General features: G+C 36.0%; 3 protein-coding genes across 3 annotated transcripts; 2 read left to right on the top strand and 1 right to left on the bottom strand.

Annotated features, from left to right (window-relative positions):
- Positions 1 to 22,482: 22,482 nt before the first annotated feature.
- On the bottom strand, positions 22,483 to 23,228 carry LOC110373608 (mpv17-like protein). The gene has a single exon (XM_021330923.3). It carries the CDS (start codon positions 23,144 to 23,146, stop codon positions 22,562 to 22,564), a length of 585 nt encoding a protein of 194 aa, XP_021186598.3. The 5' UTR covers positions 23,147 to 23,228; the 3' UTR covers positions 22,483 to 22,561.
- A 7,009-nt stretch (positions 23,229 to 30,237) lies between these two features.
- Positions 30,238 to 32,052, top strand: LOC110373576 (homeobox protein MOX-2). The gene is made up of 2 exons (XM_021330881.3): positions 30,238 to 31,030; positions 31,302 to 32,052. The coding sequence occupies exons 1-2, from the start codon at positions 30,334 to 30,336 to the stop codon at positions 31,895 to 31,897; spliced, it is 1,293 nt and encodes a 430-aa protein (XP_021186556.3). The 5' UTR covers positions 30,238 to 30,333; the 3' UTR covers positions 31,898 to 32,052.
- An 11,819-nt stretch (positions 32,053 to 43,871) lies between these two features.
- On the top strand, positions 43,872 to 47,641 carry LOC110373606 (homeobox protein bagpipe). The gene is made up of 2 exons (XM_021330922.3): positions 43,872 to 44,289; positions 46,684 to 47,641. The coding sequence occupies exons 1-2, from the start codon at positions 43,947 to 43,949 to the stop codon at positions 47,601 to 47,603; spliced, it is 1,263 nt and encodes a 420-aa protein (XP_021186597.3). The 5' UTR covers positions 43,872 to 43,946; the 3' UTR covers positions 47,604 to 47,641.
- The last annotated feature ends 24,448 nt before the right edge of the window (positions 47,642 to 72,089 follow it).

Below are 72,089 nucleotides of genomic sequence, written 5' to 3' on the forward strand. Positions count from 1 at the left end.
ACCTCCTTAGTATCTACCCTGATCAGAATAATACTGCCATATGTATGCAATGTAGCATTTTCACTACTTTACACAGCATTTTGTTGGATAAAATGAGAAATCTATAGCTTATTGTGATAGAACTTATGATAAAACCCGTCTATATGAGGTGAATAAAATTTGATTATGTGTAGGTATGTATTCTAGCTATGTTGTTGACTGTATCAAAGGCTTTGCTTGGATCTGTGAGTTGTTTCTTAAGTGATCATTTTTGAGTTTAATCTTTTGCATGTTTTCATATTAAGTAACCATCCTTACTAATATTATAAAAACATAGGAACTCTATCTGTCCTATATACTGAAAAAACAAATATTTGGTGCACAATCTAGCTAGAGCCTGAGAAAGGACAAAGGTTACCTTTTATCCGGGTACGAGAAGTTATCCCTCGGTTCACGGATGAAACCGTGGGGAAAAACTAGTGCTTTATAAATTATATTATTTATCTTAGGTTTATTTTTAACTCATCATCAGCCTATAGCAGTCCACTGCTGGACATAGGCCTCTCCAAGTGCACGCCACTGAGATCGATTTTCGGCTTCTCGCATCCAGCTCCTGCCAGCCGCCTTGCGCAAGTCATCACTCCACCGTGCCTGAGGACGTCCTACACTACGTTTGCCGAGGCGTGGTCTCCACTCTAGAACGCGTTTACCCCAACGGTTATCGGTTCTTCGGCTAATATGGCCAGCCCACTGCCACTTCAGCTTGCTGATTCGGTGGGCTATGTCGATGACCTTGGTTCTCTGACGGATTACCTCATTTCTGATGCGATCCCTCAGAGAAATGCCGAGCATAGCCCTTTCCATAGCCCGCTGAGCGACTTTAAACTTGTGAACCAGCCGTACCGATAGTGTCCACGTTTCGGCTCCGTAAGTCATGACAGGTAGGACGCACTGATTGAAGACTTTTGTCTTTAGGCACTGTGGGATCGACGATGTTAGGACTCGACGTAGCTTCCCAAATGCAGCCCAACCCAACTGAATTCTCCTATTCACCTCGTCCTCAAAGTTGTTTCTACCTAACTGCAATGTCTGCCCGAGGTATACATATTTCCGAACAAGTTCGAGAACGGCGCCGTGTATCGCAATCGGTTCCGGTAGAACATGTTCATTGAACATGACCTTGGTTTTGTCCAAGTTCATCCGTAGGCCAATGCGTAGAGAAGATTCAGCCAGGTCGTTCAGCATCTGTTGTAGGTCCTGTCCTATTTTTAACTAACCACTCTAATCTACTAATCCACTCTAACACTCTTATAGTGAAAGGATGAACTAACAAATTGAAAATGCCGACGGCACACGATTTTTATATTTTATAGTTCTATTGGTATAATTGAGAAACATTTATTTACACATTGCTCTTTTCTACAATTTATTATTCAGCTTTATAATTATTCCGGGGTCTAGGCAGCATTTTTTTTTTTCAAGATTACGGAACAAACAAATTGGCAGATGACTGACCAACAGATTATCACTACAAAAAATAGACTCTTATTATAATGACCACACCTGACCACAAACACAAAGTCACTACTTAGACTTTACATTCAACTCACCTATTATCTAAATATTACAAATTCCATACAACAGAAGAAACAATACATTACGACATTACAACCTCATAACTTAACACAAAACAGTTCCTAGTGTAACACCTTACCTACGCCCTTATGACACATGGCCTGTCAAACCCAACGCCCCAGTTCCGGTAACCCCCCTTATAGAATGTAGTAAACAGAAGTATATATAGAGAAACGTAAACATGCAGTTTACAACATTATCTGGCACATAAATAGTGTGGGTGTTGTTGTGTGTGAATATTCAAGTATGGTCGATAGTTTTGTTTGTAAGTCATTTAGGTATGTTGGTTTTTTTTTTGAGGTGGTGGTTAGATGTTGAGATGGCATTCGCTTTTTTTAAGGAACGTTTTTTTAAACTGTACAACCTAATTACAAGTGAAAACTTTTATTCTTTGGGAAACTGTTCGTTGTTAGAATATTAAGTTTGCGACTATGTTTCGGGGTCTAGAAGATCGACTGTCCAAGGTCGACAATTAACAACTGTAAACCAAACGGGTTACGGAGCTTTTTAAGGCATAATTTTTCCATCAACATCTTTATCATACCAAAATTTAAGGATTATTTCAAGCCAACTTATATTTTTTCATTCACGTCGCTTGCACAAATCTTTCGGACAACTTTGTACCCCACAGATTTTACCCTTTAGTTACTACTAACTGCCTATTTTCACCGTAGGCTCTATAAATGCATGGTCAAGCTGCATCAAGAACAAAAGGTTAATCTTACCCTCACTGAGGTCTATGAATAGGTACAACAAGCCTAACGTTTAGGGGAGCCTCCCTGTAAACTATCTTTACACCCCAATGACCGTAGCCAAAGTCACTGCAAGTCTGCTGTCGGAATTTAATAGACTCTTAGCTATATGAGAAACAATATTTTTTAGGACTTGGCATATTCTTCTTTAGAATGTTGCATTGCTATTCAATGCTACAGTCTTAGGTAAGTTTCCAGTCAGTGACGCTGAAAATGCAATAGCTTATGGTCGCTGCACACAGCGGGCGGGGCGCGACGGGACGGGACGGCGACGCGACGCTGAGCAGTTGAAATGTACTAGATATTACGGACGACGTCACACAGACCCGTCCCGCTCGGCGCGACGGTAACTGTCGCGCCACGCCGCCGTCGCGCCGAGCGTGAATACAAGTCACGTATACAACACACACGAATACAAGCGGGACGGGACGTGATCGCGCCCGCAATGTGACCGATCCCGCCACGCCAGCGCAGCGTCGCCGTCCCGTCCCGTCACGCCGCGCCCGCTGTGTGCAGAGACCTTTAGTAATAATAGCTTGCGGTCATGATTGCAAAAATATACATGCAATTTGTAGTTTTATATTTTCCTAACAAGTCAATTTATCGACAGCTGCCTACTTAGAGGTAAAACGCACACAGTCTTAAAAATATATATATATAGAAAAAAAAGCTAAGCAAAAATCTTCGCACCAAGGACAGATATCACCTGCCTACCATTAAAAATAATTAAAACAAAAACCACCCTTTAAATACTTCCTTAAAACCCGATACTTTTTGGAACACTCCCAAATCTTTAAGTCAAACAGTTCCATATTTAAATCGTATAAAAACAAAATGGCTTCTTGTCAATGGTGTGAGAGAACGCCGTGGGCTCCCCATAGGCGCTAAGCGAACAGTTTATGGCCCTTAGCTAATATTTGAGGGACGATTAAGCCACTAGGAACCATTGATTGATGGGAATCTGATATTATAGGGTACAGAGTAGTTTGGACTGCAATCTCTGAATTAGGTAAAGGGGAGTTTAAATGGTTAAGTTAGAAATAATTAATGATAGGTGATTGATTTTATTCAATTATGCAATCCAGTGCATTCAACAAGCTTATTTTGACCGACTGCAAAACGGAGGTTCCCAGTTTGAACTTTATGTACCTATGAACTGATTTGACCTCTAATTGTGGTGTTCGTTTTTTAAGATTAACTTTTTCTACAAAATGTCTAAATTAGTTAATAATAGACTGAAAAAGAGTATGTACCAAACCAGTTCAATAAATTATGATCCTATTATTGTGTACATTAAATATTTACTAATCTATTTTTCAGTCACGATAATTATTTTTATACACGCCATACAAAAATATCTTAGTCATAATACAGAACCACATTCCCATGATTTCTCTGAACATAAACTACTCCACAGTTAGGGGCAGCTGAGCCCATAAGCGGCCCTACTTTGTCGTAGTTTTAAAACAATTAAACACATTAATACATAGCAAACATAACGGTTACCTAGTGTGGGAAATACAACATTTGTACAAAAAATATATAAGTGTTTACTTACCTTTGCCTTTTTGGGGGAAAATATAGTTCTATCTTTGTCTTTTGGTAAGCTTTTGTACAAATACTTTTTGAATCCTGTGGAAAACCAATATCCTACCAAGTTTGTGAAAAGCGGCAGAAAGAAGAAAGGGAAGAGTTAGAAATACCTTCCTGATATTTTTTTTTTAGATTTTCAAAATTCGGCCACAATCCTACTGGGATAAATCAATTAAATTCTTACTTGAATAAATCTTGACATGCATATTACAACAGATTAATGAAAGTTTTCTCCTTTTTACAAAAATGTATAATACCAATTTTGAAAGATGCAGATGGTTGACGATATTTTGTACCTCGATCAAGCGGATAGTAAGTAGGTACTAAATTCATTATCAAATAACATTCAAACAAATAGTCACAAAAACAATCAACATACCTACAGTAAACATTGCAAATCTGTCTCCCACAGGCGGTCCAAGGTGTTCAAATATTAGTTCATCTTTCGGCAACATGAAACGCGATACGATTGAGGAACGCCGCCTAACTGACAGTTTAGAATTACTAACCTCAAGTGGCGCTTAACTGGAGTGGCGCTTTGGTAAAAACATTGGCGTTTTTCCGTAGGTAAGATGGATTTTTTTTTGTATACGTAGATTTAGGTAACGTTTTGGTGTATGGTTGTGTTTGCGAGTTAATTTTGGTTAGAAAGCTTTATTTCGTGAAAAAAGAAGAAAAAAAGTAGACCGGTAAATTGAAAATTAGAACGAAAACACATTTCAGTTTTCTCTAGTCTTTAAATGCCTACTTATTCTATTTTTATAATTTGGGTTTTAATAATATACTGCCGACGGGAGTTGTACCTTAATGTAGATCCGTAAAGTTATGTACTCTTCAAACAACATTGCCATCATTTATTTATTCATAAAGTAAATATTATATTATATTAGTTATAGATTAGATACTGAATAACCTATTTTACAGCCCCCACATCTACTATTTACGATATTTTTTGAATCACAAACAATATACATTGAACCTTCTCTACTCCTTACCTGAAATATTTAAAACCTCAGTGCAACAAAAGCATTTACTTTAATAGCATCAGAATTAACACATCGGCCTAAGTACCACGTCGTCGGCGTCGGCAAGATGAAAGCCTCAAGTGGCGCTACGCTCCACTCCTGCGCATACAGTTGACACATTTGCGTTAACTACTTCGTTAATTCTTATATGGTTAACAATAAAATGAAAACGGCATAAAACCTCTGGTTAAAGAGGACTTTTGCCAGTTTTACTTCGGTAATTAAACCAAAAATGCGTTAAAATAATTGCTCGTAATTATTATTGCAGCTACAATATTATTATTGTAAGTAAGTACCCAGATTGAAATAAGCTATTAAATTGAGACTCCTTAAAACTGTGTTAAATACGAAGGCTGTTAATTGAGCGTCACGTGTTATAATGAGGTAGTAAAAAAATAGAAAGTTTTGCGTGGGTTTTGTGTATTACCAGTTAATTAAAATCTTCCCATCATATGTGGGTATATTGTTTGGGGAAACACACAGCTCATTAGTACAATACTGCCTTTAATTTTGAGCTTTTTATGTTGCATAGATACTACCTACCTAAAACGAAAATGTTCCACGAGGTAAAGAGAATATGAGTATTACTGAAACTGTGTTAAAAGAGGAAAACCTCGATGCACTAGTACATACCTATAAACTTAAAGCATTTTTCAGAAGAATAAACTGTTAATTAAAATGACAAATTAATCTGACTTATGAATGAACCTTTTTTAAGACGCTTTCAAAGTAAAAATGATGATTGATACTGTCCAATAACACATATATAAATATTTTATTTGTATGAATTATATGACAGATTCATAAAAAAAAAAAAAAAACAAATCTTTTATTTCAATGATAACTATTTAACCACACTTTCCTCTCAGGTTTAGTGCCAGGAAACAGTTACTTATACAGCATAAAAACTAATAGTTTATTGACAGAAGCTACAAAGTTAAGAGCCGCGGTGTTTGCTAAGATTACAGCATCCCATGAGAACAATAGGGAGGATAACTTTCACACGTTAGGGACATTATATTGAATACTAAAGTCATAATTCTATGCTTTATTTTTTTTTCACATTTTTCAAATTACCTAAAACGAATTAAATAAAAACTTAACTTTAAAAATACTATTTAAACTAATTAAAAATAGTCGGTTTGATACCAGCTAGTTTCTTGATTATGTTGTTCATCAGTAGTTGTCAAGTGCCTTATCGAACCATCGACCGACAGATACCTAAGTTAATCAACAACATAAACGACAGTTTTCTTAAAACAACAATTAATTTTCTTAATTAAAAGCTATTTTGACAAGAAATGGTTAAGTATATTGTCGGTTAACTTGAGGCTAAAAGTTTGCAGTGAGAAAAAATCTACCAACAAAATCGTTAAGGCTAAAACAAAATTGTTCTTATAGCGGCTGTATGGCCTAATATGACCTATTACCACTTACAAACAAGCTGCAGTAGGTATACATACAATGTTGAGTCCAAAGTGCAAATTAGTTGGTAAAAGGTAATGCCTAGTTAATTAGTCAGAATGTATGGATCCTCACGTATTGAAAAACTTAGTGTGATTGTAAAGAGAAATGCCGACGATGATACTATGAGTTTTACATAAACAGCTGTGTTTTCTCTTAAAAACATGTTATTTACAAATTGTATACGCAATTAAGTAAGTGTTTGTACTAGATTAAGTGTGTTTCCCGAAAGACTTCAGTAACTTTTTCATAGCACACCTTACTTTCGTCTGCTGCAACAAAAGGTACTATGACATTACTTACCTAATAAATCAGGATCCAAAATAATTGAAGATCAGTATTTTTTAATTCCTGGCACATTCCACACTATCAACGATTGAATAGTGGAAACAAAAACAATAATAGTACTTACAGTAGCAGTTTGATCAAATAACTTTGTAGCTGGCTGCAAATGACGTCGATCTAAATTATAAACGAAACACTAATGCGTATATGCCATGACATCAAAAGGCTTACTTCCAAACGGATTTTTGTTTTTGACGAGAGCAGTGTTTGAATCTAAATACAATTTGACTATCACTGTTACTTGATGAAACAATCACTGCTTACTTGTTGAAAAGTGTTGAAACGCGACACTTAAATGCACCACTGTTCTAAAAGTACCTTACCCGCCCTTAGTGAGAGATTAGCCAAACATTATCTACGTACTTAACGCACCGGATACAGTGAGTGGAGCTAAGTGTTTTAACACAGGAACACAAAAACTTCATCTTTTATCTCATCATTACACCGTTGACACGTTTTTAAGTTTTCTTAATGGGGGTTAATATTTTGCCGATCACTGTTTTAACTTGTAAAAGAAGAAAGATATAGAGAGCTCATACTCAAAAATACTTTCCATTTTTCCACGATGTTAAATTAGCCGAAGTTTTTCCAAAATAAGTTCAGTTAATCCAGAGATTGCCCACAAGATTTACCCTTCAAAATGTTAAAAATGTATAGCTTGTAAGTACATAATCATAATACATAAACTCTATAAAAAAATAGAAGTATAAAGTAACTACAAAAGCAAAACATTTGTTACCTAAAGCAACTCTGAAAAGCTATTCGATTTTGCAAACCAACCTCTTTATATAAACTGACCCAATATTGAGCGAAAAGGCTTCTATCTAAATATGCAAACTACATAAGCACCAGTGTGCACTCAAATAAAACGTCACACAAAAGCTAGACAGGGATGGCAATAAAAATTGCGCGCATACATTTTCACGTCTATATTCGACAATTTTCTTTTTACCACCTATCCTTGCATTTTGAACCTTATTGCTCTGATATAGGGTTTAGATTAGAGGGTCAAGTGTTGTATGAAGTTGGTAGAAATGTAAAAATGGCAGTGGCGCGAGTTTTCCGGGCAAAATTGGAAAAATATTCGCATTTTCACAATGGCGTCGAGGCGCGGCGTGCGCCAATTTGAATATAGATTAGAAAATGTGACTACGTGCACTCTAATATGTTTTTTCAGTGATGTGCGAGTGGGTTTGTCGATAGTTTGAAGATGTTTTTTGTCTAATGCTTGTTATAGGTATATTCCTACTTAATGACAAAATTAACTGTCATAAGATGAGAAGCTAATAATGTCTACCTTTATGCATTGGTGGCATTATATTGTGTTGCAGAACTAATAAAACTTAATATCATGTAGGTAGATAAGTTTTGTAAAGTAACTTTAAAACTGTATGAAAACTTCAGCAATATTTCGTGTTACTTGGTAAAACTTGCATTATACGCATTCATCTGAAACTTATGAGCAACAAAACATGGTATTTTGGGTACATTACAATCTTCACCTATAGGGTAAACCTACGTGGAAAATAGAGAAGATTGTTGGCATCATCCCTAAGATTTAGCAGATCATCCATAGAATGATTGTGGATACATTTAATACTTCCTCCATAAGATATCCCAAGATACTAACCAGAGGGAAGTCCTCCTACAAAATATAGATAATATAATTTCCTTCAATTATCGACATTAACTATCCCATCTCTAGCACACCTACGAATGGTAGTACGGTTGGTAATGGATTTCCTGCCCCTCCCACTTCGCTTCGTTCTGCTATTTCTGTTCACATAATAAAACCCATGGATTGGGCCAATTTATGGCTTATGTATGTATAAGTGTGTGTGTGTTTGTTTGTTTTTTAGCAAGTAAGGGGAGGTTTTTGATTGTACCTACTTCCCTTGGTTGAAAGGGTTGCTTTAATTTGTGTTTGGAGTTTGCTTATGTTCAAGCGCAAATGAGCTGGTTACTGAAACTTATGTATTATTCAATTGAACTATCGATAAACGTTATACTATGTTTGATGGCATTTCCTCAAAGGAATTCAATCAAACCGAATGATTAAATTAAAAGAAAGGTACCTTTTATTTTTGCCTTTTCCCAACTAAACAGTCGCCTTCCTAAACACAACGCAACTAAACAGTCGGCTTTCAGTGTAACTGCATGCACCTGAATACCAGTGTTTTACATGAAGCGACTGCCTATCTGACCTCCGCAACCCACTCACCTTTGTACCTTCTTCTTAGTCATCAATAGACGACATTATTTTAAAGAAATTAAAAACAGATGCCTACAGCACTGTAGATACTATTCTGAGGTTGAGCTGCTGCAATATCTTCATAATCTATGACAATTTGATCATAAAGAGCGTAAGTCAAAAAAGGTACGTAACTACAACTACATCATAAAATCGATCAGAACAAACGTACTACAAGTAAATAGCACTACAATGTTGGATACTCGCGTTTGGTACGCCATGACTTTATCCTCATGAGGCGACATTTGTTTCGGCCGCAAGATGGCGCTCGAGACCGTCCCCTTGTTTGGACAACGACGAACTTGTTGCATGCACGGATGTTGGCTTACTAGATGTTTTAATAAAAATTGAAGAAATCGCAGAGGCTAAACTACTGATAACTGCTCGCACCCAGATAATAGTACACCGAAGTAGCATGTAACCATCTCCAAGATAACACTTTTCGTTGTAGGGTTTTTTTTTGAGACAATGCTCAATCAAAATTCATTCCACACTCTTACGTGCCAGTCGAACTGTGTCTTGAGGTGACAAATCTAAGAAGGAATTCTTCAGAATGGTATCTACATAATAACAAATTTAGCAGGTTAACAACAAAATCGAAAACCTAATCTTACGTTGCAACTTAAATTTCCATAACCCTATTTACTACTACAGAAAAGAAGCCACATCTAGCACCCTAACATCAGAGCTAGCGAACAGCCCTAAAATAAGACATCGTCCTCTCGACTCATATTTATTTTTATTTATTTATTTATGATTATTTGCATGGGCCGCGCTTCACCTGACAGCCCAGGCGCTATTGTTTTCCGAAAAAATAACGAGAAATGGCGCTTCGAGACTTTTTTTTTATTTCTTTTTTTTCATGTAATCCCGTCACGATACCCTTAGCGGCCATGTATAAATTTTTGATCGTATTTTAAAGAGATGGCATTTGAATAGGTTTTATAATAACTGAGAGACATTTGTGAATGTGTCCCAAATGAGAGATTGTTGTCGCTGTATGAGGTGTCTTAGAAATTGCATGTGAATGTGGTGTGATAGATTGATAGGTGATAAGTAAGTTATTGCGGAGTTTGGAAGGTATTGTGAAATGAGCTGTCATAATATGGGCATGTAGTTTGATTTACCTAATGTGTCATAACTACTTATTTTTTTCCATTTTCAGTAGTTATCTATAAAAACAAAATGATCTAGCACTGGGTGTTCCCCGCAGTTTCACAAAAAATCTCCCAGGAGAATCACTTTATGCAACTGGGTAATACTTAAGTAGCCTCTATACTTACTCTTTTCAGGCTCTAAACTACCAAATCTCCGATTCGCTACTTTTAACGCGAAAGTCCGAAATACAGACAGATAGAGTTAGCTACATTACCAACTGACTAAGTGTTTGAATAGGTATTTGAATACAGTTGCATCATAGGTCCTTGATAAATAAAATAATAACAATACGCTCGTGTTAATAAGACGTTATCCTTAAAACATGCGCAACGATAAACAAAAGTCTACCCACAGACAAGATGAACAACGATTACAGTAATGAGCAGATGATTCTACAGAGTTGCCCAATATATTGCAATACACAGCAAATGAACTAACTTACAGGTGTTAAAACTAGCCTTTATGTTTCAGTAATAAAGTCTACGTAAATACCAAAGTAGATTTTACTACATAACTTTATCTTCCCTAGTTAATATATCGATAATCCAATATCACGATAATACCACTTAAACCAGAATTAAGAGTTCTTAACCACAATAAATACTGTTAAAATACCACAGGACGCATAATTAGCAACCGCACAGGATGGATTTGGAAAAATGCGGCCAAGAGACCATAAATCCAATTACAGGTGAATTAATTCGAATAATACGCCGCCATGTTGTTTTGGTAAAAATAAACAAATCGCACTATTTTTTTTTTCTTTTCCCGCCACTAAAAGGCGTCTCCTTAAGCGATAAATAACGCTAATGGTTCCGTATTTCAAATAAACCGCTGAATGAAAATTCTTTTGCGTATTATCAGATTCGTTAGCCAATTGTTTTATAGATATAGATACTTATTCACAATTAAAAAGTTTGCCAGCACAATAAATACAAGCATTTCCCGGTAATTTTAATAAGTAAGTGTCTATTTAGAAATAAATTCTAATGCTCATTTAAAAGAACAAAAATCCCCATTAAAATTGTAGCGTAGGGCTTAACTTTGAAATGCGGCGTATCCTTTAAATTTTTTTGTTAATTCGTAGCGGGCAGGTAATGAATCGCCGGCCGCCTCATCGTGTCCCCAATAAATACTGGCTACTGGTTAATTGAAACATTATAAAGAAGATCTTATCGCGTTCGAGCAAAGACACCGCGCACCGAACGGGACCCGATACATTTTAGGAATGGGTCGTTCAATATTTTTACCTTTTTTTCATTAAATTTTTAATGCCGGAACTTCTTAGAATTTCTGTATTTGTCGTACAACAGTTGGAGTTGGAGATTGCTGTGGGATTATATTAAAACGTTTGGTCTCGACGGCAAGCAACCACCCACTAAAACACGAGCTGAATGGGTAACAAAGCACTAACTTACATAAAATACAATAAGAGATCACAACAAGAACAATGAACACTTCTACTAACAAGCCACCGTGCAAAACGGGTACAAAGTTACATTTACAGTTGGTTTGGACCTTATGTCTGCAGATATTAGTGTTAAAGTGCAATATATCAAGGGCTGAGTAAGTTGGGAGCGTATTAGCAAGCTGCCAGCGTAAGTTGGTCTCTAATTACGTGTTGTTGTATGGTTTGGGGAGGTCAGGTAGTGTTGGCTTGTGAATTATAGCGCATTGGAGATAGGTTGGCGCGAGCGGCGGCGCGAAGAAGCCGCAGCATATATTCTAATAGGCTATTAACATATAATGCCGCTGATTGGACGGATGCAGAGCGGCAGATGTGACATCCAATGCGCTACCCAGGTATGAGCAACATTTTAAGCTGTCTGTGTTATAAGAAATAATAATTGGCTTAATTGGGGATTTATGTGCTGTATTGAAAAAAAATATGGAACTGCTATCAATGTCAATATTTAAACGGTTGACGATGAAGAATCGAAATAACTAAAATAAAATGTTTTAAATAAAAACTAACAAAATTACATTTACTTATTCTAAATACATAATGTATTATACATAAGTACCTAGCTACTTGTTGTTTCTTCTACTCGTAAAAAACACAACAACAAAACGGCAAACACGAACACTTGACCAGATTTGTAAAGGAAACCATTTATTGATTGTTATTGCTTCATTTCAGGTAAGCCAGAGGTCACCGAAGGTTGAACTCCCCTGAAACCGCGATGGCGCGCGATACGGTAGCAAATAGCGCTACTTTCTCGCGATTCACCTTACCTCACACTAGCTTCTTCTAACCCACCCTTTTTCACCCTAAAGAACATTAACAAACAAACAAAAATATACCCTAACTTCAACACAATAAGACTAAATTTGATTCGAGCTTAATTTGTTGTATAAGCTTTTTCGATATAACCACAATTTAAAATCTGAAAATCCTCATTCCATGTTCAAAATGGCGTTCTTACAAGTCCATTTCGAATGATTTTATTTCTTATTACATTGCTCTAGATTCCATTTTCAAATATTCAATTGTTTTACGGCAGTTACTAGATGGAATAATTTTAATTGATTCGGGAAATTAAGCTTTTGATGTTAGGCCATAGGGTTGAAATTCCCTTTGTAATTGAGTACGGTGAATCGTTTTGACATTAAGGCTAGTATGCACGGAGCAACACAAACGCATTTTAGGTGCACAAGCATGCACCACGCTTTAGTACCTACGTCCAAATAGGGGGTGATCAGTGGCGTGGAAACCGCTCCTGGTATTTAATTATACGTCATGTTTTTACGCCTACTTACAAGGCTTTTTTTGAAATTGCCAGAATAAGTAACAGTATTGTACAAAGTGATCAAAATGAACCTGAAAAGGGCCTGTTTTGGGGATACTGTACCATGTAATATTGATGATAATGAATGAAATGAAAATAGGACGTGAAAAAGTGCTAACTTTAATAAGCCTTGTATCAATATTTTTTTCTTTACTATGGCTTCCTTTCATATATTTTTCTATGATATTAAATCCACAATAAGAATATTCTTATCGTATTTTTATTTCTGAACATGGATCGATTTGGTAAATTGGTTCATTGTTTCAATTGTACCCATCACATGCTTTTCATTCACGACATTTTTCAAGCAAATAAGTTCTTCATCTAGTGAAACATATCTTTACTATTAAGAAAAATAAAACCCACTCCATCCTATTCCCCTTCAACCGTCGTGTGCGACAGAAATAATAGGCTGGCACACTGGGAGGTATTGAGACATCAGCCCGTATTAAATGCCGATAGTACGCGCCGGCCCTACCACTACTTGCGCCTCGTTACTCGAACCAGTTCGCTACGGCGGAATTAGATCTTGTTAGCTGTAATTAGGTACGGAAAAATGTACGTTTTATGATGGTATATTTTTGGTTTAAAGTAGGTATTTTAGTATTGTATTTGCTAAGATAGTAACATTAGAAGGCGGTGCAGATATTCTAGATGGCATTTTCTGAGATGAGTTTCCTTACAATATTTTTAAGAGGGACATCAGTCTATTGAGACATCAGCCCGTATTAAATGCCGATAGTACGCGCCCGCCCTACCACTACTTGCGCCTCGTTACTCGAACCAGTTCGCTACGGCGGAATTAGATCTTGTTAGCTGTAATTAGGTACGGGAGAATTGTATGGAAAAATTGATGTTTTATGATGGTGTAGTTTTGGTTAAAAGTTGGTATTTTAGTAAGGTATTTGCTAAGCTAGTAGCATTAGAAGGCGGGTCGCTTCAGATATGTTAGATGGCATTTTCTGAGATGAGTTTCCTTACAATATTTTGAAGAGGGACATCAGTCTATTGAGACATCAGCCCGTATTAAATGCCGATAGTACGCGCCCGCCCTACCACTATTTGCGCCTCGTTACTCGAACCAGTTCGCTACGGCGGAATTAGATCTTGTTAGCTGTAATTAGGTACGGAAAAATTGACGTTTTTTTTATGGTATTTTTTGGTTAAAAGTAGGTATTTTAGTTATTAAGGTATTTGCTAAGTTAGTAGCATTAGAACGCGGGTCGATTCAGATTTGTTAGATAGGCATTTTCTGAGACGAGTTTCCTTACAATATTTTTAAGAGAGACATTAGTCTATTGAGACATCAGCCCGTATTAAATGCCGATAGTACGCAGCCCGCCCTACCACTACTTGAGCCTCGTTACTCGAACCAGTTCGCTACGCCAGAATTAGATCTTGTTAGCTGTAATTAGGTACGAAAGAATTGTATGAAAAAATGGACGAGATTGTGATTGACGTTTTATGAAGGTATTGTTTTGGTTAATAGTATTTTCGTGAGGTATTTGCTAAGTTAGCTATTGGACGCGGATTGGTATAGAGATGCTGCTTATACGCCATTTTCTGAATCTTGATCGCTTTTAAAAACACCAATATAATAGGATGCATAATTTACTGTGATATCGCAGACATATGGCAATTATTGTGCGAAATACATACACAAGAGCAGCAATTACAATACAACACTGTTAAAATAAGGCATCATAGCTATAATACCTACACAAAAAACACATCACTACACATGCAAATCCCAATCTCAAAAATTAACAACACACGTCACTAAAACCCAATCAGAAATCGAACCCGTTACACCACTTAAGAGAACACAACACTTTCCGCAACACAGTAGCTAAAACTTATTAACCTTCCATTTGATGGCTCAATCAGGGCCCCGATTCTCCTAATTTTACTTAAGCGTCATACAATTCACGTTCGACTCGATTCGACTGAGATCCGATCCCGACTCGATTACGATTGAAGCGTTTCTAGCATTCCGCTATTTTTTCTTTGAAATAAACGTTTTTATCCTTTTCTGTCATTCAATAATGAATCATTTTGTCTGCAAATGATTTACGATTGCAAAATGATTGTACAGCAAACTACCGTATGGACCAAAATCACCAAATAGCAGAGCAATCGCACACCAATCAAATGTCAATCGATTGGTCTTTTATTAGTAGCAGAATGCCCGATATGGTTAAAACTGCTATTGCGATCATATTGCGATTCGATTTCTACTCGATTTTGACATTATTAACTTAGGAGAATCGGGCCCCTGGCTAAATTATTCAGAAGCCATTAAGAGGAACGGCTTTTAGTCACTAATCGCGCCGTTTCCGCCACCGACCAGTAATTATCGCTCTTAAAGTATTTACACCGAGTTTATTTATCTTGCCGACTTTTTTTGTAGGTAGAATTTATTCGGGTTACCACGTTTTTTGGTGTGGATAGATGTGGGTGTTTGCCGAGTGGTTTATATGGAGATTTTGTAAGGAATATTAGGAATTTGTGAAGGATGGGGTAAATTGGCAGTTTCCAGTCCTTAGCTTATGCTCTATTTTTTAGACTACTTTCTGAGCTCCATTTTTCTTCTGCACTGCATCTGTCTATAAGTGGGTTAGATGAGAGACCTTTGTACAAGGAACTAACAGTGTAAGTACGTTGCCCTATCAACGTACTTACACTGTTAGTTCCTACGTAATATAAATTCTATCATAGAGGTGGTATAGAACATACCTATACATATTATGTATGTGTGAAAATAGAAGAGGAGCACTTTTACATTAAATAGAGAGAGCATTCTTTTGCTATTCTGTCTTAAAGAATTTGAACTTTGAGAAGTGAGAAAAGAACTGAATTAGCAATACGCTCTTCTGATGCTCATACACAAATATTATTCTCCTATACTTAACTCCATGTAAACCCATCTACAATATTCTATTAAGACGCGCTAACAGCATTAGTAAAACATGTTAAAAATACTCTTCCGTTGACATCGCGAGTGGCGCTGCGATCACGGTGGCTCATCATGCGCCGGCGCATATACCGAGTTAAACGATGGTGTTCTTTAAGTGACAGTTTTTTTTCTTTTTAAGGGATAGAAAATGGAAGCAGTTTTTTGCCAAATATTACTTCGCCGATTAAAAGCAACCTTTAATGCTCCATGTTGCACTTTCCTTTACGATGGAAATACTTTCTGTACTGGGGCAAAAAGGTATGTCCTATTTTTTAAGTTCTAGACTGTCTGTGTACCAGATTCCATTTAAATCAATTCAATAATTTTGGCGCGAAAGCCTGATAGACTGACTTTACTTACTTTCTACTTTAGTACTGGTTACTTTCGCATGTAGGTACAATAAACTTTAGTAAGTATTTTGAAATAAAAAAATAAATGCGTATATTGTCTCCTAATAAATCTTCCTTTTTGTTACACACATCACAACGTGGTAACCAGATAAAATTAGACATTCATGTCCTTTTCGTAATTAAAACAGTACTTAAAATCTTCTCTAAACCCATAACTTAGCAGGACATACATACATACATACGTCACATCCCAACACGTCATCACCTCATCAGGGAGTCATTAAAGCAGTCAATAAATATACTTTGTGACACAAAACAAAACACGCTCGCTTTATGACACGCCGTGACAGTGATGACGATGACATTGACGAAGTGACTATGACGGAGTGACAATTTATGACTGTATTTTTATTGGTACTGAACTTTTTTGTGGTATTGAACTTGAAGTTTGTAGTTATTTAGGTGTAGTGTTAAAATAATGGGAAAATAATGGGCAAGGATTGCTTTGTTGGTGCCTGATATACTTATTACTTTCCTTCCTCTAAGTATGTTTTTTTGTCTATTAATCTGTAATGATTCTGTTACAATTGCTAGGGTCTAAAAAAAACATACCTACCTACATTTTTACTTCCAAAAAAAACTTTTAACTTAAAAAAAAGGTATAAAATTACTCCGGATAGGCTACACTGGAATTCTTGAAATAAACTTCTAGCTTTACTCCTTCAATGTTTTTAAGGTACCTAACTTGCAAAAATGGGCATATTCCATAAAAACAAAAATTCTCTTTTTTCATTCCCACGCAAATTCATTCGCAACCGAAACGAATGTTTTTTTAATTTATCTGAGCCTAAGTAATTAACGCGGACCTTAAAATAAAAACGAAGGTTCCATTTAAATTTTTGTCTTCATAAAGAGCCAATTTGCAATTTGCCAAAACCAATCACAATAATTTTTGTTTCTAATTACTACTCATGTCAGATATAAAAGGGAAAAAGAAAATAATTATAACCAAGTTATCTTTTGCGGTTATGAAAATTAAATTACGGCAATTTGAGCCTAATTACTGAAGCAATAAAGTCGGGAATATGACGAAGGATAGATGATAAGTTTTTATAATAAGTTTGTCCAAAACAATAACTTCATTTGTCAAGAATCCTATAGTTGGACCCCCACTAGGGCCCGCCCACCTATTATGCGGACCCAAAATAAAAATTTATTTGTTCTCTTTTTTCATGATATCTTAATTATCATAAAAATATAATAAGGTTGCCGGAAGATGTCGGATGCAGCGTATATTTTTTTCTTTAGGATGAAACAACAAATCTTATTTTTTGTGGACGCCCCAACAATTAATTGTGACTTATTGTTTAGCTTCCAATTTTACCTTTTATTATCGATGACTAATGATAACTGATCCGAAAAGAAAAATCGAAATTTACGTCAAAGGAAGCACAGTTTTCAGCAATTTGCTTTGTAAAGTAAATAAAATAATTTGCAGCTCCGTTAAACTGATATCATATTGCGACCGGACTTCAAAATTGATTCAGGAATTTAAAATTAATTCTTAATGACTACAAAAAATCACGCCAAAACATCAACGGAAACATTTATCATGTTTTCCCTATTTTTCTCTAAAACAGCTGAACCTTGAAATCGCAACTAATTACTAATAGTAATTGACGCCAGAGTTACGCAAAACAAACTGAGGTTTGAGCCTTTTCAATATTTCAGTATATGTATTTTACCAGTATGCAAATTTTTGTACCCTTCATAAGAATCATAGAAGGGACTTTTAAGGTATATAAAAAAAAATATCACGCTTTCATGCCATACCTGCAAAACCGATTAAAATGAAATTAGGAGTACCGATAGTCTAGAGTTTGAGAAGGGACATAGACAATATCTGGCTACAATAGGTAGTATATTGGAAGATGAGTAGGTAGAACCGCTATATCTGTTTAGACTGGAAGCCGTCCCCAACATAGTTGTGAATAAGGCTCAGAGGATGATGATGAGTGGAACCGCGGAGAATGGCTTAAATAAACTTATTAATTCTTCAGTAGTTATGGCTAAAGAAACGCAATAAAACAGCAATGAATATCAAGATGTCATCTTTGATCTGATAAAAATTGATGAACTGGCTTAAATAAATAACGCAGACATAAAACAACAATCGGATAACAATATTAAATTAAAATAAAAAGTTCAATCGGTAGTAAAGCAAGTCAATCATTAAAATGTTATGGAGAACATCTCAATTCTTCTTTGATAAGGCTTGTATGAAGCCAGCGTAAGTTGGAACTTTGGTGTGGCAACACTTTCTATAGACTGATAACTTCAATTTACGTACTTGATTGTATAAGAAGTCTTCAAGGAATAGGGGGGAACTGATTCATATTGTACTAGCATCGCCCTGATAGGTACTTACAGATAGGACAGGTATAAGCCTAGCTACCAAAATCGTATTCATAAATCTTTCTATCGATGGGTGAAAACCCCGAGGTAACTGATAGTAATTTTTCTCGCCATGGGTGCAGCGTGAGAGTGTCAGACTCTGAGACTACTGACTACTGAGTTAAACCCACCATGTTCCTCCTTACGCCCTTTACGTACCTACCAGAGCCACGGTAACTCTTTCAAACAATTTCGCAGCCCTGGCAGGATGTGTGAGAGACCTGACCATTTCTATGGAGACCAAGTTCAGACCAAAAATATATGAAGTTACCATAGTTCCACCATCTTCCAAGTTACATTGGTCATGTCCCACACTTGATAACTTATTACCAACCCCTTAAAATAAGCCATAAAACAGCCACAGTATATTTAATTCAGCGGGGAATCGAACCTAAACCAAATTGGTCGTTAACTTTTTATCGCTACTTTTTTAATATAATATTTTAATATCATAATCTTGTTGTAATTAAAATTTCGCGGTATGGAGCATTTTATGTCTTGATTTGGTTGTTTGTGTTTTAACACTAGTGGAGTAACCTGTCTTTGCTTGATATTTTTGACAGTCGACCCAACTTTTCGGATAACTTTTCTTTTGAGGCATGATAGGGTTAGACCACAGGAAATGTATAAGTATTGATGAAGATACCCTTATAGCCTGCCTAAAGTGTAACGTAACTATTTAGATGTAAAGCAAAAAAAAGGATCCTATCACCTTTATTCAGCCTAAACAAAGTTTGAAACTCTCATCGGGATACCCATTCATTCGGCGACATCATTAAATAAGCAGATTCATCTATATTAACTCTACCAGTATCCATTTCTAGGAAATAATATCATTAGGACCTTACTGGGAAGAAATAACAGGAAAACATATGCTTTCTGATTAAAATGCCGACTTTTAATAGGAATCATGCCATTAAGGCTATACATTATATGAATAACCAATGAAGAGATACCTAACAATATAAAATTAAAAAGAAATCTTATACCAAAAAATGTCTTTCAAAAACTAACTCAGAAATTGCAACTTCCGAAAATCATAAGGAAGATGACAATTTACGACGGTCAAAAACCCGTTAATTTACCTTCCATAAACAAACCAATCGAGCATAATCATAAACTAAATTAAAAAAGAAACAATTACTTATTATCGACTTCCCATCTTAAATTGGACTAAATTCTTTGTCAAACAAAAAAGTTTGTCATCCAAAAAAAAAAAACTAAAAACGCGCTGCAAAAAATCTATGGACGATCTCGAAGGTCCATATTTCACACTAATTATATGAAGTCAGGAATAAAATCGATTATAACACAACTGTGAAGTTTTTGATGCGATTTTTACACAACTATAAATAATGTTCTCGACGCAGGTGAAGACAGGGGTGTGGGACATTCGAGGAGTTTAGGACAAAAAATGTCTTTATGTCTTGTGATTTTGGTCAGTTTTATCCCTTAACAAAATATAGACCTCTTGCTGTACCGTGAAATAGTTCACTTTGGGAAGTTTCGAGAGATGTTAATACCTATAATGAGACGTTAAAGATATGGCCTGATGGTATTTTGTAAATGTTTTGGAATGTTTAAGTTACATTAAACTTAGTGAAATTAGCATTCCACTTTCCCGTTGTGATGAGCTAAACTCCATAATCCTTGCAGCTTTGAAATAATTCTGTAAAAAATACAACCATTTACTTGTAAAAATTATTGAAGCTGATGAATTATATAATTATTGAAGTTGATTATGAAGCTGAAGTTGTGAAGTAAATTGTTGTTTTAATAGTGTGGAGAAAGTTGAAGTAAAAGTATTTTAATACTTTACGAAACAAATTAAAGTACAGTAAAATTGAAATAGTTTTCGATAACTAAAGCCCGCTCAGCTTTGCGAAGGTCTAAAGAAAGCTAGCTAAAGAAGCCACTCTACAATACTTAAAAGAAATAAATAAAATTGTATTGTTGTCAAGTGATGTTTCATTTACACCTAAAAAACTTCTAAACCACCGGTAATGCCAGCTCCATACAATTCCCAAGGGTCAGGTAAAAGTGTATTTTTTTAGCAAAGTTTTTTGGTAGCAACCTCGTCCCGAGATCGTTAAGTGAAAAGGGACCTGTTTCGGCGCTTTTGTCGACTATGTCAGAAGCCAGTAGCAACGATACGACACTCTTATTATCTACCTAATTAATCGTACCAACGGACGAATTTTAATGTATATGGATTCAGATAGTATGCAAGACAATCTCGGCTAATTTGCGAAAGGACGCAAATTGCCGAAACGGTATATCGTGCTGTGTTTATATGTAATGTTTATGTGTTCGTCTTTTTTATGTATTTTCGTAGAATAATTCGCGGTTTGTTACTTAGATGTTTTCTTTGTAATTTTGATTAGATGACAAGTCTTTTTAGTGCCCTAAATAACTGCCCTCTGTTTAAGCTCAGTCATTTGTCACCTAGTCAATAAAAGTGAAGTTAGTCAATAAATGTATTTAGTGAGATATAGGACCTAAATTTCTATGATATTTAAAAAATATATAGCTTTTAGTCTCATTAACTCGTCACCAATGAGACCAGATCTACCACAAAACCCTTCTAGATATCAATTACAAACTAAAACTGCTTTCTTTTTTCAGCATCACAACGACACCCGTCGGGCGTTATTCCAAACACCAAATTCATATTTCGCTTTCTCCGATATCAACAACTCAGCATACAAAACGGGCAGACTTCTCACAAAATAAATAAAATAAACTCACGGGTTTTGATGACAGTGGCGTTATATATCGCGACATTGTCCTCCCATGGTTTATGGGGCCCATATCAAATTGGTAGCCATGGGGTTCAAGCCCGTCCTCATATATTTGGATTTAAAACAGACGTTCTGAAATGGATAAATATTGTGTTTATGGTAGGAAGCTTGCTGTGTTTTGTCACTATATTGTGTACCTGGTTATTTTTTAAATTATATTGCAATACAATAAGGGTTATATTCTTTCCTAAGATAACTTGACATAAACGTAGTTCATCCGGAAGATTTTCAAGGAACCTTTTCCTACTTTATTTTCTGACTTCAGACAGTAAAATTGCAGACCAACTATGAAATCCAGATCCAAACACAGTATATACGGCTATAGTTAAAAAACGTCTAAAAAAAGATAGCATGCATCGGAGCAAACTTTTCCACACAACAGTTTTTATGATCACAATCAAACACTCAAATCTACTCCTTTGGACAAAAACTTACAAAAAACGGTGAAGCTATAAACTGCTGCTCACATTGACTGCGTTCGATGACAAAACATGATTAATGTCCAATAAAAATTCATTCACATTATTAATTTTAATAAAAACGATTCTGATTTCGGACAAAAAACTTAGAATGCTTCTTTAAATTCCTCTGATGTTGTGGATGAATGAAATCGTTAGCCACACTCGAATATATACGAAAAGGTTGCTATAGAACGCCTTTGTTATATCAGATTTAGACCCAATTTGTGCCGACAGTGGAGTCAGCGATTAAAAATGTTTTTTATTTGAGGAAAATGATATTTTTGAAGACACGATTTAGGTAGGAAAGAGTTGAAAGACCAAAAAGTTAGCTGTACTACTGGCTAGCACATTGAAAATTCAGCTAATGCTCAATTTCGTTGAGTTTGGTCCGATCAACTGCAAAAAAGGTCGTGGAAATAAAACAGCTTCTACAATAACAATATAATAATCTAAATTACAAACTAAAAACCATGATAATTATTTAATTTTATTTTAATTTCATAAATTACAATCTCAAGAAGTACAGCTAAGCCCTATGCAAAGCTTGTTCATTTAGCGGGCGAAGCCGATATGGCTTTTGGGTTCGATTTGATTTGGTTATTTTTATCACTGGACTTCATGTGTGCCAAATAAACCGTCCAAATAAAACTCGCCACACTCACAAATACAATCCTATTTTTCTCAGATATGAAGTAAAAGTTCAGAGTCTGTACTACCGGCCAAAACACAACGCCTATCTTCCAAGTCGGCCATAATTTCTCCCTCACTTCTTGCATGCAAGCGTCAATGGGTTTCATTTCAAGGAGACTCATTCCGAAGAAGAAGTATGCCATGGCTAATGGAGCATATGTCAGTTGTTCTATAGCTGCCCTGGTCACGGCTGATAGGAGGCTATTGCGTTTGATGAAACGGCTTGAGTATTTCATCCATCCGTAGAAGACCGGTGCCATGCAGAAAGCCCCAAAGAATCCGAAGCGAGCAGCGCGCGCCCAGTTGGCGTTTTCAACACTAGTTCCGTGTTCCAAGTACTCCTGGGTGATGCTGCAGGTGGGCCAGATGATGGCATACGACACCATGCCCCGGATCAAGGGGAACTGCTCAGGCAAGTGCAATACCTTCGTCAGTATAGTCATGATTCTTTTTTTTGAAATTTTTATTGTTTTTGCATTACAAGTTACGACTAGACGATATCAATTTCACGTTTGTCTGTCACGGTCGAAGTGTCATGAATTGTAATTTTTTTTTTGCTATTTTTTACAGTTTTCTGTGTCTATGGAAAGAATATTTTGTTTTTTTTGTGTTTGACCAATAAGTTTTAGGACAGCCGCAATACCTCATTTCGGATAAGCAGATAAACGTCATTCCTGACCTGACGCTTTTCAATGATGCAATGAAAATTACATAATCTAAATCTTACCTATGCGAATTTAGCTTTGCAAATGCAAAACATTGGACGTAATTGTTGTATAATATAATATGTATGCTAGTTTTTAAGGTATACATATATCTATGGGCCAACGCAGCCTGAAAATAAAGGTATTTTGATTTTGATAAAACTTTTCCAAATGCATAATTACGTACCTAAGTAGGTAGCCGTTAGAGTGAAGAGTCTAGAACTATAAAGTAACTAGATACCTATAGTTAAAAGTTCACTCTCCAACTTTGAAAAGGCTAATGAGCAGAGGGTCAAGACAAATAAAATCGTCTAGACTACATTTCATTAGCATGATTCTCGTAAAACAAAGAAAACCAGTAATATCTGAACAAACACAAGAACATGATTATTTGTTGGTACACAAAACGTGATGTGGAATTACCTATTTAGTAATCTTAGCAAGCAATCGGTTGCCCACCCACAGAGCTGTGGGCTTAGAACAATCGGATAATTTGGTTTATATGATTATTATTCGATTATTAGGCTCGGGTGAATCGATTCGGCGATCGACTTTGAGATAAGCGTGATGATTCGGCGAAATGTAACGCGCGTGCGGTCGCGGCACATGATTAGTCAATTAATGACTAATTTATTAATCTGATATTTTTTTTTTGACTTTTTATCAATTTTTATTTAATTATTAATGTACACACTATACATATATACAAACTTAAACTAAATCTGATATTTTGTTTATTTTCTAAAGTACCATGACTAAACTTGACATGATACTTACCTTCTTGTAATTCAAGCTCTTGAAACTGCCCGTCTCTCAATTCATCAGTAGATAAGTTCATGTATCTTTTATTAATTTATCAATAACGACATTTTTTTATATTCAACGAACATTACAACTCCCTCTATAATTCCCTAAATAAAGCTTTACGATTTTTTTCTTGAAGCGCCATCTTGAGATTGATAAATGCACTAATTTATGAAGCGCCATCTATGTTACAGGACACGATACATCAAGTCAGAGGAACATGTTGTTAGATTAAGACTTAACCAATAGATGTCACTGGTTTAAAACTTATTCCATTTATATTTGCTACTCAACACTAGATGGCGCTAAATGTTCGTTATGTAGTTATAATATTCAAGCTAAAAAGAGACCAATATAATCGTATAAAGAGGCAACATGTATTTTTTTATACAATATACAACAATTATAAGATATACAAAAAAATATTATAAAGATAGGACGGAAGAATTGGTAGAATGAATTTTCGTATAATAAGTCCTACCTAGGTAAAATTAGCCAACGTTTTAACCCTGTCTTAAGGGAAATACCTAATTCCCGCACCAAGATACTAACGCAAGGCTACTTACTAACATAAATACCCTATATGTATGATCTTGATATAGAAACTTCATAAAAATCCTTTCAGCCGTTGAATTGCGCATGACATAGTAAAGGCGAGATTCCACCGTTATGCGGCATTGTAACGCAATGAAATTTCTAGTCGCTGCTAACAGTAATAGTTAGGTACAATTGTTACTGTCATAGACAGCTTACATAGGTAAAATCAGCTTTTCTGCAGCTTGTTTAACCAAAGTTACCAGCTCGTATAAATAAAGTAGAAGATTCTATGGTACAAGCACAGTATAAAGATATGATTTTTAGACTGTGGTACAAGTATGTAATATAATATGTGAGGCAAAAAACCCTTTTTGCTAACGAAATGTCAAATAACTAAGTAGACCACTTGAGTGAGTTTTAAGTGAGTATCGCGATCATAAACTTGCTACTTTATTACAAGAATTCTGACAGGTACACTGATGGCTTTTTAGCAATTTCTCGATGACAACTTGAAATAGTTTGTTATGAAATATTCACTCTTAGCGATAAAGAGCCCAATAACTTACAAACATTTTCAAAAAAATATGTTTGTTTTTGACGTTTTTCCACGACTCTATGTAAATAGGTAGGGAGAGGCCAAAATCCTAATGCTAAAGGGAAATAAAATTAATACGCATTCTTAAACCAATTGACGGATTCCTCTTAGTAATGGAAAAATAAGTAGGTACTTACATAGTCCTGATACCACGGGAAACCTTTATAGTAAGTTCAACTCAGTCGTGCGCGCGGCCTTATGTGTGGGTAACCCTTGTACATATACAGTGACTTTGTGTGCGTGACAAGAGGTACAGTCGGGTACAATACAGTTATTTAGGGGTTATATGGGAGTGTGTGGTGTTTAAAGAAAAACAGATATTACGTAATTTAATGTTTATTTATTTATAATGATTATGAATCGCTACTTGAAAAATCAAATCATGAATTTTCGGATTCGCTACTCTCCAAGATGAATTATAAATTCTGACTCCATGTCAAAATGTCTATAGTATTCTTCTTTTTTCTTTTGTACATGTCGACAAGTATTACCCCACATTCCTTCATCAATTTGACTTAAACGTTCATTTATGAGTTTCATTATTTCCGTCTTATTTTGGTCGACATTATGCGAAGCAATTTAATTTATTTTAATTCCCCACACATTTTGTTTACATTATTATACTAGATTATACCTCTTTTTACATTCTTAGTCCACACTTTTATTTATTGTCCGCGTACCCCCAGCCTGAAAATATTTAAGGAGTATTTAATTCATCTTAGATATTTCACCTTATTTATTTCTTAGATACTGTCAATGTCAATTTGAAAAGACGTATGAGAAAATAATGAAAAGCTATATTTAATAATAAAAAGCTTTGAGTCGTGAATAACTAGTATTTTCGTAAACGACTGTACCCATAACAAAAAGCGATAAGAACACGTCATGCTCGGACGACGTCACTGTCACACAAATGAAAGTAGTATATTTACAAGCCGACGCACACATAGGGCCGCGCGCAAATCTGAGTTGAACTATCTATACCTACCTAGCTAGATTATGTAACAATCATGTGCTTAGGCAGCATCCCAATATTGTTACCCAGAAGCTTCTAGATAAGAACAAAAGCCCTGTTGTTTCTTATTTTTGTCTTTAGGTAATCCACAAGGCGGCGGGCGTAAGATCTGTATAAAGACTGGATTGTTATTGCTAATATTATCGATGCTTTCACAATCGTCGCTGCACAACATAGTAACAGATGGTCGTCATCTGCAACTTATTCAGTACCTATAGGTACACACAAACATAAATAGTGGCCATGAGCTATCTACTTACTATTAAGAACAATTAAGTAGGTACGATGGAAGTTAACTTGCTTACAAGTCATGGAGAACAAAATGTTTCAATTATGTACCTAAGTACGAAAATATCGGCGTCGCTATTGAGAAATCACTTACTTAAATAAACGTCTACTAAATCTAGGGCTGCCATTTCGAATTTCGCCAAACCCGGACAAACATTAAAAAAACCCGGACATTTGGCGTATATGGCATTTTTTCCCCGGACGAGTCCGTTTTTTTTAAACAAGACCTAATTTTTAAAATTACCAAATAGGTACTTAAATTCAATGAGGTGGTTCCTTACATGAAAAGTAAGGGGCCGTTTCTAGCTCATGCAGTACTAGTATTGAAAGATTGTGTCATAAATAAGAAAGCTCATAATGTTGAAAAATACAAACAACTGTAAAGTGAAGTTGCCGCGAAAATTTTTGAGTCTTGGGTCACTAAAGCACCTAAACCTGTATAATAAAAAAAATCCACAAAGTGAAGAAGCCGCATGCGAAGCGAACGCAATTTTTTTTTTAATATTGGGATATTAAAGTAGCTAAACGTAAAAAAAATTGTGTCAAGAAAAGAGGCCGCGAGCGAAGCGAGCGCGAAAATCCGCGAGGCAGGCTAGGAATTGGCTTGGTTGGTTGTGAAAAATGTCCGGGTTTTCCCCGGACACTTCTTGAAACCCCGCCCGGACGGCCCCCGGACGGCCCCCAAACGAGGACAAATCCGGGGAAACCCGGACGGATGGCAGCCCTAACTAAATCGTCTATAGCTTTATCTTATAACAAAACGTTTTACTAATAGATTCAAATTGCTAAGGAAAATAAGTAACTTCTAACAGCACTGGGATCTTTGTCTAATAAATAATACGCAACTAGTACCTAGTAGGTGCCTACTTGGTAAGTACCTATGTAATGAAAACCGACTGTAAAGCCAACTTTGTTTTAAATCATTAAAAGCAGGATAGATATTACGCGATATGATAAATCCTAGATCGTGTTTTAAATCCTCTCACAACAAATGAATGATGACACTCAGACAGACTAAGGTCACTGGTCAGTGCAGCATAATGTCTGAGCATACACGCCGTGTTTGCACAATGCTCAACTCGGCTCTGATTACGTTTACATTTTCATAAATCATAGCGTGGTCACCCTCGTCTTGGGTCGCCCTTTCTGATTGTTCAGTTGGGCTTTCAATTTAGTGGAAAACTGGAAAAACATATCTACTAATTTTCATAGTTTTACTATCTCCTTTTTTAGTGGAAAACTGGAACATACATTTTCTCTCGGTCAGTTTCTTGTTTGCAGTTCTTTAATACAGAATAGTAAATTGCAAAAAATAGCACCAAATCTAATACCTAGTTGGTGCCTAGATCCTCAAACTAAATAAGTATATCAACACAGATCAAAGAAAAAATCAAAGTCAAAGTGATACGTGTTTATAGTCCTTTATATTTACGTTTAATATTGCGTAAAATATTATTTTAATCTAAATGCATACAATTAGATTAGTGTGCCTAGATTAACTTAGATTTAAAGACTAAATTACACGCTCTAAATTAAACATGCAAATGAAAAAAGCTGTTTAAAAATACAGCCCTATAAATGAACTAGACGGAACTCAATCTCAAACTGATAGACACTCATTACAAAAACGCAACAACAAAAAAAGAAAACAAAGCCAGCTTTGTTTCATTGAACAGTTCAGATTACAAACAAAAAATGTTTCACGTTACATCTCTATTTCGAAGATGTCAACTTTTTACGACTTTTAGAGCACACTGCAAACTTTTAGTCGGCCGATAGTTGATCCGTTGGTTGGCAAAATATTTTTGAAAATTTTTGAAATAGATAATCTAAATTCCAATCAAGTTGCAGAAAAACTTTGATTAAAATCAAGATGTTTTTAAATATGCCAACTATCGAGTCAGCTGTTTAGTCTGCAGTCTGCACTTTGATTGGAAAAAAACTTTTTTTGTAAGAAAATCTTGATACCAATCAAAGTTTTCAGTCAGTCTGATACTGTCTAAACATCCAATCTTTGTAATGTGCGTATTGCCATTCTTCTTCATACTGATTTTTTAGCGCAAACAAACTATCGGGCGACTTAAAGTTTGCAGTGTGCAAGTACCTACTTTTACTGGAACAAAAAAAGTAAGAAGTTATAAAACTTTATGCAACTTTCCGGTAGTTTGGGGGTGTTAATTTTTGTGGCGTTTATTGCGTAATAAAATTAAAGGATTTGGTAGCTAAAGAGTTCTAAGTATTTTTGGCAAAAAGGTTATTGCATTTTAATGATTTTTAGTAGCTACACTTATGATTTACTACATAGACACTTTACGATCAGTGAAATCACCTCCTACGTTTAACATTATGTCTATCATAAATAATTATTGGGTGTATTTTTGTATCAGGTAATTAGTTCATGAAATAATCCACAAAAAGAGCTTTTAGGGGTAGAAAACAATGTTACGAATTACCTACGTTGAAATATGTTAATTCATTTTAATACCAACTGTGAAATAAACTAACTTAAACTATTTTTCCCCCTAACTTTCCTTCCAATAACCTATACCACCTACAATGCAATAACAAATACTTACGAATCACATACAAAGCAATTTAAAAACCGAACTCTCTTTATCCTAACGTCACCCAACCCTAAAACGCTCGCGTCCTCTGAGTCACCCAAAAAATGTGTCCTACCTGTCATCGACCGTGACCAATATCCGCGGCTATGTAGCCTCGATAACCTTCGAGTGTCGACACTCGCGTAAACAAATGTCTCGACACCTCCAACTTTTGTTTATTATTACTGACTAACGATAAAGATTGATATTGTTGAAGAATGTTTGAAAGGTGTACCTAAGGTATTCGTTGTGGGGAATAATAAATTGGATTTTGATTAATTCAATATTAATTGAAAATGATTGGGATTAATTCCACTATTAGTAATTAGAGGATGGTTTTTTGAAATTATACTGACAGACACCAAGCAAAAATACATACACTTAACGCAATTATGTGCCTACTTCTAGAAATGGTAGTTAATAATAGGAAATAGCTCTTATTTGTCGTTAGGTAAGTAAAGAGAGAGAAGAGAGAGGCTTTCGAGAAGGAATTATTTTTTTAATAACGAAGTGCCAATTAACTAAGCGCACAATATTTACGCAATAAAAAAAAACCTTATTAATTAAGTAATGTAAAAATACCTAGAAGGCTATAGGGGGATATATGGGCCATAAAGGGATATTTAAATTAAAATAATGTTAGTTCATAAACTAATTATTTAGTGTACCTATCTATAAAATTATTTTCAGAACCTCCAGTTAAATTATGTGGGAACTAAGAACTTATGATTCCATATTTATCTCCCACATTCTACAAAACCAACATAATTAAGTCATTAGCTAAATCAAAGGGCATCTCAACACTGAAATGAAATCATCCGCTTTATTTACACTACGTAGTAAACACTCCTCATCGCGCCAGACAAGGACAGCACTGCATAACCTTGCACGAGTTGGGAAGAGATAGCAATAACCCCCATTGCCCCGCCCACAACAGACTAGGCATCGTGGATTGGCTTCGGCCGTCAATCTATACACCATCAGTCTTCCACCGCTTGCCTTTTAAACCACAACTTAATTACCACTCGGCCGTAAAACAATTAGTAAATCCCAAAAGTGACTAATGAAGTGACAGTGATCCAAAATGGAGAATTACGAACAACACAACGAAGTGTCCACATCATACAATAATAATAACTTGAAACATAATTACAACGAATGCAATAAAGACTTCTATCAATTCGTGGACGTAACTTATTTGGATAAAGATAAACAGTTAGAAAATAAGGATTATTATGATCAGAAAAACTTTCGGGTGAAATTGGAAGAAGGACAGATCAATCAGAATTTGACGACGCCGTTTTCCGTGAAGGATATATTGAACATCAATCAGCCGAATTACAGTTACGATAGGAACGAAGCTTGGAAGTATAACGAGAGGGACCGAAGAAGCTACGAGTATGAACACATGTACCAAGGCCAGGGATACTGTCCGCCGGACTATCTCACTCAGGTTTACCAAAACATCCCCGTTCCTGCGAACATTGAGCCTTATTGGAACCAAGAAGCATACCACGACCACAAGATAGATGAGTACTACAATTACAACCCCTACTGCCATAATTTGTATCATCAGAACTATGATCAGTACAGTGAAGTTATCCCTGTGCCTCATGCGACGACGGAGCCTGCTATGAGAGTGGAAACTGATGAACAGGAGTCACTCTCAATGACCAATTCATTAACCGGACCAAAGAGAGTTGGCAGCGAGAAGAGTATATGCACTCAATTTTCGACGGAACTAGTGGATAAAAGCTCTGTACTGTGCAGAAAAAATACAAGTAAGTTTCTATATTTCCCATTCGTCGCCATAATAAGCTCTACCTTATTTAAAAAACTTAAACACATCATTTATTTCAAAACATTTAGTTCGACTTAAGGTTTTTCTTAGTTAATCAATTGGTTTTAATATACCTAAGTAAGCATTCCTGTAATCAACAATTGCATCATCACATTTTAGACTCTTTCACAAAATCTGTAGGTATTTGTCTTACCATCCCTTCCTTACATTATGTCTATATTTTAACTAATGCCCTATTTCTTTGTCCACAGAAACGCCAACACACGACACGAAACCAGAACGAAAAGACAAGAGTGCTAAAAGGAAACCTCGGATCCTCTTCTCACAAACTCAAGTCCATGCCTTAGAAGTGCGCTTCAGGAACCAGCGGTACCTCACAGCACCTGAAAGAGAACAGCTAGCAGTCACCTTGAATCTGTCACCTACACAGGTCAAGATCTGGTTTCAAAACAGGAGATACAAAAGCAAAAGGATAAAGTCACCTGAGGTATCCACGTCCACTGATGCTAAACCTAGCAAAGGATTGAATGGAAGAAAGATGTTCAAGCCAGAGACCAAAGAAGCCCAAGTACCAGCTCCCAGCTATGAGTCCTACAGGGAAAGATGTGACAATGATAAGTCTTACACCAATGACCAATTAAGTTCTACCATTTACTTCGACGATAGCCTAGCGTATGACAACCAAAGCGACAAATACTTTAATAAACAATTGAATATAGATCATTCAGCAACTACGTCAGATATGCAAACGTTATACTCGACTGATAGTATGATAGTCAATGATCGCAAAGAAATGTATGAAGAGCCTGAAATCAAAAAGTATTTCCCACTGAATTTTGTTTGTTGATATTTTTTTTTTGTTAAAAACGACTGCGCCATTTTAGACTGATTGCCAAAGAGTATTATATTTTAGTATAAATTTTGTTATTGTCTAGTTATAGTTAGTTTTGTGCATGCCTGTGCAATGACGTATTACGATATGCTACGCCAAAGTATTAAGTACCTAAATTTTTAACAACTGTTTTGTAAATAAAAATTTCTACTTTATTCATTTTGTTTTTTTTTTTATTATTTGTGTTGGCTTTCTCTCTCTCTAGTTCATTCTTACATGGTACTACTCTCAAACTTGCAGTATTTCCAAGCACACTGTTTACACACTATTGTTTCATACATATGTACGACACTCCTGCTACAAACCACATGCGCTAAAAACACTGTAAAGTCCTGTCTCTCTCTGAATTTTACTCCTATGTAATGACATATTTAATTTTGCATGAACACCTCTACTTCCCTCCGTTTTATATCAGTCACTGCATCGACATCAATTACCGATAAACTGGACACAATTTCATTAGCCCAATAACTAACTATCCCACACTAAACCATACATTTAAAGCTCATAATATCCCTGAACAAGATTACAATATTTAAGACCCCATTAACTACATCCATCATAATAAAAGCCGCCCCATAAAGTTTTACATAAATGTTTATAAAAAACGAACATAAAACAGAAAGTGTCTATCGCCTGAATGTTTCAGACTTTTTTCTGTTCAATTTGTAGAGATCGCTTTTATCTGAATTGATCTACCATACCGCGGCGAATGAGGGTTGGTTGGTGCAGACGGGCGTTTCAAACGCTGCGTATTAGAGAAGAACATCAAAATATTTGTGGCGGGGTTTAGTTTTTATACTTAATTTTCAGACTTCCCAGATATGTTTACAGGCTATAAAATGAGTAGTACAAAATCCTTAAAAATAAAAAGAATTGTTTTTGTCGGTTTGATTTGTGTAGAAAATTTTGGAACCCTAAATAGAAATTGAGATCACACCGACCGTCATCATGAAAGTGCTATAGACAGGCAGTCTAAAAGCTTATTAAAACAATATTTTCTTAAGAGATTACAAAACTGCAAACACTGGTCCTCAGCTACATCTGGTTAGACTGGAAGCCGACCCCAACATAGTTGGGAAAAGGGCTCGGAGGATGATTACAAAACTGCAAATACCAAAAAACTTGTATTGCTAAGCCGACTAAATTTTTAACCAACTCCCCAAAAAGAGGGAGGTTCTCAATTTGACTGCGAATAATGTACATATCTACCTATATATTTTTGGGTAATTCCAAACACCTTCGAACGCACATACACAGCGTCTAAAACGGTCTAAAACCGCTCGTCTACCTCCCCACATCCCCAAAGTCCCTTGCAGGCGCCGGCGCCAAGCCGATAAGATATTGATTCCTACACGTGTCTTACATGGGACCTGCATCCATGGTGCCCATAGCTATGGGAACATCCCATCGACACCTGTTTGTAGCCCTAAAAGCTTTTATATGCTAAGCGTGCGCGATTTTAGAGACATGAAATGTGACCAAAAAATCTGGTCACAATTTTAATGTTTTGCACATTTTTTTCTGCTTCATTTGAGGGTTTGACAGTTTGTTCGATTTTAGTAGGCAGTAAAATGAATTTTTATGATTTTAAAATCTTTACTGATGATAGAAAAAGATTCTTAACACGTCATAAAATATTTTTAAAGCTCTTTCCGATTTTTTCAGGTGTGTTAAAAAATAACGTGATCATTATTATGGCCCCTGTTCTTTCAAACTATCTCTTAGTTCGTAGGTAAAAAGTAATTTAAACCCTGAGCCGGGGCGAACCGCTGGAACCGAATAATAGCTTAGCAATTAACTATATATATGTATATGCGAAGGAATATTGCTAGGGTAAGATTAACTAGATATTAGGATAAGAGCTTTTCGTAGTCACTCTAGAAGGAACCACGTCATCATGGAACCAAGTTATAAGTATGCCATTATTTGAAAAAAAAAAACACATAACCAGAAAATCGAAATACATAGTTTGATATACCTACCATACAATCAACTTATTTTGAGTTATCTAGTTGGTAAGCCTATATTTAGGACCTACAATCAGATGAAAATAAGCAGTCTTGTGTAACAAATGAAAGTAAATGCGGATTAGAGGACTGAACGCTGCGTACACTGGACTAAGTTTAATAGTTTGAGTTAATACATATTTATTTGTTGCAATAAAGCCTTAATGCTTAAATAAGTACCTAATTACCTATATAGTTTATGCGAATCATATAGCAGTAGGTAGGTAGATTGTGGAAGAGTACTTTTAGTGGCTTATTTATTGAAATTACCCATGGGTTTAGAACTAGGTACTCCAGCACCCGAATAAAAAGTAGCAATTGTCCTTACTCAGACTCTCTACGTGTACCAAACATTTAAATCGGTTCTGAAAGTTTGCCGTGAATGCCGAACAAACGGTAAAGTTACCAACACACTCATGATATTAGAGAAGATAAAAAGAATATTTCCTCCAATTTCACACGCATTCTGTGAAAAGTAATATTGTGATTTTCTCTCAAAAGCTTAAATTAAGAATCATCCTTGCTCATTCCAACTATACGAATTCTCCTTGCAAATCTAAAACAAATCAGTACAAAATCTTTGTAACGTATACCAGTAGCGGCGTGTACGCCTGTGCGCGGGCGCACGTGGGCGTTTGATGTATTAATAATATTAATATTGTGCTGCTTTTAAGGTTATCGCGGGTTGGAAGGTGATCTGGCCCGATAGACCGATGCCATGCCACCGGAGTGTACAGTGAGAGAGGGTGTTGGATGTTGGGAGGGTTAATTTTAGTGCAGAGAAATTATTTACGTTAAATAAGTATAGGTATTGTACACAAATGGATTAGGCACTATTTCAATAGTTCTATAACCTGCCGTCCAAAGTAGCAATTAGGTAGGTATGATTTTTCCAAATTTTTATGTCGCCATGACATAATTTATCGATATTGATATACATGTACGCGTTTGTTCTAATTATAAAAAAAGTCAAAAAGATACCTAGGTACACATAAACACTCATGGTACGTACTTAGTAACTATTATATAATCTGTGCTCATGGCCTGATAAACATATTACCCTACTTTGCTTTGTTAGTCGGGTAAAAAAGAGGTGCTTCATAGTTTACGTACACAGGCAATCGCAAATTAATTAATTAAAATTCTTTAGTAATGTATTCTCCACAAATTCCCTGCATAAAATTAAGTAATTCCACAATATGCCGCGGCTGTACGCCATTACTAAGCCCCCGTGCAGTGCTCGTTAGCTTTTATTTGGACGCCGGACTCCCGTTCCAGCCGCGCCGTACACTCGCCGACACGAAATTGTACTACACATGTACTTAAATTAATAAATACATCTATAGAGTTACAATTTCTTAATACCTACTATATACATAATGTGCTACTACTATCTCACATTAAACGCCTTCCTCTCTACCTATTATTATAGCGATGTTCTACGAAAGTTATTCGGGAAAACAGAGTGCAATTTCGCGGACGTGTTTGAAATGTTCGTATGCAATTTGTTGAGCGAGCAGACCAGATAAAATATTTCTGTGCCGCACACTGGCGGAATTACGCTTTTGAGTATGTACTTATTTTTTTTGAGCTAGCTCGAAAGATAATAGACAATAATTGTGCGAAATATAATGAAAATGAAATAGTAATTTCACTTTTTTCCAATGTGTCTACATAGCTTACAAAGAAGGTGTGTTGTGTACCTATTTGTTACTTAACAGCTTTCTAAAAATTTACGAGTATGTTCATCAAGTGCCGTCAAGTGCGATCGAAATATACAACCGCGAAGCTCGCAAAGTTTTCATGGAAACGAAACTATATTCCTGCTGGCTACTTTCGCATGTCCCACAGTGTACACTATGATCTTTCTCAGTGTTATCAGCGTTCGATACATGTGCACAGTTTAATGTTCCCATTCGGTTCCATTCGACTAATTGCCGCGCGATGATGCGGCCGACACGAATAAAATCCAAAAGAAAATCGTTACCAATCGATTTGATGCCTTCTCGGAACTTTATTGCGGATGTGTATCGATGTTTAATCGATTCTGCTATACTATGTCCGTGTTACGTAGAAAAGTGTATGAGATATGGTTTATATTTGGAATATGATAAAGAATAGGATAGAGTTAGGTTTTTGTCATCAGGGATTTTGACAGGAACTGTACCTATGTCTGAATCACGGAAGAGGTCTGAATGAGTAATTTCCTTGATATTATCGAATCAGATGGGATTAGTTGGTCGCTGGTGGAAATACCTTAAAATCAATAATCAAAGATTGACGTATGATGATTGACGTTTTTTTCAAATAAAGCACTAAAACTACGTTATTTTAAATGAGAAAGTGGGGAGAAGTGGTGATCACCCTTGACAATCCATGACGCTTGAAACTCGGATTGAACTTGCTAGGATAGGGATAGGGGGCACCTAAATATACAAAAATTAAGGTAAGGACGTAAAAGTATTTGTATGTATGGATAGAGTAGGTACCTACAAGAAAAACCTAATTTCAGATACTTACATATTCTTTACTGAAACAATATGTATCTGGCATTTTCAGCAAACCAAGCCCAAACAAAATAAAGAAACGACGGTACAGTTACGGAGATTAATCTTAAAAAACTTAAAAGCCCTTAAAAAGCGGTTGCAGTTGAAAAGGGCACGTTATCACAAACCTGACAAGTTGGGGTCACATTCTGATCGCGGGTTCTCTAGGGTTCCGCAAAAAATGAACCCGCCGGCGCCGCGTCGAATATAAATTATATTGGCGTTCGTCAATAGGACGCCCCCGACCGCCCAAAAATTAGCTTTTTTTGGATTTTGGAAGCCCTGTCTCACGGTTGGTCGGTGAATAGAAATATTAATAAATTGTAAGGTGCTAAATTGTGATGTGGGAAAATGTGGCGAGTTATTTCATTTTGTGTGGGCTTTTGTAGGATTTGCAGACCTATATTTTTCCACGGAGTTGGTTAGGATGCCATATCCAAAAATTAAGTACCTACCTACCTATATTGTTTTAGACTTCATTATCATAAAATGAATAAAGTAGGTAATTAAACTAATTAACTCTATGTAGATCTATCTTTACTATACCTACTTAAGTAAGTATGATAAACCACTTAGCATCATCTTATTACTTTTTATTTGTTCCGCAAAAATGCCACATTAACCAAATAAATCCACCTACAAAAAAAAAAAAAAATCCAAATTCAAATCCAACAAGCAGTCAACGAAAAAAAAAAAATCAAAACGTCAAAAGCCAAAAGGTCAATATGGCGTGAACAAAAAGCAATCACGGTAGGGGTCAGTCTATGGCATGGTGTGTCGAGTTCCGCATGTCCATGTTGTCTATGAGTTATGGCTTCCACAAGGCCAACAGGCTCCTTGGCGCCAATCGCAAAAAATATGCAAACGGACGGACACATTTATAGTTTTTTTGGGTTTTATAAACCCAAAAGTTAATAAGGCCTGGTTTATTAGGAAAAGTTACCGAGTTAGAGACAAAGGAATTCATGTGGATGTTGTGTAATAATTGGTAAGAAAGCAAAGAGTAAGAAATACATAGTATGTGGCTACATAATTTATGTGCAAGACGCATCCTATAGGTTCATAGAATAGAATAGAATTTTATGTTGCAAATATGGGTAGGTATATACAAAGATCTTAAAATTATAAAGCTCAGCCACATTTTACCGTTAGGCATGCAAACATTATCACTAAGTATTTCATAGGTTTGTAAACGATAAAACTAGATTGGCCTGCCTGTCTAGCAAGGTGGAATATAAATATTCAATTTACTTACAGCTCCCGTCAATAACTTTCCCGTTCTTAAGTTTTCTCCGTAAATTACCAACTACGTATTGAAAATGTAAACTACTACCTAAATGTTCATATGAGTTCAGGTACAATATAGAAAAGAGACAATATTGTAGTTCAGATGTTTATGGGGCGGCACTTATCAGTTATCGGACTTAAAATCTATAGGCAACCATCCTGGAAAACACACTTAATCACTACCTATATTTATCTATGGTATCACAGTACATGCATGGGGTGGGTTGTAGGTAGTCAATTAAACGCAAAGTAAATCTGTACACAAAAACAGAGGGCGATTATCGTATCAATTACAGAATAAAACGCCGGTCAAACATGGCGGGACCATGTGGTTTGTGTCAGGGGAAACTTTGTAGGGTGAATTCCTTATTACAGTTATTTATTATAGCTACCTATATTGATATTTATTGGATTATTGGCTACTGGTTGTTTTTTTTTTGTTTTTAGTTGTTTTTTTTTAATATAAAACTAGTAACAGTATCTGACAAATGAAAATGGCAGTCAAGTCATTTCTTAGATACTTACTCACAGTAGCGCCATCTATTAGCGAGTAGAAAGTATAAGTTTTGAAAAGCTTTATGAATAAGAAAATATCTTTTAAAGTAAAAGAGTTTATTGTAATGTCCATACGCATTTTAATAATTAAAATAAACATTTGATTACAAAAAAGAATATAAAACTGTTCATTTTTAAATTGCTCTCAGCGCCATCTATTGTCGAATAGCTAAGCTGCCTACAGACTCAGTGATGTAGTTCCCTGCGGTGTTTAAGTTCCCAAAATTAATCCAATAGATGGCGCCACACCGCTAAGTTAAAAAGGCTACAGTTTTCATAGTTCTTTCAGACGCATGGTTTTTATCACAACGGATGAACGAAACTTTCTGACCGGATTCTTAACGGTAGTATCAATTTTCATTCCTTGATAATCTTAACATACTTAATACGCTTAGTCGGTTAAGACATAAAAAAAAAAACTTTTGCTGAACAAGCCCTGAAATAATTAGGTACCTACTTGAACTTGTTCCCACTGGATAAAAAGGATGCCTGATTATGAGCCGAATTATTTTAAATTGCGAAAAAGAAAAGCAAAAACATCAAACTGGACATTCTTTGCAGGCCCGCCGTAAGCGGGCGTGCAGCGCGTGCACAGCACGCGGGCGGCACGTCCTAGGGGGCGGCAAATCTAGCGAGTTATCACGTAATATTTAAAAAATACAATATCTTTTCCTAATGATTTGATTTCAATATTTCCGAACACAGCAATAGCGCTAAGAATATGACTAACACTGCCGGTTTTTAGTTAGATACATCTGTTGAAAGGACATTTTCAAAATTGAAGATTCTTAACCAGTGGCGCAGCGTGCGGCAAATGCTATTTAGGGGCGGCAAAATTAAACCAATAAAATTTCAGAAAAAGCCGCCCTAGCTTTGGTCGTCTCCTATCAATTTTGACTGTTTCACCCTTTGCATCCCCAAAAAAATTCGCGCTCGCTGCGCTCGCGGCTCCATGTCAGATATCGCGTTTTATCACACGTCCGTTATGGCTTTTTATGATATTTTTACTTCATGAAAACTCTAAGGAAAAAATCGCGCTCGCTTCCCTCGCGGCTTTTGCACTTCACTTCTGTGCATATCTTACTTTTTGACTTTGCTTTGTTAATGTACAGTGGTTTTTATTTGTTTTGTGTCCTTAGACTAAAAAATTTTCGCGCTCGCTCCGCTCGCGCTTTCTTACATATGAATTGTGTCTTATAAGTTGACTTTTCAACGGGAAACCCACCAAATAACATATTTTACTGACTTAAAACATTGTTATAGATATTTAAGTGCGTTAGTTTAAGATAATCACAATCTTTCAATACATAGGGGCCACTTGGGTAATGATTGCACTGCATGTATGCCCTAAGCAATTGCTTAGTTTGCTTATGGGCTAACCCAGGACTGCTTAGGTTACCTACTCTGAACATTTCAAGTAAATAAAAAGTTATGTGTAATGTATGTTATGTATTGCAATAGTTATTTTATCCAAAAGTAGGTGGGTTTTCTGCAATCAGAGCGGTGCATGTCCATATTTTTTTTTGTTTTGCTGTTGGACTGTAAGATGGATATGATGGAGGGGTCCAGGGTCCGGACCCTCCATCATATTTTTTGACAAAACGTATGTAGTCGTAGGGCGGCATAATCAGTTTTGCACGCGGGCGAATAAACAGCTAGCGGCGGGCCTGATTCTTTGCACCATCATCTCTCATTGATCTAAGATCCATCATCAAAAAAAAGACATCAAAATCCATACCCTAAAATGCAAATAAACTTCCCCTACTCAAACATATCACGCCGAACGCACTCGGACAATCCGGAACACATTATCTCGATTCTTCCCTTTGTGATCACTCGATTATCTTTTGTAAACCGATCGAGTGAATCAATTACACACCTACTCGATTCAATTAACAGCTCTTTGTTCGATAAGTGGTACTTTTTTCTTTTGTTTTTAATCATAATCGAGTCGGCTTGAAGTTAAAAGTTGTTTGAAGTTTTAATCGATTTTGAATCGATGTTTTTTGGGGAAGATGAATAATGCTGTCTTTCTTTGTGTGTAGTTATTGTTTAATTTTTGTTTCCGGTATAGGTATATTCGTTTAAGGTTAAGATGAACCAATTAAAGAAAGAACAAAGGATATTAAGTTAGATATTGACTTCTTGATCTACAAATAGCTACCTACCTACTTGGTTCTTTTGAACAAATCCATTTTAATTTTCGGCTTAATTAAGTTGGGTCTTGAAAAGGCTGAATGAGATGATCAAGGATGATAAAAGGAATTAGGTAAGTAGGTTCAAAATTTTCATCTTTTAAATGCAAACGTACCTAACTCTTCCTAAGCGCCAAAGTCTCCCTATCCGCCTATATCCCCAAATCTAATGAATTAAATATACATACCTACATGGATAAAATCTGAGAAAAGACATACCTAGGCCACTTTTTATAAGGATCCAGATTGCAGGAAGTAGTTCCCACGGGACGCGGTTGAAACCGTTGCCGCTAGTATGACAATACTTAAGTACCTAGTTATTGAAGTAGCAAGCCAGGTTATAAATATGCTTAAAGTAGTAGCCTTTTCCCAACTATGTTGGGGTCGGCTTCCAGTCTAACCGTATGCGGCGGAGTACCAAAAGTAGTACCTAGGTATCTAATTATCTACTGCAAACCCATCTCGCTAAACTACAAACAACATAACGTAGGGAAAGTTCCTCATGCATGGGTATTACCCATCTTATACCTACATACCGACCTACACATATTATAGTGATGTACACACAAATAAGGAAGCGTTGTAATCCCCTTATATTTCATTTAGATGATGTTCGCTCAGGATATCGGATGCCATCAAGTGCTCTGCCACAGACACACACGAGTTTAGAAGTGGTATTAACGCTTAATTTTGTTAATATGTTCATTAATCAAGCTTCGGTAATAAATCCGACTCTTCGAAGATTATGACAGACCGTCTATAGAGTTTCTTGCCAGTTCTTCTCCTTAAGACCAACTCCTTAGAACCTTGCATCTAGTCTTAGGTACCTAGATACTCAATACTCAATAACTTTATTGCATTCCATAATGTGTACAGGCTGGTGGGTAAAATCAAAAGAAACAATTATGGACCTTGTCGGGCACAGCAAAGTTAGATACCTACCTATGAGACGTTCATAACAGCTTTGTCATGAAATTCTTTATTAAATCAGTTCTGATATTTTTATACCTTGGGATTTGAAATGACCGCAACCGACGCCGACGGTTTAACGTGCACTTGAAGGTTCAGCTTCCATTATTTGCCAAAAGCTTATTAAAAAAAAAAAAACATTTTGATAACTTTTCTAAATAGTTTTCAGAGATAAATGAACTTGGAAAGATGTCTTAATTTATGATTTTAACATAAAAATAAAAGCAGAAATGAACCTACCAACGGCAGATAAACCGAAACATGCAATCCTGAGTTACTTTCTTAAAACAACTAAGTACTGTAGGACCAGGAGATAATTATCTTGCTCAAAATGAAAAACTGATTCGATATCACGACGTTTATTGTTTGGGCTCGAGAGGTGAAGTGACATACACATAGTATAGAACAAATCGAATAGATTTAAAATGATTGTCCGGGTAGTAAAAGTAAATATATCTAACGAATAAAACCTTATAACAAAAGAGTTTCTTATTAAATACTACATCTCTACAGTACATACCTAATCAATTAATCCATTCTAAATGTTCACAACTCTATACCATCATAAGTGGTCAGACCTAAGTGTTCATAAGTGGTGTGTTTGCGGTCAGCCGAGCCATATCGATATTATATCGATAATCAATCAGCCGAGCATCGATTTAACTCGATTCGATATTAAGTGGAGGTTTAATTCGGGTTTTATTGTTTTACAATCGAGGTTAAGTGTTTTATTGGGGTCAAAATATTCGATTCGTTTGGCAGTTACTGGCATGTTGTATTACTTTTAAATTAAAAGCTTTTTGTTCGATTAGTCGGCGATTTTAATGCTTTTTTGAAGAATCTCTTTTGTTGAAAAGGTTTTAAGTTCATTATTCCATCAAGATGAGTAGGAACGTCCGAAAGATTGACCGCGCGACCTTATGAATTATAAAGAAGAGATGGACAAATAAGAAAGTAGTGTTGTAATCCCGTCGAATGCTATAAGAAAGTATGGACTGAGTTAATTAGGTACCTAATCAAAGAGATATTTGGGCTCTTCTCATTATAAGAGCTAAGAGCCAATAAAGCCAGCGATATGCGATGCTACACAATGTCCTACTAAAACTTATACCTACCTATCTAGAGCCACAATTAATAAAACGAACATTCCACAAAACTCATAAAAACACGAATTCGTTTATATACAAAACTACATAAATCACAATTTCTTACGAAACGAGGAAGCTCCGAAATCGCTTCCAATTACAAAAACTAGTTCCCACAAACATAAGAACCAATTTTCCACATTCCAAATTCAAAAAGAAAATTTATGTTGACACTTCCACTCACCCACTTCTTTTATTGGTCCGTCATAAGACACGGTGGGACGTGATTGGTCGGTTTAAATGGGGCTCTAATGAGGAAAAGGGACGGTGGAGCTAGGGTGTGGGTGATGTTTGTAAGTGCGAGAGGGATGGATAGACACTTGTCAAGTACTTACAAATAAAGCGCGCGTTAACGGGCGCCTAAGGAAATTGGATTATATGGACGATGCAACGAAATAGTGGCGACATAGCGGATTGGTCGCGATGATAAGCAGTTCTTTATTATTTTATCATCGCGCTTATCTCTGGGAGTATTATTGTTATTTACACTATGCAGTATAGTTGTTAATATATTGGAGACTAGTATGCCCAGTAATGTAACTAATTTAAAGACGAGAAAAGAGAATTGTGGGCTTAAGAAGGGCAAGTTACTCAAATATTAATTTCATCTGTATCATCCTATCATCATACCAGTAGACGTGTTGGATTTTCTTTCTAGTTTATTTGATAAAACTTTACTCACCTACTTGATTAATTAATCAACTCAATCTAAAACCCCTAAATCAATTCATTGTTGTTGTTATAAGTCTCACGAATTATAAAACTTTAATAATAAAAAAATAGGAGAGTTAAATTACTGTTGATAGGTATAATATCATAATGGTATGATTAAATTGCTCATCAGCATTCACCCGAAGTCGAAACTTTTAGAAAAACAACGTAGGCAAATTCTTAAAAAACTTACAAAATGACAAATATTCCCAATTAATATACCAATGTGTTGAAAGATACCAACATCCATTTAGTGGCCATTCCACAGCAGCATCACAATCTGCATGCGACCGAAGCGATCAAATCGCATTCACGTAAACATCTTCAAGAAAAACTCAACGATCCCCACTACTTACGCTACTTCAGGAGCTTTTTTAAAAAACGACCGCCTTAATGTACCACTGTCTCACTCTAACAGGAACAAGTTGAACTACCAGCTACGTAGCTCCGTCTCGCTCTAAGGCTTAGACACGTCAAACGGGCGGGCTATCTATCACCCAAAGTTTATTCGTTTGACGAACGCTTTTGCGGTGAGGCGAGTCAAGACCGCGCCGGCCAGTGTTAAATGTGTGTTTGAATTTTTAAAAATGGAATCGAAATTCAAAAATAATTTCAAAGAGTCTCTAACGTTGCAAGACTGTGAGAAGCCTTTGACGACCCCGTTTTCTATAAACGATATTTTGACCAAAGAGAATGAGGGAAAGTGTGATTTTGAAAATGGAATGTTTTGTTCGGACAATTTTGGCGGGAAGATGAACTTTTTGGGGAAGGCGGGGGGATGTTTTGGGAAAGAAGATGGTTATGTGAAGAAGGAAGGTTTGGAGAAGGGGATGAAGTATTACGATGACTGCAATGGCTACAGGGACTTTGGTGGTGATGCAGCGCTCGATATGTCGCGGAAGAATAATTATCCTGTCACGGAACTATCAGGTTAGTTAAAATTTACCCCTGTACTTTCGTTAGTATTAGTATCCCCTACTACTTATCTACTTTAAAAGGAGAAGAAGTACCTAATATAAGAAAGTGACGTGAGTCTAACTGAGTAAAAGTATATACTTATATCTGAAAATTTCAATTTTCCTATGGCTATAATGGATATACATATATATGAAAGATTTCTACTACCATCATTCAATATACCTAGTGGGTTCTCTTTACCTATTTCAAATAGTTATAGAATGGCCAAATAGCCCATTCTATCTCTTCATACTCCTACTCATTCACACAGAATTTACCTACTTTGCATAAACTGAAAATTAGCCTAAGTACCTAACATTGAATGAACCTCTACCTATAACTCATTTGGCAATGCAACTTCACAAGTTTCGCTTTATAAATAAGAACATTTTGTCATGAAAAATTGTTTTAAGAACCTGTAGGTAATAATAAACAACTGTATACAACAGCTTATAGGTCTTATTGTTTGTAAAATATTCTAAAATAGATACCAATCCCATTATAATTTCTAAGAGTACAATGATAAATGAGTTTTAGTGAAGTGCGTAATAATGCACTAGACTTACATTATCTAGACAACACATTATGTTTGACGTGCAATCTAATAGTAAATACCTACTAAATATGCTGATGAGGTTTCAAGAGCTTATTCATAGCGGTTTCAATTAATTTTGTATATTATGTAATAGGTACTATGTTCGTGGTGTTGTCTGTCTTACTACATAAATCATAATCATCATCATCCTCTGAGCCTTTTTCCAACTATGTTGGGGTCGGCTTTCATGCAATTTACTATATGAATATGAGTCAATATTAAGTAGGTATATGAAATGAACTCAGGAATAAAGTGCTTACTTATGTGCACGAATTTTTGCAATAGATTGAAACATCCCAAAAATATATCGATGAATACCTATGGCGAATTTGAATTAATTTGCAATGAAAGCTTGCCGAATTAGGAAACCGATAAAACTAACCTATTATAGGTACATAGTTATAACACGGTGAAAGAATAACACGATCTTAAAACAAAACAAAATGATATCAAATGATAACACTAAAATTCGAAACAAATGACAGTCCCCCGATTCACTATAATATCGATTGTTTCAAAAATAAATTCGCCATCGATTACGCTCACAAAAGTAATGGTGCGTTCACACCGTCACGCCGGTCGCGCGACCACGCACCACCCCGCGACGTCGCCACTTAATCGTCACTTGCGATTACAACCCCTCATTAAAATAAGTGATGAGAACTTAAAGCTATTCAGCCATTCAATTTAGTAATTACTAGGTTTGTAGTTCGATGGTAAATTGTCCTTAGGTAATGGTAATTTTGACATTGGATTTTTTTGGACGGTAAAAGGTTTTATTGAGTTTAATGTTTTGTGTTAGGTACGTAAGTAATGGTACTTATTATTAATAAATTATAGATCATGATTCATTCTCTTACATGAAAAACTGATTTCAGTTTGGTTGAGTTCAAAATTGGTTGCAATCTAGGGTCACTTGAGTTAAAACTGTTTTTAAATTATGCAGTAAAATAGCCAATCATCATTATGTTATCATCGTCATCTTTATGCTGATTTTTAATTTAGACAATAGTATAGATTAGTCACTATCAATAAAGTAGAAATCACACAGATTACTTACTCTATAAGAAAGCATTCAGTTTATACTGACATCAATTAGTATCGAAGCGCGAACTATAGAATTAAAGACCCCAAACTTAACAATAGCTCACGCAAAAATCTAGTTACGTGTAACGCCGTCGCATCCTATTACAATGTCTAATGACCGGCGACAATTTGCGTAATGGAACCATTGTGTCGCGCGAACGTCTGTGAATGCCTTTATAAAGGCGCTTATACGCGGATGGCGTGTGCCGATACCCGATCTAATTGATTCCGTGTGATCGTGTGAAGCTAGCCTAATGAGTTTGGAGTTTTGTTGTCGCTGTGGCCTTTTAGATTAATTGGGGGGTTAAACCTGTGATTTTTTTTGGAACGGTTTTGGTGTAGTTCCGGTTTTTTGTGTAAGGGTTGGTGTGTGGAGAAATAGCGAGAGCCAATAAAGATGCCTATTGCTTTATTATGAGTACTTTAAATGCTTTGGTTCTTACTTTTGTGACCACCATTTTCCTGACTATAGCAAAAAAATTGACATATCTTGTTGATCGCTTTTGACACAAAAACAAAATTATATCTATTCCACTTTTTTATTCACAATCGATACTAAGTTAATCGCAGTATTTATTATAAGGTACGATACCTTTTTCTATCACCGAAATTCGGAGGGATCGCACGGCCTTTCTTCATTATCACTTCTTAAAAATACTAAGTAAGTACCCTTCTCATTGTTACAGATGACTACGACTCCCGCTCCTCAACGACCGGCTCTCCACTCCGTCGCGCCAACTCCTCACCCAACTCCGACATCGCCTACAAACCCTTCAGCCTCCACTACGACCAGAGAAAGTGCTCCACACCAACCAACGAGACACGAATGATGCACTCCCCGAACTATAACATTACAGAATACTCACAAAATGGCGGAAGGAAAAAGAGATCTAGAGCCGCATTCTCTCACGCTCAAGTCTACGAACTAGAGAGAAGATTCAGTCAACAAAGATACCTATCAGGCCCCGAAAGAGCTGATTTAGCAGTCAGCTTGAAACTCACAGAGACACAGGTGAAAATCTGGTTTCAGAATCGACGGTATAAGACAAAGAGAAAACAGTTGCAGATGCAGGAAAATGGTATGTTAGCTGCAGCCGCTGCTGCGGCCAATCATGCTAGAAAAGTTGCTGTGAAAGTCTTGGTCAATAACAATGGACAGCCAACTATACCTGACTTAAAGGCCTACAATAACCCAATGCTAGGGAAGACGTTAAATCCGCTATTTACACCGCCAAATCTACTAGAAAGTTCGCCGATATTGAAGCATTTTGCGGGCGTCTACGGCGTTGATTTCGCAAAGAATCCGGAGTACAAAGCTTTATTGCAAGAGTCTTATAACCAAGCAGTTTTACAGTCGCTATATGGCCCTCATTTAGGCGTGAATTACCCTAACTTACCACTTCCCTATATGTATTACCCTGGCCAATCATCGTTTGGTATGCCAGTCCCTTGTGACGTAGACCGAAGCCCAGTGGAACGACCAGAAAGCAAAGAGTTTTCTGAAGAGAAAGAAAAAGAGAAAGGAGAAGTGAAACCAAAAACTCATATCGATTTGAACGAGAATAGTAACGAGAGTATGGCCAGTAATATTGAAATCGAAAATTGATTGTTGTTAAGAAATGTTATGAATATTTGAATCTATAGAAAATCATGTTGATAGTCGAAGAGAAGCATTCTGTGGTGGTCCATGATCATGTATTTCTTCAATAGTCTGGTATTGTTCTCTCCAAACTTAATGGCGACTCGAGAAATCGCGCGGAAAGCAGTACAGAAACCATTTTGAGTTATCAGTGAAGATTTTAAGTTGCAAGGACCACATCATGCTCCGGATTTTAGTAACGGGTCGGGTTTAGTTTGGCGAGAACTATACCTACCTAAATACACAATTCTGAACTATTTACTACATAACACCCACTATGTGGATGATAAACTCATTAATCTTGCAGAAATTACCGTCAGTTGCACAAAGCTCCATTAAAGTTAAAGCTTCATTAAATCTATTGCTGACACTTTTTGCCTTGTTGACAAAGAAAGAGTCAGCTTCTTTAAAGAAGCTTTAACTTTAATGGAGCTTTGTGCAACTGATGGAGATCCCTTAAAACATAATTTTAGATTTGAATTTAGAATCCCCGTTTTAGAACCATTTTTAAAAGTAAAAAAGTAGGTGTTGCAATTTGATAATAAACTATTAAAGTTATTCGAACTTTTTGGAATGTACTTAAGATTTTTTTATGTGGCAATAAAAAACCAAAGATGGAGTTAATATTAGCCAAAGCACGTAGTTAGTAGAATTGTTACTGTTTAGACTTTATTGTAAATACATTATATTTAAGGTTTTAGTAATTGTTTTAATAGTTAATTCATTGGCACGTTTGTAAATAGTACAAAAATAGAAATTAAGACAGCTTAATGAAAGTGCAATAAAGATTATGGTGAATTATTTTGTGGTTTTCTTTTTAATTACTATCCCTTAACCGACCGTAATGTAGAAATGTATAAACAATACATCCGAAATTAACCTTAAGTTCTTCAGATGATAGACTTATTAGCTGTTTACCTACCTAGCTAAGCTCATATGATACAAAATTCTTTCAGTACTTTTTGCGTGAAAATTGTAAACATTCACACATGAAACTGTCAGGTTTGTAACTTTAGTGGTATTTTATATGTTGACATGAAGAACATTGAAAGTTGCTTCATTGACAAAGATAGGTAAATTGACCAATTCCTACAAAGAAAAAAATATTAAAGTATCATCTAATAAAACTTATGAAAAGAATACAATCTCTTTATTGAGAACTGCGTTTCTTATTAAGTTCTTAATTAATTTTCTTTTCGCTAATGCTTCAATAATCAGATAACAGTAATACTTGTAGAAAATAATGTTATATTTAGGCTTACTCTTCTAACCATATTTGCCAAACCCATTTACTATATGGATAACATTTCTCCCACTATAAACAATTGGCCACTATAAAGCAGTTGACATTCATCATATTCCATTTTTAACTTTTAAATACAGAACTTCCCAAAAAAATACTTCCAACCAGCCAGGTACTACTATTAAAATAATTCCCAACTTCGTCTAAAAGGCCAGCAATCTTCTACTTTCAAAATTTCAACTTTCGAAGTCAGCTCTCAAACTTTTGCCGAGAGCGCTAAGACCGGTGATTGTATGATGGTGCTCGAACTACCCGGCGAAAGTGAAGAATGCCCAAGAAATCACCGCGTGACAAATTGCTTGAATACTTACCTACTTGAGGGAACGTGAGGTAAGGTGGAAATGGCTTTTGAGAAAGTAAAAAGTTTTTTTTTTGGGTTTTTACTGGATGGTTGTTTTTGTAGGAGGTGAGTATTTTGATGCTACAATATAAATGGCGTGGAATTTAGTCTAAAGAGCAAAGAAATAAAAGTACAATATTTATAAGTAGATAAGAAATTGATTATATTTAAAAAAATATAGTTTACCAAAATTTTGTCATAGAATATGGAGTCATTTCTCTTTAAAACACATAGGTATTGTGTTCCAGAAGATCTCTCTATCGACTCTTTCTATTTAAGAGGGCACTTAACTAAAAATCTTGACATTACTTAATTAATATGACTATTAACAAACTAAAATGGCGCCAAAAATCATACTATTTAACAACAATTAGGTATTTCATCAATTAAACCGTTATTTTAAGCTGCTGGATATTATGTATTTGCAGTACAGTAGTCAAGTTGTTTACACTTAGTTAAGTGCCCATTCAAAAGTGCCTACAAAAAAAAACAAACTAAACAAAATCCGCTTCCACACTCCCCAGCAATGTTCTTGAAATAAAATTATCATATGAATACTGTACCTAGCGCGCGGGAGTCGGGGGTACATTATGAAAATGCCAAGCTTCGACTTCCGCTTGAAGAATTCCCTAAGACTGCAATGAGTGACAATCCCGAGCCGTGAATGGGACAAAATGATGCTTATTTTGTATGGGAGTAGCCAATTAAATGTAGATTTTCTTCTTGTAGATTTGGTAAAGGAAGTGGTGTTGGGTGCTTATAAAATTGTGAATTAAGGGCCCTTTAGCATATTAAAATAAGTAGCTGTATTTGAAATCAGTAATTGAATCTCACATAGACTAGATCTCGCGATCTTAAAATTGTCAGGAAAAGCAAAACAGGTAAAATTGAAGGAACACGGTTGAGTTTCAGATTTCTAGTCTCCAAAACTCTTTAATTTCTTATATGTACCAACTTCTTTTATTCTACGGCATTAGTCGAATTATTTTGAAAGAAACTTTTGTTTTTTAAATTATATTTGGCACCTTACTAGATTTTGTTTATAAAACAATGGTTCTACATACTTTCCCTAAATAAGACATCTCATTTGAAGTAAACCCCGCAGGATCGGCATTTCCTTACTGAAAGCTACTTATTTCGTTTTGTGGACTATTCCTGAGAAACGTAGTGAATGCAATTAACTGATTGTCGATGCACTAAACTGTAAACAGTGCATTACCGCTCATCCTCTCAATACTAAATAGGGATGGGATGCTTCTTATCGATACTGGGTATCGATATGCTAAATAATTGAGTAGTAATCTTTTTTGAGTACCTATACTCTTATTTAACAACCACCTTGCATTAAATAATTATTCAATTTTGTATTTTGATACGGTATTGTTTATTTATAGTTTCAAAAGCTGTCATTATACCTACGACGCAACGTATAAAGTTTTAATTTCCAAATCGCTTTGAACTTACTTGATATATGTACAATATCGATTGCAGACAAGACGTATTTACAACATTTACAACATGTGTGATATCGATAGAATTGTGAGATGAGATGCTATCTTATCGAACATTGAATTGATTGAATCATTCGATGAGATAACTACATTTCATCTCCCAATTCTATCGACAACACCCCCTCACTATGCGTCGCACTTTGCATTAACAGTCGCACTCGGCCCCAGCGGCTCGTATTACCCGCACGTGCGCCGGATGTGTCCTCGTAAACAAACAACACAAATATACTACTAATTACTTACAATAAAACTAAATAACACCTAGTTGGATGGGTTGTTTAGAATGAGTTAGGGTAAGGGTAGGTAAAAACATTTTAAAACCCACTACCGATTGATAGATGGGCAATATCAGATATGTGAGTGAGTCCAAATAAATTAATAGTTTAATGTTAATTATTAAACACAGCTATGATACGACGTTCTACGACTGCTTCCTCATCAGAGCAATTCGACAGGAACATATTATTATATTGTCATTAGAACTATAGACAGCTGAAAAATTTCATGTCTTTGGAAGATAGTTAAATTAGTTACCTTAGATTCCATTTTATAGTAACATACAGGCAGATCTAAAAAAAACGTGTTAAAAATGACCACCATAGGGACATGTACCGGCCCTATGCGTATCAATCGCAAACAACAAAATTTGAAAATGTTCTAATATGATCACCAAACACCACAAACACCGATATCGAAGTTGAGGAAAGCATCACATATTCACTGACACATGAAAAGTCACTCAACTGACGTAAGCGAGTTTTGGCTTCACTAAATTCACTCGATTGCCAATCTGCCTACATCTACTTTTCTATGACTATCATATGGGTAAAAGCATGTCACGAATATGCTACGAATGTGCTACGGCTGCTACGAGATTGCTACGGTGCTACGCGTGCTTAATAACTTATTGTGCGAATAAAGTATGGGTTAAGTGGTTTTCTCATTTACTTAACAGATCTTATCCACTAGGACCTACTGAATATAGTTTAGATTGTATTCTGACGTAAGTACATATACCTACTTCTATCTACTTGATAAAATACATAACAAGTTTTCAATACAAAAATAACAAAAAAACTAATACCGATCTAAGCCATATTTTAGTATAAACCGTTGATGACTCATAATAACACATACAACTTAAAAACGCAAAGGTTTGTAAAATATAATGTACCTATGGATGTTTGTTAATCCCTCACGCAAAAACTCCTCAAAAAAGTTTGATGAACTTTGGTAGATATTACTGCCTAGTTAGACATCAGAATTACGTACCTACAGGCAACTTTCTATCTAAGTTCCCTCAGAACACGAGTGAATCCACAGACGGAAGCTAGCAAGCAATAACTCTTCCAGATGACTGCCATCTCAACATGAGAACCGCATCGCATAGGATCCATGCCAAATGCTGAGATGTACACAAAGCGCTGGGAATGACTGTAAATACGGCCATCAAAACCATTGCAGTTTTATTATGATTGTTCCCTTTCAATTAATGTCTTAAAGGTACGTTTTAGAATCGAGCTGCCGACCGCACATGCTGCCAGTCATCCTCAAATACAGACCGATTTCATGCAATCGCTGCAAGTGCGTTTGGCATTTGCGGCCGTCAGCTAGCCTCGAAAACGCACCTTAATGCGCACTGTTCTTTGTTTTAATTGTTAACATGAGGAGTGTATTACGTGCGAAGTGATAAAACAAAAGAAGGGTACTGTTTTGTTTGCAATAATAAGTATAAGTATTTGTAATAAGCGTAAGTAACTACTGTATGTTATTTTACGTTTGATGTTTTTGACAATAAAATTACGCTTTTTTTAGTTCCAAAGGGTTGTTTTATCGCAATTTGTATGTTCATCGGATTTCATTGTTTTCAATAATAGTTATTCTGTAAAAATAAACATGCCCTAAGCAAAAAACTCTATGTCTATCCATTTTGTACTAAAGTCCCATTCAAATGACAAACTACAAAACGAATAGACCCCAGCGTCCCCAGCAGATTCGTTTATGGCAATTTAAAAGGTTTTAACCTTTAACTCTGCCAACCCTTTATACAAAAAAAGGTCGCAAAAAGCAAATTAGTAAAGTTTCGCCACGCCACTTAACGGCAGCCAAAACAGACTGCGACTTGTCGCGACGTCAAAAAAATCGCACCACATTGACGCAAGTGTGCTCACACGAACCCCTACTATGAAGTACTGTGAGCGTTAGAAATGAAGTGAAAACGGGGCGAAATCCCTTCTACAATGTTTTAAGAATTGGTACGGTTAGTTTTTTCTTCGTACTTATGTAACTTTGTTCTTATGTAGATAACTCTATTAACTAGCATATTATTTTTCCACAAAAGCTTCAATTATGTTGCATGTCAAAGACTTGAAGTCGGAAATCTTAATTGAATCGCTCTAGTGGGTACAGCGAGGAGAAGCTTATTCTACCGGCTAAAAACCACCTTTGTTCTTCAGGACCCCTTTTGTACCGGTGTAACCCAAGTGTAACTCTTTCGAAAAAGTCCCGGCGCACTTCTCCCTACATTAGAATTTCAGATAACAGTTTTGCAAGCGAAAATCTCAAAGCCAAAGCCAACTTTCTCAAACTCACTCGCTTCTCACATTCCCACAATCATTCGAGTCGCATGACCCCGTCTAGACGAGCGACATCTCGACCCGTCGCCGACCACCGGCGCGGTCACTTCAACCACGCCGACACGCCGACACGCCGACAAATTCACCCCCACTCAAAAAGGGCGTATCTACATGTTTTTTGCAAACCAAATCTGACGTTTTTACTTCAAAACAGTAGGTATCTAATGTGTTTCAAGAGTACTCTTGGTGGTCCGAATATTGCTAATTTTTTCAAATGAAGTGCTATGGGAATTTGGAAGATTAATGTATTTGAAGAGTGGGTTTGGAGCCCGCCTACTAAAGTAGGTACTTATTGGTATGCCGAAAAGTACTTGATGCTTGAAATTGCTCAGTATTAATTTTTAGGTAGCTTGTACATGAATAAAGATGAACAGAATCGACTCAATAGTTCTGCTGAAACTTTTACACACAAACTTACAAAGCAAGCATTTTATGATGTGATTAGGAATGAATTTAGTTAAATAAATAAGGCAAACAGTTAAATAAAAAAAGAGAAAAAAAAACTATTCGACTATTCGCCAATAAAACGAAAAACAAAAGCCAACTTTGATGATTCTTTTTTCAAAAAGCTCCTCACATTGCTTTGTGCAATAGAGTTGCGCAGGAGTTGTTCTTTGAACAGTAAGTAGGCAATAGTGCTGTAATTATAGTTGCTCGTGCAGTTTTATGTGAACGCCTGTGAATTACTCATTAACCCCCATTGTTCAGTGAGGGCTGGCAGAAATTACATGGATCAATAATGGAGGAAAGAACTTTTGTTTAGCATGGTTGGAATGCTCTTAAAATGGTAGTGTTCTTTTAAAAAGTATTACAGTATAACCTCTATTTGAACTGGCAAGTTCGCCTTTCTGTCATACTCCGCAAAATTTTGTCTTTTTTTTGGTGGGTGAATCTACAAGTACAATCGGGTATTGTATACGATATATAACAATTGCATACGAGATGCACAAACAAAAGGCTCAAATAGATAAGTGTCCCCGATCAAACTTGAGACACATAAAACAACAGCCACTGCGCAAATGCTGTTATCCATCGAATAACCTAACTCTATTATTTTTATCTAACATCATCTAAAAACTTCAATATTCCTAAAATAAACTAGATCATAATAATTACTATCACGCTACGCATCAAAAACTACCATGACATCAACATCCTCGGTCATCTGGCAACCCTGCGCAACACTTCTACTAACCAGCATCAAATTATCCGTTCTCCTTTACGCACATTAAAAAAAAAACACATAATTATGGATATAAAACCTCCTTCCTCGTAAAAAGTCCAGATAAAAAGGTCGTGAAGACACTTCCTTCGTCTAATTCCCCATAAAATGGTTCCGTGCATCCATTAACACTATTTTTAATTATTTTTTTCAAACTCATTGAACGCATCGTCCTCAATGAGCCCCATTTATATTTTAAAAACTACGAAAATAACTAGATTTTGTTTACATTAATTTTTAGTGTACGGCGTAAGCTTGTGTGCTGAATTTTCTAATGTGAAGACAATTTTGATGGTCAATAAAGTTGATTATTGCTTAGCTTAGAATCTGTGATGTGGTTTATGATGTATAGCATATGCGAGGTATGAGACAAGCAATTGACGTCTTTAAAGCAATTTTAATTAATTTATTGGCGCTTTTAAAGCGGAAGCCGAAAGTAATGGAGTCGCTCTAATTGTCAGTGATTCACAAATTATTAAAATAAATCTAGATCTAGGTAACTCGTTGCAATTAGTCAATATTTTGAGCCAGCCACAAGTCATGATCAATATTTTTAATTTAAAAGCATCTTAACCCTGATTTTAATTTAACTATCTTGAGTGAAATCTTAAAACTTAGGATAGCTATTTTTTAATCAGAGTTGGATGAAAAACTAATATATTCTCAGCTTTGACACAACACAAGCAACATTTCACACATGTTCAAAGAGCAGCGAGTTCAATCATAAATCGAGTAAAAATAGTGGAAGCAACAAGATGTCGTCTACTCCACAGCACTATTGTGCTCACGCGCACGGTAATATTTACAAGTCGCATCCGGCGCACAACTATTACTTAATAGTCGTTCCTCACTGATGTCGCGCAGTTATTCTCAAACTTTCATATATAATATGTGAAAATATCACTACATAGTATAAAACAAAATCGCTTTTCTGTCCTTTTGTACGCTTAAATCTTCAAAACTACGCAACGGATTTTGATGTGGATTTTTTCAATAGGTAGAGTGATTAAAGAGAAAGGTTTATATGTATAATAACATACATAAAGAAGCAGGAGCGGGTCGCTAGTTAACTACAAGACAAAAAGAGTGAAATCATATAATGACTGAAGTATCAGACCGCGATAACTCTATCGAACAATCCTCAGCACAAAAAGAGTTTCTAAGCTTTGAGAAGTACCTGTAATTCAGGGTTTGAGATGAAAATGGTACGTTTTTATGATGAAGAAAACAAAGCAATAATCTGGGAAAGTCCCGTAAAACACCTTACGATTTAGAGAAATGGGTATATTTATAGATTTTTTTTTTACTGTAACAACGAACTCTAAAGGAATGACAAAATTGTACATCAAGTTTTAAGCATCCTATCAACATCACAAGACTAAACTGTCATTAAAACTTACAATTATATCAGAACTATTCTAAATTCTTTACCCAGAAAGACCTTACAGAAATCGATAAAAACTTTGAGCATCACCCATTACTAAACGCCGCGGATTTTTTCATAAAGCTCCGTGTAACGTGATACTAAAATTGAGTTAAAACAAACAAACTGACGCACGACACGTTGGAAAGGGTTCGTAATATTAACCTCGTATTGAATGACGTTAACTATTGGTTAACTGGGGCGTCACGTGTGGGATGGGGATTATAATTTTTGAAATGATGAAAGGATGGTGTAGTACTTGTACCTAGTAATAGGAATTTTGTGACCCATTGGTTAATTTTGTATACTGCTACCTGCCTAAATTAATTAAATACACTGACGTAAATTTATAAATACACCTATGTATAAAAAAAATTGAACGTTAAAGGCTCTGAAAGTAATGAATCGATTTGAAAAATTATTTAACTGTTTTTTTTTTAGTTTATTGAAATTTAAATAATAATTTACATTACGTGTGTTTCTTAAGTCTAAACTCGCCAAACTCCTACGTTTGATGTCAATTTTTGAAAGCTGCTTTTCCCGAGTAACAAAGGCTGGTGTAGTAGAGCACAAATAAGTTCTACAAATATCCAGTTAAATTTTGGCATATAGCAATACCACAAAATAAACCAAGACTTTTTCTCCCAACCCTCTATAGCACTTTCCTTAACAATATTCAATAACCGAATGATTTCCAACAAACAATAATCCCTCTTACTGTCGTATAACGCTGTAAAATGTTTGACAAACAAATCGCAGCACATTAAAGTGTTGTATTGCGGCGGGAGGGAGCCAGCCCCGTCACTACTTCGGCCTCGCTAGGCAAGGAGACAGCGTGATGGATTGGATGAGATAGTTTTAAAGAGAGTTCTTGTGCTAAGTACTTTGTACATAGTGTGTCATGGGATAGATGAATAGGCTATGCGAGTTTTGGAAGGTAAATTAATACATAGTTACTCAGCCCACACGAGTTTAGTTAGTAGCCCACAAGAGTTAGCACGAGTTAGTGACTTTTCTTCTTCTTGAAACACAAAGTCAAAGTCATTTTTTAAATTTCAAATAGGCCTAGGAGCTCTTTTGAAATGTCAAGCTAGATGCACAGACTTAACCCAGTTTTTTTCTTACATATCCATTATAACTGCCATTTCTAAAGTCCCTATCTCTTCGCCTATGCGATTGGTGATGGATCACAGCGCGCACACAGATTTGCCTGCTGATCGCGACCAAACAATCACTTGACTCCATTTTAGCTTTTAAGAGGGGCGCGATATTCGAACCGTCAAATTCTGCTCTATTTACCGGTGTCGGTTACATTGTGCGGGTTTTGTGGATCGGATTATGTTATTACTGATTTTGTTTAATCCATTCTCATCATTGCAAGCCATGTTGTATGTAGTCTATCACTTATTTGGTTTAATCTGTAGTGGCTGCAAGTCATTCTGGCATGAATGTAGTCTTGAACACGAAGAATATCTTTGGAGAGACCTGCCCGCTCTTGTGATAATGTTTAGAACGACCAGTTTTCCAAAGATACAAGATTTTCGTCTTACTAAGTCTTTGAGTGGACACCTCAAGGCGTCCACCGCAGTCGGGGTATGCTCAGGGAGAGTGATGATGAGTCTACCTGGACGCTTACCTACAACTTAAATTGGTGGAAACACATGAAAATTCGAGAGGTCATCCTCCGAGCCTTTTTTCCCAAACTATGTTGGGGTCGGCTTCCAGGAATGAAAATTCGAGAGGTGTGGAGACGAAATGGAGAAGAATTTGCCCAGCAGTGTGACAACTCAGGATATGGAAAAAGGTCCTTGGGAAATTAAATCGTATTTGTCGATGAAATGGTTTTAACGTAGGTACATTTAGACACTATTACTTGAACTACAAATTCTCATTTAAACACAACCATAAAACAAACCCCTTGTAATGAACATCTCAAGCGGCTCAAACAAATTGACACTCATCTTAAGACTCTAATGAGTATCATAACAACCATACAATCACTTCACTTATACACAGAAGCTTACTATTGTCAATTAACGTATAACTCCTTAAGACAACTGGCCAAGGGAAATTGGACCTTATGTACAGGGGGGAAGGATGAGAGTTAAGTGAGGGGTTTTTGAATGATTTTCAAGGACCAGGACACACATTACCGCATTGAGGTGGTCAGGCTCCCACGATGATGTTTGACATGTTACAGAGATAAGCAGATTCAGACAAGACAACATTTTATTTACTTATTGCTTCAGTATGTAGCCATTTTATAACAAAGTAACATTTTTTTTTATCAAGTGTATAATTAAAGTTTTTAGTAGGTAACTGCAGATTATGTTTTAGCTAACATATAAATTAGATGAGAACTCACAAATCCAAAGAAAATACAGAAGCCTTCATTATTTCCACCAATTGAAGTGAAACTAAGCTATGTACCAAATGAAAAGCCATCAGAAATTATACTCTTAAACTCACTCCTACCTATGTTTTAATAGCTGCATGTAGCAATTCATCAAAAATAATAATACTCGTGTAACATACCAATCCCCTCTACCAATTAGTAAGTCTACACAATCTGAAAGCAGTTAATGCGCTCAAAGGACCTGTATGATGACCTCGCGCTTATCGTAATTATAATGATCTGGTTGTGCAGCACTCGAGCAATGAGGACCTTCTTACTGAACAGAGACTGTACACAGCTTTGGATCAAGACATCTGGGAAGACGGTTAGGATGCATTGATTAAAAAAAATGACTCCGCGATGTAGAGATATAAAAGGTAGTTTCTTCTAGGTAGGTACCTACATAAAGAATAGTTCAATTGAGATGTGAAGACTTCAAAGTTAGATTTTATTACAAATTCACCGTATTATACTACCATTAAAAAGTGACATTCGAATCCCCTCTAAAAATTCGTACCTCTACACAATCTGAAAGCAGTTAATGCGCTCAAAGGACTGTATGATGACCTCGCTTATCGTTACTATAATGATCTGGTTGTGCAGCACTCGAGCAATGAGGACCTTCTTAGTGAACAGAGACAGTACACAGCTTTGGATCAAGACATCTGGGAAGACGGTTGGGATCTTCAAAGTTGGGATATAAAGATTATTCTTGATTAAAGTTTGTATATATATACTTTTGATATACCTAATTTGTTATTCTTTATGCTCGCCTTTACATATCATGCCTATTTTTGTGTAAGTCTTGTATTGTCAATATAATCCTTCTCCGTGTGAAAGGAGGCCTGAAAAAGGCTGTAACAGTAACAGTATAGTAAAAAGGTAGACTATTGTATCACAAAGCCGGAAGCAAAACTATGATAATAATCAGAAAATTACAATAAGTTAGAAGATGAAACGAATAAAATACGAATTAAAGAACATTTCCTGTCAACATGACCTTATTTGTATGTATGTATTTATTTATTTATTATATTTTATATTTTATTTATAGGTATATATTTTATGTTATGTAGTTTTATCTTTCTTTTTTTTAATGTTGTGCACTTTTTAATTTTCTCTTCCCTATCGCATCTCTCTATCGCTCTAAGGTTTGCTGTTAGAGAACCCAGTTCTGGGTTAAGCTCGCCTTTGTACATGTCTTCTCTGTGTTGTGTGTATTTTTATATGTTTTTGTGTACAATAAAGAATAAGAATAAGATGACAATGTAATACTTTTTCGGTAAGTCATTAGCTTAGACACGGGTTTCAACCATTAAAATAATTATAAACCGTTATTGTAATACTCTACAATATTTTCCTTCATCTCTATAAGGAATCCACTCTCGCTTAAAGCGTATTAAGCCACTAGGTATGTAATAATCATAACTGCACTAAAACCATTCAGTACCGTCTCACTAAATTTAAACCCTGTGCCCAAAGCAAACGTCTGTAGACTAAACACTAGAGAACGATTGTCTAGACATATAGCTCATATGCTTTGCTACTCCAATGATTTAGTGGACTCTGCACACTGACGACTTTTTAGTCGGCCGACCTTTTTCAGGCGCTTGATAACTATGGAGATGTATGGGTGTGCGCACAAAACAATGATTAGGTATTATTTGGCCGGTATTATCAGATAGACTGAAAACTGAGAGTAACTGAACGCTGCAGATTTAACAGTCCACCTATAGCTAATTGATTGGATGGTGACAAAAAAATATTTTTCAGGAAAACCGTGAAAAATAACAAATTTTAAGTCGTTCCGATACCGGCTAAATACTGCCTGATCTAGGTGTGTAGGTATAATGAGTTCTACTAGCGTTCCTTTCCATGCCCATTTATGAGTCCGTACAAACTGTCGGCTGACTAAAAGTTGTCAGTCTGGTGGTACTCTAACGTTGTGCAACCAACCACTTCACCACTAGTCCCTGAGGTGGGCAAAACACTTGACTGTCGGTATAAATAAAACCGTTTTACTACAGAACTATTGCGAATCACTATATGAACTTGATTCTTTTAACCTTTTTGTAGCGGTTCAAATTGGTCGTAAATTCTTGAGTAAATTGTATTGACAGCTACTGAGAGAACTTTTGAGGTAAAAATAAAAAATAAATACCATTCGATGAAGATACTGCGGTGGTTGAGTGTCGTTAAGAAAGACATGGAAATCTGCGAACTCGAAGAGGTAGACGTCCTGGATAGAGCGAAGTGAAAGCAGAAGATACGGAAAGCGGACCCCATCACAAGACGGGATAAAAGCTAAGAAGAAGAAATAACATTCGGTGAACTACAGCACAATTTTAAATCAGTGGCGACCTAGCACTACAGCTTTAAATTAATATCAAAATACAAGATCTATAACGAAATGTTGTTGTTATTATATTTATTTACATTCAATCCTATGGGGATATGGTATTTATTTATGTCGGTCAGAGCACTTTTCAGCGTTCAATTTTATTGCCTCTTCTTGATCCAGAAAGGTCACTCGACCAAAACAGATACATACATACGAACATATCTACCTATTTTATCAATGTAACTGTAACAAGTCTTGTTACGCCCCCATTTTATATCAAGAACTGTTTTGTAAGCACTATATTCCTTAACCTTAAAAAGCAAAGCTTATTTTCAAAACGATCCAATTTTACATAGATTTAGCATAAACATGTCAAGCTCTCGAAGATGCCACACAATTTTTAAGGCCTTTAATGAAAAAACTACAGTGTACGGTAAAGAAACTATGAGTTTGTATAAGCAAAGTTCTTAAGATACAAACAGGAGTAACCAATGGGTTACTTGTACCACTTAAGAAGTCGTGATGCTTAACCAAGTGGGAGGTAGTGATGTAGCTTACATTGTAAAATTAGGCATTCTATCGACATAGTGAACGTTTTTGATAAATCATTTATTGCAGTTACCTATGCCTTAAATATTCACTTCGGTTTCTATTCTGAAAAATGACGACGTAGAGTGGCTTTTAAATTGAAAAGAAAAATATTAAAATGTTATTTCACTATAACTTATTAAAAATTATGAAAAGATGTAGAGTGAGATGTACAGGGAAATAAGCCCATAAAAGAAAAAGTAACCAAAATTTTCCATTGTCATACCTACTCTGAAAACCGTTTCAGATATTATATTTTTAAAACATTATCGATGCCTATTATTACCTCTATCGATATCGACTTTTCCCATCACTTTTCCTTAATAAGTATTCAAATACCCGAGCAAGAGTTGCTAGAGTAGCACTTCACCTGATATTTGAGTTCGGTTATCTCTGTGACATTGCGCAGGAGTCGGTGGCGAAATAACATGCTACAGAACATCGATAATGAAACCACTTGATTTTTTTTTGTTTTCCCTTCACTTTGGGCTTGTAATTGCTTGAAAATTAAAGTTTGACGTGACGTTGTGATGAAGGTACTTTGAGTCTTCATTTTTGCTAGATTTTAAGAATAGGTACCTACATATGATTTTGTAAGTTTTTCTTACTATTTAAGTAACGCTATATCACTCAAATAGGGTACAGAACCTATGGTACTGTACATAGTGATATGGTGTTTTATATATGTGCTACTATCTACTATACAACTCAGATTCAAAATCAACTGAACAAATCATGAAACAGGAAAATATTAGCCCGTCTTATTCTGGTCTTTATACTCACTGAAATATTTTACATTATAGAATTTCCCTTAAATGACGTAACACAACAATAAATTGCCCTTCAATTACCCCTATTTATTCGTAAATAACTTAAGACTTAAACCATATTCAACTCCGTTGCCAAATAGCCTGGAGCCGGCCATAACTGATCAATGATGTTCTGTTTTATTCAGAACCAGTGATTTACGATAACGACAATGTAAGTGCGTTCGAAAAACTCCTGAGCACGCCTTCAGACCACTCCAGTTGCCAAAAGAATCAGCAACGTACAGTTGGAGAGACAAGTGTTGACGCAAATGCTACAATGCAAATAAATTGAGAGAGATAAGTTGATTATTCACAAAGATTGTTGAGACTGTTGAGTGTTGTTGTTGTCATATATTTATAATTTATATACCTTTGTTTACGTTTTATTTTTTATTTAAATGGTACCTGTCCCTCTATTTCATATGATAAATAAAACATAGTCATTAGATTTCAATTCCAATAATGTACGCGACTGATGCTACTGCAATCTTTTGGAAAAAAATACAATTAAGAACATTAACTTCTGTCTAATATTGGATTTAATACTCCCACCAAAGCTTCACTGCATGCACCACTTCACTTATCACTAGTTTCGTCAAATTATCGTCAAAACACTTTCTTATGGCGAGCAAGTAAGACCTTTTTGGTTTGCAAAACACACGACATTGATATTTTTAACGCAAACTTAGTGTCAGTCAGAAGGTTGCTAAGCCGAGATTTTTTTGTTGACTACAAGGGTAGTTAAAGATTTTCTATAATATAATTATGTATTATTAGGAAGAAGAAGAAGTTAAACGTTAAGTTATAAGTAAAATTTTTGGTATGTACTGCTATTTTCATATTATGTTAAACTTATTGTGTAGTGTATCAGTGAAGACTTGTAATTGGCTGTATGTTGCAAATGCATGTATTCTTACCTATTGTACTAGCTGTTAGTCTTCCTTTATATAAATAAATAAATAAATATAAATAAATAAATTAAGGATTATTACTAATGGGTTTACACCTTTACACATTTTAAAATCATATTTATCTTAAAGTAAAGCAAAGAAAACTTTATTTCGTTTATCTTACAGCAGCTGGTTTGACCAGAATCAGACTGGATGCTGCCTAAATCAGCTAAAATTATAGTTTTACCAAAAAGTTTTAGTTGAAGCAAAAATATACATTCGCAAATCCAAATCAATTGACTTCTGTGCTCACCAGTACATTAAAGAAGTGCCGTTGAATTGGGCAAGCGAAATTCAAGTGGTCTATTACGTCCACATTTAGCCGCACTCGTCCATTCGGGTTAATGGCTGTACGCAACTGTACCTAGGTTGAACTCCTAGCTGGCATTGGAGGATAGATATTGTAGAAATGAGGATTATTTATTTATTTATACTTCACTAGCGACTTGCCCCGGCTTCGTACGGGTGCAATACTATTTAATGTATTTTATTTTACATACAAAACTTCCTCTTCAATCACTCTATCTATTAAAAAACCGAATCAAAATCTTTCTTTGAAGTGACTGGGATATAGGGACAGAAAAAGCGACTTTTTTACTATGTAGTGATGTACACCAATGGTACATTGGCGGACTTAATGCCACAAAGCATTCTCTACCAGTCAACCATCGGGTTAAAGGGAGATAGCAATTAGTTACAAAAAAGTAAATTAACAAAAAAACATTGAAAGAAAAGGAATAATCTTATGCTTATCACTACATAATAAAACAAAAACGCTTTCTCAGTCCCTATATCCCTATACCGGGGCGGGTCGCTAGTAAACTTAATAAAAACATAATACAATACTCAATACACAGGTTAAACCCTATTGGCATTGGAGGTTACTTAGATATTGTATTGGAAGTGAGGATCATTATATCTGCCGTAATGGATAGCTCAAGAGAGTGATTGGTGTCTCTTGTATGTAATAAGTAGGTAGGATTCCTCATAATAGGTATAGATGCAGGTAGGTCTGATTTGAAACAATTTTGAGTTGATAAATCAATCTTTAACATTCCTTAGAGACAGATAAAAAGGCAAATTAAAATCTTAGCGACAAGTATTTCATGACAGTATGGAAAAATATAATTTACCGAAATTATATTTTTCAGTTCCAGTTTTCTTATTCTTAGAGTATAAGTTTTCTCTAAACATGTGGAAGTTATCTACAATTTACTACTAGAATGTAGTACGGGTATTTATTAAACCTCTGAAAAACGTAAAAAAAATTAAACTATAACAAGCACACTACACAGGTTCATCAAATAAGTACATCGCCATCAAAGAGCAGAAAAATAAAAAAGCAGTTGGCGTTGATAACATCGCCGGAGAACTGCTGAAATACGGAGGGGAGCAACTTCATACTTACATCTGGCAAATTTTTGATCGCATTTGGAACGAGGAAACAATACCACCTGAATTTAAAATATCCCGTATACAGACACTGTATAAAAACAAAGGAGACCGTTCCGACTGCAACTCCTACCGGGGTATATCGCTCCTCTCTGTCCCTGGGAAGATATTTGCCAGAGTTCTTCTCAACCGGCTTTTACCAGTCTCCGAAGCCATATTGCCAGAAACTCAGTTTGGGTTTCGACCTAACAGGGGCACCGGCGAAGCCATCTTTTCCATCAGGCAACTCCAGGAAAAAAGCCGAGAACAAGGCCAACCTTTGTGTATGTGCTTCGTGGACTTAGAAAAAGCTTTTGACTGCGTGCCGAGGGAAGCCCTCTGGACTTTACTGGCAAAATTAGGTTGTCCTGAGAAGTTTGTGAGAATGATTCGCCTTCTGCACGACGAGATGACCTGCTGTGTTACCTATAATGGTGACCAGTCAGAGTTCTTTCCTGTCACCTGTGGGGTCAAACAAGGTTGTGTGCTTGCGCCAACACTGTTTGCTCTCTACTTTTCTGTCGTTGTCAGTGAAGCACTCAAACAAACTTCTGCTGGAATCAAAATACGTTTCAGGACTGATGGGGGACTTTTCAACCTGGCCAGATTAAAAGCATATACTAAAGTATCTCATGCTCTTATAACGGAGATCATGTACGCTGATGATCTGTGTTTTGTTACCAACTCTGCACAAGAGCTCCAGAACCTGGTGACTAACCTTCAGGAAGTCTGTTGTCGTTTCGGTCTAAAAATCAGTGTTAAGAAAACTGAGGTAATGGCAATCGACTCTCAAGGAGCTACAGAACCTATCAAGGTAAACATTGGCGATACTGAGCTGAAGCAAGTGAATACCTTCAAATATCTGGGCAGCACAATTACATCCAAGTGTGACCTTGATACCGAAATAAACCATCGCATAGGCGCTGCATCAGCTGCTTTCGGTAAATTACGAGCCAAGGTCTTACACACACATGATTTGAAGCTTTCGACAAAAATCTCCGTTTACAAGGCCATAGTCCTCCCAAATCTTTTATACTCGGCTGAAACATGGGTCCTCTATCGGAAACATATACGGGCGCTGGACCGATTTCATCTAAAGTGCATAAGAGACATTCTGAAAATCAAATGGTCGGATCGGATTAGAAATACCGAAGTGCTACGACGCGCGAATGTCTGCGGCATAGAAGCGTACCTGATGCGGCGACAGCTCAGATGGTGCGGTCATGTTTTACGCATGGATGATGATAGGGTGGCCAAACGCATCTTCTTTTCTGAACTCCAGAACGGCAGACGGAAACAAGGTGGCCAGTTCTTACGCTTCAAGGATGTTCAGAAAAGACACATGAAAAGGTGCAACATTGATCCTCAGAACTGGGAGACAAAAGCCATTTGCCGCCCTGAATGGAGAGGCCTACTTAAAAATGCGATCAAAGATTTCGAAGAGCAAAGGAAATCCGCACTGGATGCGAAGCGTGATGCTCTTAAGGCTAAAACACCAGTAGCCATTCATTATAACTACGTGGACGGTATCCTAACGTGCAGCCAATGCTCGCGCACGTTTACACATAAAATAGGGTACTGCAGCCATCAAAGGGCGCATAGAAGAGCTGATCATCCTAGCTCTTCTCTCAATGGTAGCTGAACGCAGTCACCGTAGCCGAAATCGGCAGGGAAGTATATATATATATATACATCGCAAAACCACATTTTCAACCAAAATACGAAAACCTCAAAAAGAAAAATCCGACCTCATTTTATAATAAACTCGGCGAACACTCCGAATAAAAGTAGAAAAGTAGAAAGCGCTCAATACGTTACCGATTGCCGAAGACGTGACGAAGCGGACAATTCACGTTCAAACGGAAAGAAGGCTAATCAAAAGGGATTCAATAGGCGGAAACCAACGGAGGAATTACGAGGACCTGAGGAGGACGAGGAGGGAGGAGCAGATCGGAGGAAAAAAAGTGGAAATAATTCGTTAATCCCGTAATTGGAGCGCGCTACCGAACCGGAAAACAAATTTCCCATTATTGCTGGACAGGGTTGGCGAACTTGGGGATTTTTTGTGGTTTTGATTATTTCCGATATTATTTATCGGATATTTACCAAGGCTGAGAGATATTGAATGCTGTTTTGTGTTTTTGACATATTTATACAGAACGGTAATAAGGAGGTTTGATTTTAAAGAGGTATTAGTTTTGACAATGGTTAAGCACCCTGTGAAAGTTACCGCGGCGCTGGTACATAAAGGGCAGAAAGAAGGAACATGGTGGGTTTTAGTCAGATAATTTTAACTGATATTTAAAAGAGCTCAAATTAGTATTAAATGTAGGTATTGTTAACCCATTGCTATGTCTAGCTATTTTTCTAGGTATTGTTTAGTCTATTACAAGCTTCATGATTACATGAAAACATTAAGTTGCTTCCAAAGATCATTACTTTCAATTATCACTTTTCAACGAACTACAAACACAGAACTTCACTCCAACCAGTTCCTGTAACCAAATTAAACGAAACATAATACCCATACCACTAACAGACACACAAAAAAACAACCCTCATTCTTACTTCTACCAACCCTACGTAAACTCGCAAAGTCGAACAGAAAGTGTAGGTAGATAATTATTATTAGAGCACGACTCATTAGGGGGCGATTGTCGTACCCTGCCCCACCCTGCTCGGGTCGCCCCGTCGCCCCACCCGGTCCGGTAGCGTCACACCTGACCGGAGCGTTTATCATTGGCTATTGGCGATGGCACTTTTCTTTTACAGGATGGTTTTTATTTTGGTCCTGTTATAGACGAAGATTATCGTTTGTTCTTATTAAGTGCTAATTAAGTATCGGCTAGGAGGATTATTGTATGTTTTTTTAAAGTTCGGTATTCTAAGCATTTGGGTATTTTTTCCCGAGGTGATGACGTAAAATTGCTTAATCGATGCGCTGTTTTACTCATCGTAGCTTTTTCATGTCATGCTTTTAATCTTTATCTATATATTATAGAGAAGTGTTTCCTGTCCATGCATATTGAATTACAGGATAATAAATTTGTGTCTGTATTTATAATAATGACACATTATTTCCATATTAATATATTTTTGTTTCTTAGTTTTATGTGAAAAAGTATTTCTTTCAAGATTTAGGCGTTGAAAATTAATATCAGAGACAACATTTTTTCAGCCTCGATTATAATATAGAAAATTTCTAACAAATCAGCATCACCCTATACCCTACTTGTGCGCTAAACGCCATTGGCGGGCACAGGTCAGCTTTTTATTTGTCGGTGCTCCGCGCCACTTGTGCGGTCGCCTTCGCTCGGAAAACTATTGGAAAACTCGATGTAGAACTTGTTTTATGTATGGTATACCAATAAGTAATTGGCAGAAGGGTTTTTCTTCTAGGTAATAATAAGTTACGAGTCAATTCTTTTTTACTTATGTTTTTATTTTCATGGACTTTTTTTTTTAAGTCAAAGGCCATCCAGCTTGTTTTTACTTCCGAACTCCAGCATAAAAATATGCAGTTATGTGATTTTATAATTCATCAATGGATTCATCAACTACTTTCTATATTTTTAACTCTAATTAGGTACCTGCATTATTTCTCCGAAATACAAAAAAGGTAAACCACATCATTCAATTACCACCACCCACAAACAGCCCTCTATTTTCTTAACAGAACAATGAACTATCTAAAGAAACAATCACGTCAATCAATCAATCATTCAATCGTTCATTCGTTCTAATGAATGATAACACCACTAATGCACTAAACGAAATGATCCCTTCGAACGAAAACAAATATTTTGACCATTCGCCGAGTAACCACGGCCATTTTGACAAGTGAACTGACATTAGTTTAAATTTCGAATATTTGTATGTAACGGTAAGTTAATGAATGAATGTAATGTTGATTTAGGATCTGTGGTTATTTTACTGGGCATCGTTAAATCTGTGTTTATAATGAAACTAGGAATGAATATGTACGTTTTATGGTGAGAATCGGTTAGGAATGGCTTGTTTTTGGTATATTACATAATTTTACGATTACAGAACGAGATGAAATGTTTTTATTTGATAAGTCATATACCATCTTCTAAAACACGTAGTAGATATTCTTTAATATAATACGTTGATAACATGGGAAATTAGAGAGCCGACGGAAAATCTTTGCAACTGTGTATGTGCTTGCAATTTAAAACCTAATAGATTTAGGAGAATCAGTTGGCATATACGAGTAGCTATACACTTATTAGCGTATTATTCGCTAATTACTAAGAACTGAGTAGAGAAAATGAGAAGCAAGTTTTAAACTAGGTCTGGCAAAAACCTCGTTAGATTCTTAGAATAATTATTAGCGGCCTACACATAAACCTGGCTGAAACTGAATATTTTTCCCCCGGTTTCAGTCGTGTCCTAAGTTTTTAATTTTACACACCCAATGAAAGAAAAGCGATGCAGACTTAGGAACTCACAGAAAAAAAACGAAAATGAGAATTGAGGACCTCCTTCTTTTTAGTCAATCAGTAATAAATAAAATGACCTAACATAAAAGAATACCTAGAGATAAACATAGCTACGGGTTGCTTTATTGCTACAATTGGATACATATTATTAATTTAAAGATAAAAATTCATTTATTCAAAGTAGGCTGAAAATCATTACGCTTTGAAGGACTTTACAAAAGACAGCCCGCAGAACGCTCGCAATTCACAGTGAAAGCGTAAGGAACAAACAAACTAACATCCACATATACTACTTACCTATATTGCTAGATACTAAGATATTTCAGTCATGATTCACGCCATTAAACTAATAAATATTCTCGTTCTGAATGTTCATCAACGTCGGGAGAGTTTATAACACGTCAACCCAATGATTTTTAATTGCTCACAAAAAGTCTCTTGAAAATATAACTGTGGAATCATGTGGGTTCGCTTTCTTTCTTAGAGTTTAGCTAATTCTCTGGGTTATTGTTGTACCAGGATTCAAATTATACCAGAACCACCGCAGACTTAAAACTTTTGGTCGGCCGACAGTTTGATCGGGCTCTTACTCAGTAGGTATCGCATATTTTCAAAGTGGAGAAAACTTTTATAAGTAAGGTCTTATCTACAATCTATAGGTACATACGCGGTGGTGCTATCTATTGTTATTTTGACAATAACTTTTAATGATGTGGGAAAACATGCCATACATAACAAGGAGCCTTTACATACCTATTTTATTTTTAGGGCTGATTTTTCAATAGTCAGATAACTTTTTGTCTGAAGAATAAAAATAGCAGTTTGACATATTTTCTATAGATAAGCTGACAAACCGCCATTTTTATTCCTCTGACAAAAGTTATCTGAGTATTGCCCACGGGTATTGCCCTTAAAATCAGCCCTTAATTCAATGTCTATGTACTTATGTGAAAATCCCTTACAACATGTTTTCATAAAATCTTAACAAACGAACACCAATGCGAGTTTATATTCATACAAATTCTTCTTCTTTATTCATAAAACACAAAGCAAGTAGAGATATTACACTCTAAAAGTTTCAGAACAACACTAATAACACACTTTTGTTTTGTTTCAGTTTATAGCCTGCTTCTGGACATTGTAGAGATGATAATTAAATTCATAATTATTGTTTTAATTTTAGCGTTTTGCCTTGAACTGTGTGTGAATTCTATTGCGGCCGCGTGATGTGTAATTGCCGAGCAGACAAATTGTGTTTTAGGAAAGTTTTATTGCAATTAAATATTTAAAAGTTTCCAAGAAAAATCTCTTTGATTTCAGAATAATTGAAAGTTCCCAAAAAAATCGGAATATTATCTTACAGGTAAGCATGTATTATCTTGGTACTCTAGCCCTCTGAAAAACTAACAGCCAATTTCTTCATCAAAAGTAAAAATCAAAGTAATGTCTAAAGTAAAAGTAACTTTCAAATTCGCTTTTTCTATTAGTTTTGCTGTCACTTTAGCCTTGAAAAAACGAATTTGACCGTTACTTTTACTTTAGACATTACTTTGACTTTTATGTTTGATGAAGAAACTGGCTGTAAGTAAACAGAATCTGACATTACATTCGGGTGGACCAAGAAGTAAAGTTTAAGTTGACATACATAGTTATGTATGTAAGATGTAAGCCTATAAGTATAAAAAATTAAACCAAATACCTAGGTAGCTAGCTGACTACTTAAGGGAAATTCAAGAATATTTTCACGAAGACGTCTCGTGGCCTTTTCGTCACACACTCATTATGTCTACATAAAAGCTTCATTTGAAATGTTTCTACCTCAACACCACCTCACACATATTCACGGATTAAAAATAACCCACTAGCGAACCAAATCTCACGTCTCATAAACCAGAATAACGTTCCAAAGTCTGTTATTAACATTTTTAATTACTGGCAATCGCACCGCAAGGCAACGATTAAATAAACTCCATGGTTTAACGTGCCTCGTAAAAAACAATAACAAAATACTGGCCGTTTAGTGACACGCTTGCAATCATGGAGGAAGGAAAGATAGAGATGTCATAAGGAAGGTAGGTCAGGCGGCGCCTTCTTGTAGGTCAAACAACGTATGGTAGGTGATCAGTTACTAGAACTAACGGGGCTTTCGGGTTCCTTGTCACATAATATAATACCAATCTGTCTAAGATAGTTCTTGATTGAATGGTGATTTTATTTTGAAAATAATGGGCTGATTGTAAAGAAGACGTGTAAGGGCAGAGTAAGTAACGTTCCTCGCCCCCCGAACAACCGCGTTTTGACGCGCTAAGTACTTTCTTAGCAAAATTTGCGTTATGACATCTCCGCTAGTCATTTTGTTCTCCATGCTCGCACTTGGTAAAATAATAAACAAAGCATCGCACATGTTGGAAGGTTTAAAATTCGAATGTGAGATTTTTTCTTGTTTTTTTTTCAGACCTTTTGCACTAAATAGGTTGATAATGGCTTTATGACCTTTGCTTCTCTACTCATGTTACAAAGGTCCGTTGTAGGGTTAAAAATTGTAGACAGTGAATTAGCTTTTTTTTGCATAACTGCTTGAAGATTTACAAGAAGATATTCAATTACCAAACCAGTAAGACTTATTCCGACGAGTTTTTAACTAGGTATCAATTTGTCAAGGATAGTTTCCAGACGAATTAAAGTTTTGTGGAGACATTGCTACACGCCTAGTTTTAAGGTGCACTGTACTATTTCTAATAGCTCTTAAATATATCACAAAGTATACGCAATGAGGTAATTCGGGAAGTTTTCATAAATTCGTATTTACTCCGCCGTCGCTATTTTTTATTTCTCTTCGGGTGTCTTCGAGAGTAAGCGACGGGTAATTGCGAATTTTCTGAGAAACTGTTATCAGGTCGCATTTTTATTATTAAATTACTTAACTTGTTTATTTGTCCTTACTTACAGCTTTGTTTGCGTTAATTTACAATTATAGGTGACTAGAAGATAAATAAAATTAATGAACAATTTAAAAGTAGGTAGGTAGGTAGGTAGTTTTG

The sequence above is a fragment of the Helicoverpa armigera genome, chromosome 21, assembly GCF_030705265.1.
Source record: "Helicoverpa armigera isolate CAAS_96S chromosome 21, ASM3070526v1, whole genome shotgun sequence".
Lineage (NCBI taxonomy): Eukaryota > Metazoa > Arthropoda > Insecta > Lepidoptera > Noctuidae > Helicoverpa > Helicoverpa armigera.

Coding starts and splice junctions, on each gene's coding strand:
- LOC110373576 (XM_021330881.3), top strand. CDS start 30,334: ATGGAGAATTACGAACAACACAACGAAGTGTCCACATCATACAATAAT. Junction 31,031..31,301: donor ACTGTGCAGAAAAAATACAA/GTAAGTTTCTAT, acceptor CTTTGTCCACAG/AAACGCCAACACACGACACG.
- LOC110373608 (XM_021330923.3), bottom strand. CDS start 23,146: ATGACTATACTGACGAAGGTATTGCACTTGCCTGAGCAGTTCCCCTTG.
- LOC110373606 (XM_021330922.3), top strand. CDS start 43,947: ATGGAATCGAAATTCAAAAATAATTTCAAAGAGTCTCTAACGTTGCAA. Junction 44,290..46,683: donor TCCTGTCACGGAACTATCAG/GTTAGTTAAAAT, acceptor TCATTGTTACAG/ATGACTACGACTCCCGCTCC.